The sequence below is a fragment of the Saccostrea cucullata genome, unplaced genomic scaffold, assembly GCF_032062105.1.
Source record: "Saccostrea cucullata isolate Sc308-1 unplaced genomic scaffold, CSIRO_AGI_Scuc_v1 ctg677, whole genome shotgun sequence".
NCBI lineage: Eukaryota > Metazoa > Mollusca > Bivalvia > Ostreida > Ostreidae > Saccostrea > Saccostrea cuccullata.
In genome coordinates, this window is record NW_026924331.1 from 138,966 (window position 1) to 211,054 (window position 72,089).

A 72,089-nucleotide genomic window follows, 5' to 3' on the forward strand; every position below is an offset into this window, starting at 1 on the left:
TTGCAAACCAGCAACTCAGTCTTTTTTTGAAGAGGAATACCTAGTCCAATTTAGAAATTAAGGCTCTATATCTCTCTTGGGGATAACACTGAATAAACCTGATTTATGAATATCCTTTTTTAATTGAATTTTTCGTAAGCATTATTGTCATAATGCATAGGCGTCGGAACCGGGGGGGGGGGGCTAGGGGGGGCTTAGCCCCCCAACTTTTTTTCCAAATATATACTTAGTATAGACATTGAACATATCTTCGAAAGTTTAGCCCCCCCCCACTTTCTACAGATACGTCTTAGTATAGGTAAAAAATGGGGAAAGTGGTGGTGTTTGAAAGAAAATTTTTGGTACTGGAGTTCGAACCCCCCCCCCCCCCCACGAATTAGGATTTTCCTGTTTGGGAAATAGACATTTTCCTTTTTTTTTTTGCTTGTCAGATTTTTTTGGAGGTACAAAAAAAAATTTTTTTTCACTTAGCCCCCCCACTTTCAATTTGCTTCCGACGCCAATGTAATGTAATTATTTTCATATGCATCATTACAGATTTGCATAGGGTAGGGTGGTGTAAATTCGACCGATTATTTGTATGTACTTAAGATTTTTTATAAAGCATGTCACTGTTATGTTATGCTACAACTTTTACTGGATCCTTTTACCTTCGAAAGGCATTTTATCTTTCGTATTACATTGTAAAATATATATATATATATATATATATATATATATATATATATATATATATATATATATATATATATATATATATATATATATATATATATATATATATATATATATATATATATATATATATTTATATATATTTATATATATATATACTGAAGGGAAAAAGAAACGCAGGGTAAACTTTTGAGGTGAATTAAATTTGTTTTTCTTAAAATACTTTTTAGTTTTCCCATCTAACTTTTAAAATCATCTTTCAAAAGGATATAACCAAATTATCGTATGATTTTGTGTAATTATTCATGAGTTATTGAAGCTCAAATGACGATACCCCCCAAAAGGTAAAATTGAAAACTCTAATTATCTTCAATGTCCATCTCGTGCATCTGTCAGAGTCTTATTTCTCCTTTTAATGGAATTTCATCAGAGTGTTAATTTTTTAAACCCTGGCTTTATTTAGCATTGGTAACCACGCAAAAAAATAAGTCAAACGACGCGCGCATGCGCCAGTGAGAGGAATACAACAGTAAGTTGACTGGCTCAACAAACCAAATTGCGGAATTGTTTTCTTTCAAATTTCGTATGAATGTAATGATTATAATCGTGTACACTATAAATGGCTGTTTTTGTGGTAGTAAGGTGGCGATTTAACAGATGGAAGGATGAATAACCCGCTCGTAACATGGCTCTGTTTCGCGTCAACGTCAGCGTCACGGTTGATTGAAATCCACTCCAAACCCTTTCTGACAACGGCTAAAACGTTTTATGGGGGAAATTTTACAAGAGACTGCTTAGTAAACCGTTGTTGCCTTTTTCATTAATTGGGCAATTCGAAAACAAGACCCCATTGAACTTCCGTAAACTGTGCCAAGATTGCAATAAATTCATAATGTCTCTTAATATTGAAAAAACAAGATTTGTGAACAAACACATCGTTATCAAATTGCACGTGTTTTGGGCTTTTTAGCGTTTTCCCTACGTGACGTCATAAATTTTACGGTTGAGTAATTCTGAATACTGATTTTGATGCACAGTAACTAAATTTCCAATCTGACAAATTTTCGTAATTTTCGGTCATGTGGTCAAATTTTTATCGACAATTATGCTACCCTGCATTTCTTTTTCCTTTCAGTATATATATATACCTATTTTTAGTTCTATTTTCTACATATATATATATATATATATATATATATATATATATATATATATATATATATATATATATATATATATATATATATATATATATATATATATATATATATATTAGGTCACAATATGAAATATCGTATAAGTAGAAATTTTAGCGAGGATTTAATTTTGGCATTATTAGCGAAGGTGTTGAGATCGCTAAAATTAAATATCGCTAAAAATTAATTGCATTTTATCTGTAATAGCTTCCATAGTTAGCATTTTAACATCGCTAAAATTACATCTCGCTAAAAATAAAATACTAGTTTTTAAGGACAAATCGCTAAATTTGCGTCTCGCTAAAATTTCCACTTATACGGTAAATGCATTCGATTTACATGATATGTGTGTTCGGTAATTTCGACCACACACAGCATATTTTCGACCGATGAACTAATACAAAGGATATAATTGCCGTCAGCTCTAATATGCTTTAAAATATGAATTTGAATATTTATGCTGTACAGCACAAAATATCGAGAAGAAATACTGACACAAAAAATGACAATTTTCAAAATGTACCTTATTCGAAGACATTGAGTGCACCAGATGTCTATAACGCCGATGTGCAAAGCGGTTAAGGCATGCTACAAATGTACATGTACAGGCATCTAAACCGCGTGTAAATAAAACAAATGATTTATAATTTTCACAGTTGAAGTACTAATTTCTCCCATGTATTAATGTACATAATTCTTTTCTTAATATTTTTTTTTCCGGACGGTCATGAATTCTTTCAAGTGACAGATAGTAAATTCTGTCATTTTATATCGGTCAAAGTTACCCATTGACGCCGTATTCAGGTAGGGATAACTTCGGCCGATTTCTGTTTAGCTAATTTTCAATTTAATTTATCAAAACTAAATACTCTAAATTAAAAGCGTATGAAATTTTATTTTTTAAAAATAATATTTGGTAAATGTCACGTCAGGGATATCCATTGATTGTTTTTCCGTGCAAGATTTTTCTGAAGTGATAAATCACCGTAGTGAATATACTCGTCTGTAATTTTTCAGGTGATAAAGCCTAATATTCTTTGATGTAATTATCCAATAACGATCTTAATAATGCTCATGGAAGCAAAATTTTTTTGGACACAATATATTAAAAATATATTCTTCTGCATAATATAAATGTTCATACACAATTATACGCCGTAAGCAAAATATACTAAACATTATTTTGAACGGTCGAAATGACACCACCCTACCATATTCTATAAAATCATAATTTTCCACAAGTGTTTTTAACTATTTTGTTTATACGATGAACGTCACGTTCATGGACAAGCTAAGAATTTAATACAAATTGTGTCATTGATATTCATCAGTAGCATATTTCTAATCTTTTACTAATAGAAAATGAAATTGTAAATTGAAAAATGTAAAATCTTACTCAATTTCAAATGTTTAATTAAAATTATGGCTTCACAATTAGTCATGGAATGGAGAACCGGAGCACCCCTTAATTTTGATTAACAAATTATCAATTGTGAGGTTGACAAAAGTAATCATGTCAAACCTGCAAAATTTGAATGTTCAAAGTTATAAAATGCCTGAGCAATCAAATATTGAACTTAAATATTACCGTCTTCCTTGGAAGACGGTATAGTTGAAGTTTTTTACAGTCTTCGGACTATGCACTTCCTCTCTTTTGTGATTGGTAGAAATTGCATGATGAGAAAATTTTCAATTATTTCATTTGTTGAAATGCTGTTTAAGACAAGGGAGATAATTTTCTGATGATCTATTTTTCGTACGACTTAACAATTTTGCAAGATTTCCAATCTTAAAAAAAAATGACAAAACGAACAACAAAATCAGCAATAATTATATTTCTTAATGACATGATATTTTTTTTAGCAATAAATAAAAAGGTCTCTTTATTTTCATTATAAATAAAATTTGATAGTTATTGCTTACAGGATTTACAATTTGTTATTATTCTTTTCCCCTCTATTGTTTGAAGAGTGAATGGGAATCAGCCGAGGTTTGCCGAAAGCTCTCGGCCAGTCAAAGTTTACGGAGATGACCGAGCGACAACCGTGGTAGGGCTAATGCCCGTACAAAGCTAATTTAGAAATACAAAATCAAGAAATTCAAAAGAATTATACGACATGTTAAGTATAGATCTGTTTACTGTTTAAAATTGTTGCTAAAGACGGTAAGCTTTTTTGAAAAGCTCTACTTGTTAGGACGGATGGGAATTGTTACAAAAAGGGACGATTTCGGAATAGGTGGAGCAGTTAGCAATGATAAAATTCTGCGTAGATATTGGATAAACACCAACAGAGACCCAGAAATTCGGTAAACAATTGGGAAAACATGGTAAAAGAAGTCGTACATTAGTATATATTTAAGTGGCATAGAATATTTTTGGACAAAAGGAACACTTAACAAGATGACATGCGTGAAGGAAAACCATCATTCTGAGATTGCAGTGCTGTAAAAATGAATTTCGTAACGTGTCTTTTCCGTATTTCCGTAAATAGAATAGTTTTTATGCGGACAGAGGTTGGATGATTGCAGGATATGAGACAGACATTGCTATATATTATCTTAGCATGAAACTTTTTGTGAACATATTTATGACTGTTGAAAGCGACATAAGGATTGTATTGAGTTAAAGGTGACTATGTTGAAAACATTACATTTACTCGTTTTATGCTGTTGACATCGGGTAACGTCCAAAATTTTCATTTAAGTGCTCTTGGTATACATCAGTATGCGTCTTTCTTAAAGTTGATAAAAATATAACCAATTAAGTTTTATTTTTGTTGAAAATTTGCATGTAAATAAAATGAAAAATGAGGTTAATGAAAATAATAGTTTATTAAAATAATAGTTTATTAATTTTTGTCAGTAATTATCAATATTGTCCACGTACTTTGCGGACAACCCTGGTATAATATGTATTTTTATAAATTTACATTTTAACTACAACTGTGAATAATACGTTCAACAATCACTATATGGTCATAATTATTGTATATAGTACAACGCATAGTTTTGATAAGTTGCAAGAAGTTTTAGTTGCCCCCTCATGGAGTGAATAATAGACAAACACAAGATGTTTTGCGAGTGTGTTTTAAAACAACAAATGATTCTTTTGTACAATGGCTACAATACCGACTTCTTTATAGAATTCTTTCTGTCGGGTCCTATCTTTAAAAAAATAATATTAAAACATTTGATATATGTAACCTTTTTAAGGAGGATACAGAGACTCAATTTTTCTGAAAACTTTGCGGACAACCCTGGTATAATATGTATTTTTATAAATTTACATTTTAACTACAACTGTAAATAATACGTTCAACAATCACTGTATGGTCATAATTATTGTATATAGTACAACGCATAGTTTTGATAAGTTGCAAGAAGTTTTAGTTGCCCCCTTATGGAGTGAATAATAGACAAACACAATATGTTTTGCAGGTGTGTTTTAAAACAACAAATGATTCTTTTGTACAATGGCTACAATACCGACTTCTTTATAGAATTCTTTCTGTCGGGTACTATCTGTAAAAAAATAATAGTAAAACATTTGAATTTTGTAAACTTTATAAGGAGGATACGGAGACTCAATTTTTCTGAAAATTTGATATTTTGTTCTAGGATACAAAATCTCTCTATATACATGATATGAAAGAAATTCAACCACACATGTATTGCCCACATAGTTTGTAATATGGCCTTTCATACCCCTGTCAGAACATCGTGAAATCAGACATTTGACATGAGAATGAGCCTTAGAATTATCAATTGATCTATTGCAAATTTGTATACACTGTAATAATTTAAAAAAAAAAAGATATCCTTTTTGCTACTTTAATTTAATTTAGTAAGTCATCCTGATACTGGAAACTTGACACTGAAAATATTAAGTTAAAATAGAACATAGCGTCTGAGTTAAGAATTTGCATGTAAATATCCAACAGTTTGAGTTTTCTTACGAGAAAATATTCAATTAAAAAAAATTATAAAAAATCACCAGAATAATTCAAATTGATCCTAGAATAAAATGTATAAAAATAAACAAAAGTTATCAAGTGGATTCAGATATTTTGACAATTAGATAAATATCAATGTCAAAAAAACTAAAAGACTCAGTAGATTAAGTCACATTTTTTACCTTTTACCTCTTGATATGACCATGACCTTTTTAGTACATAACAAATATAGATTCCTCATACATGTATCAGTCCAAAAACCAACCCTCTACTATTTATTGAACAAAAGTTAACTGTGACAAGCTCGTTTATTGAACTTATATAGCGTAAACACATTCCAAAATGTAAGCTCCCAAGTGAATAATATATAGGATTCTCTGATTTTCACAAAATGGGCCACAAACATGCCAAAACGTATTATTTGATATATACGATATTTTATAGGGACCATACATTGGTGTAAATATAGTAATATTATACTTATTTTCTCCAGTACTTTTTAAGATATTGGTTAAAATAAAATCGACGGGTGTTTTGTCCTACCGTAATTTCAAAAGTATTATTTTTAATGAAATGTCACTCACTAAAGATAACATAATTATAAACTTTGTTATATTATATACTAAGTAATTCATTTTTACTTGCTTATTACAATGTAAAAAGCCAAACTTTCTTGGTCGAATAAAAATTAAATATAACATTGAGAGACGTATATCAATTAATAACTCTTAATCCCAACCTACCGACCCTTAATTTTTTTGGAGTTTTATGGGAAACAGACATAATTTTCTTTTATCCTAATTCCTTATATATTGAGACGGAAACATGAAGATCATCTCTACACATACTGAGTACATACATTCAGTGAATACATAAACAATTTAGCCATACATGATCCACATATGGATTGCCTTTCATATGTGGATTGTATATGATTCTCCAATGAAACCAATATTACGAGAATTATAAGATAGTCATTTGTGAATCATCCATTTTTTTCAAACTTTCAGATCTGAAAGGTATTGGTCTGATTCTTACTGGAATTTGGCGATGAAGTCACTTGCTATCTCGAAATATTAAGGATTTTTTTTATTTTCATAGGGTCAGTTTGTCGCTCGAAACAACGTAAGATATTGACTTAAGAATTTCAGTGAAAGTAAGAGTAGAATTATAGAGTTCAATAAAGGTGTCCAAATCTTTCTAGCGCAAAAGACAAAAAAGCTCGGTAGGGCCCGAAACAATGTCTCAGAAACATCTCACAAAATTTGATACTTTTTGTTTCATATCTTCTACTCTGTTCATAATGTGTTCATACATATTGAAGAAAAGTTGAGCATAATGAGAATGATAAGAGTTTTCATATGATAACAAGAAAAAGGGGCCTACTCCTCATAGTAGGGGCTAAGGGGTGCCAAAATTCTTTCAACTTTAATTATTTAATCATTATGATTTTTTTCCATAGTTTGTTATTCACAGAAACAAAGATTTTCGTCTTAACAATTTGCAACAATATATGATACGATGAAACATTCTGATCATATGTTACGTAATTAGAGGTTACAAGAGCCAGGATACAAGATCTGTGATGCTGTTCATCTCGAAAAGAGGAAATATTTTGATAAGCAATATTGAACAAATGATGGTGAAAATAATGTTCTAAGCAATGTGCATACATGTAGTTTTAATTTTTTTCATATTAATGTCCCCATTAAAGATATTTAGAGATGGCCCCTAAATATTTCCATTCAGCATATATCCATAACGGAAAGATATATGTATGGTGTTGTACAAAAAATCTTTTAAATCACAAGACCTTTCATTTTATATCACAAAAAATGTACTGCCACCTCATATAAGGGGCTAAGGAAGGCCAAAAGTCTTTCATCCTTAACTCTTTAATGATGATTTTTTTTTTGAAAAACATTACAGAAGCAAAGATATTAATCTTACGGATTTGTAACAATACATTATGAAATTTTGATCACTATTATATTACACTATACATGCATAATAAACAGGGGTCTCAATAGGCCAAATTATTTGCCAAATCTTTTTTGCTTTATATATCTAAAAGATTGAATAATATGCAAGAAATATTGAACCAAAGATGGTCAGAATAATGTTCTTAGCAACATACGCATTATTTATTTTTGCATTATGGCCCCATTAAGGACTTGTAGAGGTCGCCCCTAAATATTTCCATTCAGCATTGGGGACATGATTTTATAAATGATAATGATAATACAGTGTAATAATTATAATAATACAACTTTGCAATCCGGCACACCGGCACTTCCGACGTAAATCTTTATTTATAAAAACATTTCTGTATAACTTATGTAGAAAAAATACTTTAGAATCCGACCACTGTACATTACGAATTCCGACACCGCTTTGTTAACACGGCCTATTAATTGCATTGCAATTTCACCTGTGTTATCCGACATAATTACACGGCTGATTAAACCCCAGTGGTGAAGCCTTTCTTTACACTGTACGACACATTGAGTATAATAATGAGGGGAATAGTTACGGCTGAATGCACGCAGTCACTTTAAATGTGTTAATAATTGGCACACTAGATTAATATGTTTTGATACAGTTATGATGATCAGCTTGGGTTTAAATTTGCAATTTTTTCCAGGGTTAGATTTTAATTATTTAACTATTAGCTTGTGTGTGACAATTTGTTGGGACATTGAAATGCATCAAAGTAACAGGACCATTGACTTGAGAATTGTCACAAACAGTATGAAATACATAACCATATAAAAGAAACAAATAAAACAAAACATTCTTTTTTGTTGAACATGACATACTATTTATCATGGGGGAAATACATTAAGGAATAAAGTCAGGCATTTAGTCTACTTCCGTTTCCAAAATGGCAGCCATCGAAGAAGGAATGTAAAAATGTGCTGATTAAAGTTGGCAATAACTATTAAAAAACAATTTTTATAAGTCTTTTTATTATTAGAACAATGTTATTAGAACAATGTTATCACATTAAATTCATCAGTAAATTCAACAATTTAATTCAAGAGCATAGACAGGTAAAGTGATCAAACGAACGAAAGTGTAAGTTTGAAATTTGCTACGATATCTCCATGTTCCGCAGTTGGATTCGAACCCACGACGTAAAGATAGTCTCCTTTGTGTCCGAGACTCTAAAGCAAATCACTGCGTCGCATGGCGACTTGCAAAATAAAATGTTATAAGTATCTGTAAAATTTCATGGAAATTATGAAAATGTATTGCAGTTTTTCATTGTACATGTATTTTAATAAATACATTTATATTTCTGTAATACAAAGTGTAAAGGAGAGTCAGAAATATCCATCGTCAATTCAGTGTATAAATAATAAACTAACTATTAGTACGAAAACATCAGTCAGCTTTTGACTCAATGATAAATTGTATTTGCTAGGTCATTGTATCATCAAGAGAAATAACAAAATGATGACTTTAAACGAGACTGCTAATATTCTTGTTTCATCAACGTGTTTGTCAAAAATTTACCTCGTTTTAGAAATTTTTCAGAGGTAGTACATGCTCTTGCGTATCGAATCAACTGAGATATATAAACGCCGTATGCAAGTGATGAAGGTATATTGCTGCATAAGTAAGAGAAGTTGACGATAGAAGAGTTAAAGTAATCACGTTTATAAATGATAGAGCTTGGTTGTCAGATTACAATTCATGTCTTTTTCACGTAAAATATTTAAGTATAGAAACAGATGTTGTGTCTTTTTTTCAAGCTCACCAGGATATATCGTATCGACATAAGAATGAAAATTACTATTATTAATTGACAATACGTCGTCGATATATCTAAATGTTAAGTTGAAGGCCACAACAAGCGCTTTCTTCTTTAAATTTAAACATAAGATTTTGCACAAATTCTGCCTCATTTGAATACAAAAATAGGTCTGCTAATAACGGAATGTTGTTGGTAACCATGTGCAGCTAGGTTGAGGACCCAAAAATGTATTTCAGTCAACGCAGAGCATCGGGAAATCGATTTTCTTCTTCATGCGCTCTTACATACTGTAATTTCTCATAATTAGTGTAAACGTAAGTTACACGTAATATGTATCTTATCTTGTCATTATTACAATATTTTAATGTAAAATCAAAGCCAATTTGACCTCGCTGTCAAAGATGACGTCATAGACTAGATTGACAGGCAGTTTCTCTGTACTTGAGATGCAGATCAATATATTATTGCAACTTGTAAATATGAAAATTAAAACTAAATAAACGTGATCTGATTGAAATTGAGTCATATGTTTGAATATATCACAGTCTTTTGAAATTGATAACAAATATAGGTCTCTTATAAAGTCACAGTCTTGCACTTTTATAAATAAACATTCTACAATCACAGGCACATAACCCCTAAAAAATCTAAAAAGTTCAACGATATCCGTTAAACTATAAATTATTAATTTTATACACATGTGGTCTCTGCGTACTGTTTTGAAAAGTGCTGGGAGCAAGTTGTGCGCTGTTGGCCTTTCCTGTAATTTTACATTATTTCAATGCGAATAGTGTAAATTCACGAAGTTTATCAAAAGACGGCTGAATTTGGGCATGGGGAAGTTGCTTTCTATTTCATAGTTAAAATATATGTATATAGTATTTGTATGCTTATATATTCTGTCTAATTTTATCCACGTCACGTGACAAACAGCTGATGTACGTAAAGTCGACTTGGCCAAACTCGGGTGAGACCTCATGCATATATGTGCATCATTCCAATAGATTGTTGGAAGAGACGTAAAGAATTAAACTGTAAAACTAATTTTAAATTTACACAAAGTATGTACAAATTAACTTTTTAAATTAATATCATGTTCAGAAAATCGAAAAAGTGTTTATGAATACGAATATATGAGTAGATTTGCGTACGAATAAGTGGTATGTCGGGCGTGGTTCACTGAATATTCATGAGACGACCAATATTGATAACGGCAAATTTCAGGAATTAAGGACATACGCAACGTACCTTACCTACTGACATTTTTCCAAGATATTCTAAATTTAACTTATAATATCATTACATGTTTTTATTAAAAAAATCAGCATGCGTAACCAGGGGTTTTGAAAAGATATCGAATTTTGAAAATTTTTGCATTATTCAAATTAAAATGTACAAAAATTATAAAACATAAATTCCAGATTTTTTTTCATCAAAAATTGTTTTATAAGAGGTATAGAAATCCATATATAGGCATTGAAAATATTGCACACAGGTCTTTCATTTAGTGGAACTCTTCAACTCCAAGGAAGAATCCAAAAAAGTTCAAATTACGTTGCGTATGACCTAAAGCTTTGTGTCGAGCAACAAAATGTCTTTGAAATAATTTGAGAGAATGTGTTAATTATGTGCATTTTACTTTCAAACATCAAAACGAGCCTGTTTTTTCTGACTCTGCAAAATCTCTAGAGTCCTCATGATTTTATAATTTATTCATACCCAGAGAAGCAGTAAAAGACTGGCTATAAATAGCCACCGTCTAAAAAGAAGAGCTACATATTTTAATCCAGAAAATTAAGAATTTGTTTTGAAATATTCAAAACATGAATAGAATCATCTGATTAGGAATGAAACAAAGCCCAACTTTCTTACGCAATTTCTTTCAAAAGTGATCTATATTGAAATATATTAGTCAAAATTTATTTGTCACCAGTCAAGAATTTGCTGTGCCCTGCTTTTATGTATAATTATTTTGACAATTTAATTTTACAGGATAACAAGTAGCAGACAAATTTTTAACTTAATTTAATTCTATTAAAAGGACTTTATCACAAAATGAAGAAACGTGGTAGCATCACTACTAATTTAAATATCCGCCTTGATTTAAAAAAAAAAAGCCTTTGTCGTTGCCCTGTCAGTCCCTGATATTCTACTGTCTCTTCCTGACTTTCTCTTATGATCTCTTGTCGTAGTTCCAGACTTTCAATTTCCTGTCGTTCACTGTCAGTATTCACTTCATCACTTTTATGCAAAAATAAACAACAGCAGCATGCTACACATAACAGCCGGTCATGCGTGCGCTGGAAGCCGCTTTTAGCTGAGTGAAACTTCCGTTAATTCAATTACAACACCAAATGAATGTATTGCACATATATATACCTAGATAGGAACACTAAGAATTGCGCTTAATCATATCTACGCTGATTTGTTCAAAAATCAATTTCCGCCAAATTTCGTACATGCAAAGTATAATACATTTACAGTATATTTCTATAATATACTGTGTGAAAAGCCCGACCAGGAAAAACTAGAGATGAAAATAAGTTTTTTAAAAAAAACTCTAGAAACTTCTATTGGTCACTCTCTGACCAATCTACAATATAATCGTATAAACATCTTGTTGTTTATACAACATTTTCCCGCTATACTATCGAAACGCGGGAAAATATTAGTATTCTCTCCATTACTTTTATACAAACCTTAACAACAACATCATGCTATTCAGTCAGCCGTGTGTGCTCTAGAAAAAGTATGGGCAAAAAGAAGGATAACTGTGATTACAAACCAAAAGATTAAGAAACTAGCAAATGCTTGTCAACTGAGTCAACCATACATCTGTCTTTTGAACTATCGATTTTAGAGTTTGCAGCCACAGTCGCTCCCCCACATAAAAGAATGAAGCCCTAAATCAAGCTCCCAAACAACAGACTTAATAAGTAGTAGTATATTATTTCTTGCAGCAGAATAACTTATCTTTTTATTTTTTCAAAAAATCAGTTACAATTGTCTTTTGACCTAAAAATAGGTCTAAATACCAAAAATTGTTTAATATCCACATCTCCATCTCCAAGAAGCCCCAAATAGCGCTGGTACATGCTTACCAGACCGACAGGCGTATCTCCTTTTGATATTAGTACAAATGTACTTCGTTCCCTTGCCGATATTGATCTGTCTTGCTTTTTCTAATGCATATTACTAAATAACTATCACGAATTAGTACATCTTTGAAAAAAAGAGAGTTTAACTCATTAAATTGCCCGAAACTTAACAACACTTCTTTGGTAGTCGGTTCCTTTTTGTTCACAGATTTAGAAACTTTTCTCCTCGCTGCTTCCTGTATAGATAGAATAAATGATTTTTTTGTAGGATCTGTTAAACCCTAACAGTCATGCGCCCACTTGATCCCGTATACAGCCGAATTAGTTGGGTGTTGTGTTGCACCATTATCAAAAATGTGTGTCATAAACAATGCCACGTGAATGAGGTTTGCCGGAAGTGCACTGTGTCCATGTGATTTGATGAGGGTCTCCAATCTTTTAAAAGCGTTGAAATAGTTTTTGTTTGTGTTGTAACTTTTACTTGATAATATCAAAAACACTCATGTGGGGACAAAGATCGTCCAACTAACTGCCAGGTTTCACTCCACTGTCCAGCGCTACCTTCCGAACTTAATCCTGCAATCCTTTTCCTGTAAAATCAAAATTCAATTCTTAAGAGCCTCATATATTAAATACAAGTCTTTCTTTACCAAATATACCGTTCTTTCTCCTAACCCTACACACAACATCAACATTTTTAAGTTTGGCTACATTTCTTATATACCAAATGAAAACACCACCCTTACAGAGCAACATTGTCCAGAAGGGTGCAGATTTCCACTCTGGTATTACCAAGGTGGTGGTACAACCCAGTTAACACAATCTGACCTTACCTGTTCAAAAGCGTTGACACCGCTTGATTCAGCGCACCAATACTTAAACCATTCGTATCCGGCTTTGATGCCTTTCAAATTATTTTGAACATTTCCTTTAAGTTTGTATATCCTGGAATTTGAGACATATACTATCAGAATTTGTGTTCCAAACAAAACCTAGCCAAATCATTTCTTGAACTGTTTCCCACTGACATTTCTCATCAGCCACTAAAAAAACCTAATGCATTTAAATCAGCTTTAATTTTTTTCACTAACAATTCTAACGTGACCTAAAGTTTCAGTGCTACCTATGCCGTCATCTAAATACATAACGATTCGATCTCCACAATTTAACTACTTCTCGCAAAACGTTTGTGAAAATATATCCAGCAGTACTAATTCCAAATGGCAGAACGTTAAACACATAAAATGTGTTTTTCCATTGAAAACCCAAATACTCTCTGTCTAATTCATTTATCATTATATGATGATAATGGCTTTTCAAATCAATTGGGGAAATGCAGTATCCCTCTTGAAAAAAATCACGTGATATTTTTAGGTCTTCATACTTGTGTTTGTATTTAAATAAATGTGGTTTGGCACGTCTAGCATCTAAAACCAACCTTTGTTTTTGTTTATAACCGGTACAGTCAAAGGATTCACTACTTTTAAGGCTTGTCTATTACCTCTCGAACACATCCCTTTTTTTTATTAACTTTTCTATTTCCGTTGATACAAAATTGGCATTTTCCCATGCAGATTTGTTATTCTTAAGTTCTATATGCCTTGGAATTGTAAATAAAGGGAGTTTGTAACCAAATTCAATAACACTTAAAAATTTTTTCTCTGTCTACATACCTGTGAATTATCTGTGTTCAATAGCCACAGTAAACTTGGTTCAGAATCACAGGGTAAAAAGAGACTATAGAAACTCTTTTATCTTTTATGATTTTCTCGACTTGTGCTCTTTAATCTGGGGTGGTTAAATGAAACTTTTATGGATAGGAAAAATATCTTTTAAAAAACTCAGGCTAATAGTTCATCTGGAAATTCTATTGAATAAGGTTGAAACTGGTTTTGATAAGGTCAATTCAAGCGGTGTTACTACCCTTGAATGATTTTGTTAGTTTAATATAATTGAGGTCCATTCAAAATTTAAAACATATAGAGCAGGGGACATGGGATTTTAAGGAACATATTTTTTTTCTTCTTTCCCATTTCACACAAGAAATGGTCAAGTATAAGTCACATTATCAAACGATGGGGTATACGATGAGAAACCAATGCGTTTTTAGATGAAAATGACGTCGTTGCCGGCCGGGCACCACTAGTGATCGGACGGTGACTGAGTCTTTTTTTGCGAATCGGTGGGGTCATCGGTAGGAAATAATTCGTTGTTAAAATTCAGAGATGTCTCCAACGATGCCTCACATTGCTCCTCATCGGCAACCCATCATTAACACATCTTTCAAGGAGCGGCCGATGTATGGCCGAGCATCGTCCAACATCCGTTGAATGTGAGGTCATCGGGGAGTTTAGTGGTGTTCAACAGATAACGACCGATCATCGGTCGATGTTCGACCAAACATTGGCCCGTAATCGACCGATGTCCGAACGATGTTCACCAATGTATGAGCGATGTAATATACATCGGCCTATTATCCTTGAACATCGTTTTATGATTAGCAATGTATCGCTGGGCCTTTGTAAGTCCAGCCGGCAACCACGCCATTTTTCTCATAAACGCATTGATTACCCATCGTATGCACATCGCTGGATAATGTGACTGATACTTTTAGGACAACTAGGCCGATGTGGACCGATGTTTGGGCATCGTTAACACCAAGGATTACCAGCAATTACCACCGGTCTACGGCTACTGGCCGGGAAATGTGACCTAGGCATCACCGGGTAAAAATTTGTGCTTTGTGTATGAACAATTTCTAAAACGGGGTCAATTATTGAAAAACAAATTGATGAAACAAGAGTTACAACAGTCTCATTTCAAGTCATCATTTCTTACGTTCTATGGTCGATACAGTGACCTTGTCAACAAATACAATTTGTATCATGGCTGCGGTGTTTTCCTTTGAAGTCAAGTGTACAATAACTGGAGATACACCGATGGGCGGAGCCAGCCAAAACTGTGCCGTGTAAATAAATTATTGAACACCAAGGAGATTTCATCATTTTAATTTACATGCATAATGAATCTGAATTACAGAATGAATGGGCTTTGTAATATACAAATGCAAAATTTCTGCAAGTGAAATAAAAGTCTTTCACATAAATTACAGTACGTATATATATCCCTAAGTGAACTACGAAATGATTTTACGGATCTCTTCAAATATTCAATCCACAGTAACTAGAAATCAAATTCTTGACATGAATTCCAGACAGAAATATATTAAAATATCCCATGTATTGTAATATAGGGCTTAAGCTGTACTGTATCCACAGATGAAGAGTAATTGACCCTGACACAGCGTTTTCGTGAATACGACAACTATCAAATATGTCAAATGATCAACGGGTATTTTTTTTTCTTGATTTTCGAATAACACTTGAATTTACCTTCTTCAACTTCGAATATTTTTCTTCTTTGATATCCGAAGGTTTTCTTGTGAATTTCATTAACAATCCAGGGGCGGATCGATATCCAGCAATTTTTGAAAGGGGGAGGCTCCAGGTCGGTGCCCCCAGCACTCATGTACAGAATCACACCTCCAGAATCACAACTCGGCCACTTTGAGTCCGTAGCTACATTTAAAAGAAAAGGGGCCTCCAAAACAGTTGACAAGGAAATCCGGGGGGGGGGGGGGGGGCGGGGATGCTGCAATCCGACGTCCTTTCTCATGAACACACTCACGTAAAATGTTTATTAAAAATATTGACAGGAAGGAGAGATTATCCATGCGGTCACCTGACAAAAACTGTATTTTCTATTGGTGTAATTTAAAAAAAATCATGCTGAAAATCTGTGACAGGACGTTTGATTGGCCATGATACAAGAAAGTTATTGAATATTTATTAGGGTGTATCCTGATTGATTTGGACGAAGGGCGGAGACTCGTGCTTCGCACTCGTCACCGCCCTTCGTCCAAATAACTCAGGATACACCATAATAAATATACAATAACTATATTACTTATCATTATGTCATATGCTGACTGACGTTTTTCATACTAATTGTTACTTCATTATTTAAACACAGAATTGACAACAGATTTTTCCATTATTTCCTGATCATGCAAGAAGCACACGGCGGGTGTGACCGTTCGGCATGGGATGCTCACTCCTCCATGGCTTCTGATTCCAGCTCTAATATTTTGGAGGTTCGTTCTTGTTCTGCTCCTATTTCGTATTCTTTTTTGTGGACTTTTGATCTCGAAGACTGTTCGTTTTCTCCATATGTTTCATGCTCATAATGAATTATAGATCAATCGCACAATAATCGTGCCTATGCGAGGGAGATTTATTGTCAACTGAAAAAATAGTTGTTCTCTAATTATAAAATGTAATAAGTATATTCTATTTATTTCACGTATATTAAGGTCTATTTTCTAAAATCTAGTGAAAGGGCAAGATGTTTATGTTCTTGATATTTGTGAAGAACGAATATAACCTGGATTTAGCAGCAAATATGAGGTAAACAAATATAAAAGCAGAATAAATACAAGATTTGTGATAAAAATTCTTTATCAAAGCCCAGTCTTAATTATTTTCAGAATTCATTTTTCTTTAATTATTTTTAATTTTAATTTTTAATTCACCTGAGCCAAAGGTTCAAGTGAGCTTTTCTGATCAAAATTTTTCCGTTATCTGTCGTTGTCGCCATCGTTGTTGTAAACTTTTCACATTTTCACCTTCTTCTCAAGAACCACTGGGCCAATTTCAACCAAACTTGCTACAAAGTATCATTGGGTAAAGGGGATTCGGGTTCAGGGCCACACCCTTTTCCAAGGGGAGATAATTATGAATTAGAGAAAAATTAATGGCATTTTTAAAAAATCTTCTTCTCAAGAACCACTGGGTCAGGAAAAATGAAACTCATGTGGAATCATCCTCATGTAGTGTAAATTTAAGTTTGTTCAAATCATGACCCCTGGGGGTAGGATGTGGCCAAAATGGCCGATCAAAATTTTACATAGGAATATATAGAAAAAATCTTTTAAAAACTTTTTCTCATGAACCACTTGGTCAGGAAAGATGAAACTCATGTTGAATCATATTCAGGTAGTGTAGATTCAAGTTTGTCCAAATCATGACCCCTGGGGGTAGGCGGGGGGGGGGGGCAAAATGGCCGATCAAAATTATACATAGGCAGGGATTGAGTCATTGTAATGTGTAATGGTAATTGACTGCAATCAATTACAAATTTCGATGTAATTGAAAGTAATGTGTAATTAGCCAAATTTTCAACTAAAGTAATGGTAATTTAATTAATTAATTTCCAAAAAATGCATGTACTTCACAATTACTTTTCAATTACATTCAATTACAATGATTTTAAATAAATGAAAAAATCTTCCACTCCCCCACCATCTCATAAGCATTATTTTAGAAAGGTTAACTGATTTTTTGGATGTTGTACTTTCAACATAAATTTAATCGAATGTTTCATGATTCCAAATTTTAACATATAAATTAAGGTAAAATCATGAGTAAACTTTTTGCTAGTCAGTATCTATGTATTCCTGTCACAAATACCCCAGTGAAGAGAATAATCAGTGTGGCAGGAAAATCTTCAAATATAATAGATATAGGTTAGGAGACACAGTAATTTAAAATTGTATGAACATCTTAAAAATATTTTTGTAAAAATATGTTGTAAAATAATCTAATATAAATATAAAGGATTTGGAATGTACATGACTATTTCCGTTATAATTTATACATGTTTTCTAGAATGTCATGTGTAATTTAAATAATTACATTTGCAAAGAAATTGTAATTTAATTAATTACATTTCAAAATCCATGTAATGGAAATGGTAATTTAATTGAAGGTTTTGGGAAAGTAATAGAAACTTATTTAATTACTTTCCTATGTAATTTACCCCATCCCTGTACATAGAAATATATAGGAAAAATCTTTTAAAATCTTCCTCTTAAAAACCACTGGACCAGGAAAGATGAAACTCATGTGGAATCATTCTCAGGAAGTGTAGATTCACATTTGTTCAAATCATGACCCCCGGGAGTAGGGTGGGGCCAAAATGACCGATCAAAGTTTTACACAGTAATATATAGGAAAAATCTTTAAAAGTCTTCTTCTCAAGAACCACTGGACCAGGAAAGATGAAACTCAAGTGGAATCATCCTCAGGAAGTGTAGATTCAAATCATGACTCCTGGGAGTAGGGTGGGGCCAAAATGGTCGATCAAAGTTTTATACAGGAATATATATCAAAAAAATTTAAAAATCTTCTTCTCAAAAACCACTGGGCCAGGAAAGCTGAAACTCGTCTGGAATCATCCTCAGGTAGTGTAAATTCAAGTATGTTCAAATCATGACCCCTGGGCGTAGGGTGGTGTCAAAATGGCCGATCAAAGTTTTACATTGGAATATATAGGAAAAATCTTCTTCTCAAGAACCATTGAGACATGAAAGATGAAATGGCCGATCAAAGTTTTACATAGGAATATATAGGAAAAATCTTCTTCTCAAGAACCATTGAGACATGAAAGATGAAACTCCTGTGAAATCTTCTTTTTTTCTTGGAAACCTTTTAAAATCTTCTTTTCAAGTACTTCAAAGCCATGCTTAGTGATATATATAGGGAATCATCCTCAGGTAGTTTAGATTCTAGTTTATTCAAATTATGATCCCCTTGGGTTTTAAAATTCAAGCCCCCTCCCCCCCCCTCAGAAAACTTTCAGTTCTGATCGGATATGTGCCTTTCCTAGCCAATTGCTCATGTGAGCGATGTGGTCCCTTGGTCTGTTGTTTTCGAGTGCTTTCATTTGTCCAATTGTATCATCAATATTGCATAACATGTACAGAAAAATGTACGATGTTAAGTTTAATGATTATGAAATCTTTATTATGTCACTTTGAACAATGCAAGGAACTAAAATACAAGAGAAACTCACGTATGCCTTTCATTTGTATATTTCCATGTTCCATTGAAGGTTTGAAGACGCAATAATTTCAAATTATTTTTTTTAAACAATATTCAGTAAAAAACGGTTTTTTTTATGCATTTATTGATATAAGAAGAAGGTACAGGCTAAATTGTGCCCTGAAAATTTCATGTTCTTAAAAAAGTTCTGAAATTGGCTTTTACAATAGTAGAGTAGAAGAATATGATAAGTCATTAAAAAATATGGCATGAAGGAGGACCATTCCGGAAATATGACGTCACTTCTTTAGTACATTTCTAAGTTTAATGCTGAAAAGCCTTATAATGACTAATTTCTTTGCGTATTTGCCTTTAGAAAATAGAGTCTGCCAACGTCGCCCGCTTCAGTGTTTTAGTGTATAATGTAAACTGCTTTGGTAAAGCACATATCTAAAAATTTCTGTGTGCGACGGGGGCAGAGTATGTTTTATGAAAGAAAATTCCTCTAAAAATTGATGTCTTCTGCAACGTTTTATGAAAATATGGGAAAATACACAAGTTAATGACGTCATAATATGCATTTAGGAAATCATATGAGAAAAACGATTTATGTATTCTTACTGCATGGAATTTCTATGATTCAGAAAAATTTGAATTTTAATTTCCTATATCACTTTCATATTTTTGAAAAATACAGAGCTTAATGTGTATTGAAAGTCTACCTTCTTTTTCGATTTTCTTTCGGTCTTCTAAATATTGAGTAAACGTCATCTGATTGCACTAGTATCAAATGTTTCCTGTGTATAAAATCTTTTTTAAAAACTTTATGCTAACTCTTTTTTTGATTTCATCATCAAATAAGTATCCACAGTTTTTCTTTACCATACCTTGTCATTTGTGTGGTTTATTGCCTGTTATTTTAAACAGTTCATAAATTAGAAGAACTCTTAATAGATTTCAATTAAAGTAAAGGGAGCAGTGTGAGTTATCACAACTTAGTTTAAATGATCTGGTAGAAGCTATGATCATACATCAGCAGGCTATTCACTGAGAAGTAAATAGAATAGGGATATCAAAAATTTCTTAAAGACAATTTTGTGAATTCTGTGATAGTTATAGTTGATCTTTTTTGAAAAAAAATAAATCATATTATATTTCGCATTTTATTACATATATGTACATATTTCATAACAATTGTGAAGTCTTAATTAATTCTCTTTTAGAATACAAAGGACTCAAAGTGAGTGCGATACGTGTGATACAACAGGGGATATTTTCTCCCTCTCAGTACCAGATCCTGTTAGTTGTCTAGAAATTATGCGTCCTTCTATTGAGATACGTTTTTTCTCATAACTTTTTTTTTTCATTAATGATCGGATATGAAAATGCTGGTTGCACACAATGCAATAATTGATCTATAAAGGATATCAGTGTTTAAATTGTTTAAAAAGTATTTACAATGCTTTCTTCTTGATCAAAAATCACCTTGATTATGAAAGAAAAAGGTAGGATAAGACCCCCTTTGGCCACTGGTTTGAGGTGTGAATGATGCCAGTTTATATATTGAAAACCACTTATCAACCCTGCCACAAAATGAGCATTGGTTCTAAGTTATGGAATATACAAAGGTTACAGCAAGGTTAGAAAATATGTCACTTTCAAATTTTCTCATATTTATGCATATTTCAATTGATTTACAGCACACTTTTTTTCAGAAAAAAAGCTTGTCTTTCTTTCATATTTATATTATCATACACTAGTTTCATATGCATCCTTTGTGTTAAAGCTTCGTATAGGCAAACTTTTACTCTGTGTTACCCGAAGTGAAAAGTATCTCAAATTTCACAAGGTTCCACTAGAATTGAGAAAATTCGTGAAAAAATCCTATTTCTGCACCATCTTGTGGCCTCCATTTATGCTTTGAATCAAAATAAATGCTGGTTTTAAAACATGCATCAAATACGTTCTTAACTACAAACTACATTAATTACATTTTTAACTATGTTCTAATTTTCAAATCAAATAAGGGGGACAGATTCACCGGTTATCATGCCTTGTGTTTTAATAGATGACTTTGAATATTTACAAAAGTCACTCGTATACCCGATAATAAAATATCTTTTTTAAAAAATGTCTACGGTTATTTTTCGTAATATGAATTTTAAAAAAATAGCGTAGAGCAGGATTAAACAACTGACATGTGCAATTAAGATTTAATCATTGATTAATTAACCTCAGTGCTAAAACACACTTTAACACTTATAAATCCTTACAGCAATTTTCATTGAATATAGATCTAGCTTAAGTTTGTATAATCTCTAATTAAAGAGATAAATGAGGAAGAATGAATGATGAACATTTAATGATATGTTCCGAAGTTCGAGACAAATGTTTGTAATTTAAAAAAGGAAAACACTTCAATAAAATTAACCTATGACCATACCATTCGAGAGTAAATCACAAATATGAACATTGCATAAATCTCATAAGTTTACAACGCAACTTACAAAATCAAACTTTAAAACAACCAAAAAAAGTACATTATCATTTAAATATTTATGAACGATAAGATACCATACCCTACAACACATATATTACACAAAAATCATTTTCATAAAACTCTCTGTCAATAATTTTATCTTTGACAACAAAAAAAAACCTTCAAATGGAGTGATCTAACTCTAGTCAATCTTTGGATTGAACCACAGATGATTCGGGTTTATATCGTTTTTAGGTTTGTTTCTTAGTAATATTTACGTAAATACATTATCTACCACGATATATATATTTCTTTAAAAAGCATATTGTTTTGGGTGATATATTGTAAATACTATCAGAAATAGAATCCCAACAGTCTACAATCACAATTACCCCCCAAAAGCAATTTATAATATTCTGAATCATACAAAATGTATCAATATAAATAAGTATTTACAGACTGAGACAATGGAATCAAAACATTTTAAAATATTTAATTTTAAGTTTGTACACATTGTAGAGTACTTTTAATAACAATATCTTATAGCAATATTTACTTTCATATGGATTTCTCTAGTAAGCAAAGATTTTCTTATCTTAGAATAGTTATGCTTTGAAAATTACAGTTTTTTAGGACAATAAAAAATTAAATAGTTTTCCTAAAAGTTGAACTCATTTTGTCTACTGCTGATAAATAAGTGCTATTCATACTCTGAAGACATTTCTCTTCTGCACTGAATACATCTGTTTTTTTTAAGTGGATCATTGTTTGTAGATCACTTCATTCAACCTCCAGTTTTAAAAGCTTGTTTTTGCTGTTATGCAGTAATGAAACATGAACGTGACTTCCAAATTACAATAGCTATTTTCATTGCTTGACTCTCCAGTGGGACTAATGGTTACATAATGTTTCTTGGGTTTAAATGTTTCATTAGAGATACATCTCTCCTTAACAAAGAAATTGCATTTACTCTTATACCTAAAATGACTAACAATAGCATAATAAAAATCAAGAGCACAACTGATACAATTCCAATTAAATATGACCGCATTTCTCTTTTTAAGTCCAGGAAAAGAGCCCCCATTGGATGTTGAGTAAAATTGGAAACGGATGCATCGGATACTTTCTCAGTCTTCTCATCTAGTTGTTTGTTGTGTCCTATAATAAAACAATTGGAGATCACAAACAATACACATGAACAAAAGTCCATTAATCGCTCCGTGTCAATTCTTTTGTTGGCATAGTATAAATAAAAAATTAAATAATTTTTAATATTTCCATTTCTAATAGTTTTCTCTACGATATACAATATAAAAGTCCATCTTGTTAATTTTTTGGTACATGTAATACCCGTGGTTTGTATATTTCTCTATTTCACTGCTGAAAGGGTCAAATGTCAACCTGAATGTGAGTGGTGTATAAATACACCAAAGAAAACTCAAGTTTTGTTTATTTGTTTACTAAGTAATTAGATATGATATATTTTTTACAAACAAAATAAATAAATGAATTATCTTCAGATCAAAAGCAAGTTGCTAGTGCAAGGTTGTCCACTATCAATGAGGCCAAGAAATCCACTTCTGTAAACAGCCTATCTGCAACACATGGAGAAATCGGCACAACCACACTCTGTCATCTCATCTGATACAGACATCGTCCCTCAGCCATTACCATCCGACTTCGTAAGCAACTCAACTTTCTCTGCTATTTTAACATTCGTAAGCAACTCAACCCACTTTGTTATTTTAACATCCTCACAAATCGATTTCCTGACCAAATCTCGTTTCATTAACTGCAAGATTACATTCAATATGGCGGCGGAGAAGTGGTCTAGGGCCTATATACACATGTTTGTGCTTCCGAAAACCTAAATCTAGGTCACATATATAATTTACAGTAACAAGATTGCTTCGATTATAATTAAAAAAAATTTTGTTGTTTATTTCATAAATCTTGATATTTGACAACAGTTACTATAAGCAATCATTAAAGTTTTGTGTTTTTATGGAAAACAACATGGATTGCTTCGTGCATTTCAAATCTACTGAATAAGACAGTATTTTGATTTAATTTAAGATTGTTATTTCAAGTAAAAATGAAAATATAAGGAATCACTTTCTAGTTAGGAAACTATGCCAGGCACATCATGCAACAATAGTGGGTAGCATTGGGTAAATTTTGCAATTTATTCCATGTTTCCCACTTTTGTTGATGCCCTGCAATAGTCTCTTCAAACTAGACAGTAATTCCCTAAACATAAAAGATGGGTACTCTGTGTTTAGATTTTTTTTAGTATTGCTACGAAATCTGCATTTTAGTAAAAAATTACACTTAAGTGTGTGTAGTTGAAAATGAAAATTATGAAATATACATGCATAGTACATTGAATGTACATGTAAATGAAACATGTAATCATATAACATTCCAATGAAGCAAAAGTGAATGTTTGTAAGTAATACAGTCATCCATTTCATGTACTTTTAAAATTTATTTATTAATATTAGTGGAACATAAGTCTTATAAAACCTTATGGGAGAGGACTATCTAAGTTTTAGGAACTTGTGTCCAATCCCTTTGGCATTTTGTCAATAAAATATGTCTAAAACATAAAACGTTGTGTTTTAATCACTACGTTTTCGATCTAAAAAGTATTTAGGGCACTTAACTTCAAGAAACATTTACCATCCTAATCATTTAAGAGACACTTATCAACAAACATTTTTTTTTCAAATATAAGTCGGCTAAAAATCAAAATGCTGAAATTTTTCAAATTGTCAAGAATAATATGGATTCTTATTATTTTTTGAAATGTTAATGCTTGTACCTCTAGTGCATCCCAGCTTGATGTCGCAATTTATTTCAGCACAGTGGCATTTTCCTTGACAACCTATTCCATAAGTTGGATAAGGGCACTGTTCTTCACAGATTTTTCCAGACAAACCATCACATTCTTAACAGAGAAAGAATCAAATGTTATTGTAACTTTTCGTATATCAGTTGAGTGATATGCAGTATAACAATTCTAAATAACACTTACTTATAAATTACTTGTAGATATTTCAAAAAAGTATGAGAGTATAAAATTCTAGAAATTATGGGATTACTTTTGCATCCATATGTGATGTCACACTCAGACTCAATACAATTGCAGACTTTCTGACAATCTACGCCATAAGTTGGGTATGGGCACTTTTTTTCACAGTTTAGTCCTAAGTAACCTTCTCGGCATTCTGAATTAAAAGATACTTTCTATAACGTCATTAGTAAATTTTAATTTATTAAGGACCTGTCACACAAAGCTTCGTCAACACGAAGGCATTGCTGTGTGATTTTTTTTTTTAATTACGAAGAAATTGCATCAAGATTGCATAAATTTCTGTAAAATCGAATGTGAAGATGCTGCGGCATCCTATGGCAATTGGCGCGTTTCTACGGCATTCTCAAGCCGTGTTACTGGGTTTCCATGGAGATCGCTCTGGGATTGACTGCACTTTTGCAATTTTTTAGGCATGTCAGTTGTTACTTAAGTTCATCGTATTTTCATTGCACTGGTTTTGTTCATAGCGCGTTCTTTACCTATGGATTAAACTTCAAAAGGAATGTAACACAATTTTTTAAGGTTCAAGAAAATGTTTTAAGACTTCTTCATAAGCAAGAAATATTCTTTTATTATACATGATCTATTTGAAAAAGTAAGTACTAAGTTATGAATGCTAGGTTTAACCCTGCTTTTTCATTTTTTCAAAGTTATATTATGGTTTTGTATGGTTTTGGTATTTATATTATTTATCGCAACTGGAATTAAACGACACAACACGTTTTGTTGTAATTTTTACTTCCCAATTCTTCCCCCATGGTCATGGTCAGGAGTGCAAAAAATGTTGTGAAAAACTCTGTGGAAATACCAAAAAAAAAATTACAATTATAACGGTGATAACTCTCGGTTCTCGTTTTGTATCGTTGTGTATCCGGAGTTTTAAAAATCACAAGAGGACTAATCTGATTAAAAGCGCTGTAAAATTGCGATAGAAAACGCAGTCTCTAAGGTCTCCGTGAACTTGAAGTTAACTATCACTGCATTCAAAGAGCGATTAATTGTGCGTCTTAACGGTGTGGATACAGAACTCTACTGCTTTGTTGGAGATCTTTAACTGCACTGCTTCGGCGATTATACATACAATGTTTCTACTGCGTTCTGATTAGACAGCGATCACACGACGCGTACTCTGAACATGCACGCATTGCAGGCCATCCCTTAGGAAACAATACGTGACCCTACCGCATTCATTGAAGATCTTGTCGCGTAAATACTGCGCTGAGTGAGACTCTACTGCTCTCACCTCGACGTTTTATATTTTTAAAGGACGCTTCCATGAAGACGCAATCCCTGTGTGACGGAGGCTTAAGAAAACTATATAATTACATTTACATTCTCGAAAAAGCCTCTCAAATACAATGGATGTGTTATAACTTACTTATACAAGTTGATGCGTCTTCGTCCCATCTATATCCAGCACAACATTTCTCAGGTCTGCAATACACCTGTTTATTAATGTCTTTTGTGATGGGTTATAAGCAATAAATGATTATTTTTCATATAGTCAATTCATACCCCTATATAAAATATGATGCAAACACAATAAAGCAGTTCAAACTACTACAAATGCCGTGGACGTAACTTAAGGTGTTTTCGCAATATAATCATTTAGCGTATAGCGGCAATTATGACGTGAAAATCGTAGAAGGTAGAAGAATTCAACAGTTAATTTTTGAATATGAACAATTAATCGCTAGAAAATATCATTTCAACAATGGCTTTGGCTTCTATTTGGTCAGTATTGATTTTGTATCCAATCAATGATAATTTAAAAAGAGTCCAGAATTTACGGAAGCTCATGAAAGACCTATCAAAAATTGTTTTTGAATACAATATAACGAATTTTCGAATTTGTTATAACGAATTTAATTCCTTATTTGAATTCGTTATAAGAAATTTAATCTGTTATGAAAAAATTGTTGAATTAGTTATAACGAATTCAAAAATTTGTAATTACGAATTAAACATATGGATTGCAAACGATTTTACAACGGCGAAAATTGAAAGAATGAAAAAAATTAGAAAAATCTCGCAAGTGGTGCAGTTTTTGCAAGCGATACATAAATATATAAAAGTCATTAAAAACTTTTCCTTTGCAAATTAGACTTTATGATCAAATTGATAAAACGTACGTCTTCTGATCTTCTCTAATGTGCCGTTGTAACCCAATAAATGCATGAATAATAGTTTACCCTGTACAGTTTCCAGGAACATCGATATCCTTTTTCAAGTATTCACGTGAAGAAATACAAAAGAACTGTACGAAAGATATGCAAGCTATTGAAAATAGCATCCCCAGAGGTAGATGAGCGAGGAGCTTAGAATTATCAAATGGCGCAAACGCTTTCAACTGAAAATAAAATCAAGTATTTTGAACACCAATTCAAAACAAAAACACTTGCAAAATGAAATTTTATCAACAAATAGAGACTTTCATACTCGCTCTTTTGAACATTGGATATATAGCGGAAATGACAGTATGAAAAGGGGATTTCACTCAAAGTTAGACCAGTTTTATTTGATATTCATAAAGAGGTTTAAAAACTATATATTTATATAAATTACATGTGTAAAATTGTCAGGTCCGATTACATTTACAAAAAAAATTTTTAAATCAATTGCATTCGTAAAGGAACGGATACATATAATCATATTGTACAGGGGGATATTTCAGTAAATCGTGGATTCTAAGTTGAGAGTGTTCATTATAGTTTTGAATTGTTTTATGTTGAATTGAATTTCTCCTGCATAGCGAGAAAAAAAAATCAAAATTAAAATAGTTTCAAACTTCCTGACAAAAATTCCTATGAATATTTCTGCAAAACCTCTAATTAAAGTAACATACATTTAATTCAATCAAATAGAAGATTCAATTCTGCTCGATTCGGAGCATCTAAGATTTAAATGGTACCAACGTAGGATTTTTTTTAACCTGGCTGCAGATCTGTAGCTCTCTCCTCTGGTAAATATTAGAAAACTACATTTCCACTCATATAAAAAAAACTTTGTATTTATCATGTTTATCGCGCACAAAACGGTACAATCTATTTTTGATTCATTTCAATCTGTAAATTCTTACCCCATCTGTACAAAAACTCAATTTCAAAATACTTAGTACTCCTCTGACATCCGTGAACTATTTTCATATTTAATATCTACACGAAACGCATTTGGGTCTATTAATTTCGATTAAAAGGAATGTTTCGTTATGGATATGACAAAAGAGTTGGTTAGGAACACACTGTTAGTAATATTTTGATTTTCTAATTTGTCCGTAGTGTAGATTTTTAATTGTTGAAATCATGAACCAAAGGGGTAGGGCGGGGTCACAACGGGGAATCACAGTTTTACATACAAATATGTAGGAAAAATCTTTGAAAATCTTCTCCTGAAGAACCACTTGGCCAGAAAAGCTGAAACTTATGTGGAAGCAACTTGGGGTATTGTAGATTCTAAATTCTTCAAATCATGACCCCTGGGGGAAGGGTGGGACCACAATTGGAAATCAAAGTTTTACATAGAAATATAAATTATATTGGAAAAATCTTTAAAATCTTCTTCTCGAGTACCACTGAGACAGAAAAGCTGAAACTTATGTGGAAGCATCCTTGGGCAGTGTAGATTCTAGATTCTTCAATTCATGACCCCGGTGATAGGGCGGGGCCACAATGAGGAATTAAAGTTTTACATAGAAATATAAAGGAAACATCTTTAAAAATCTTCTGCTCAAGAACCACTGAGCCAGAAAAGCTGAAACGTTTGTGAAAGCATCCTGGGGTAGTTAGATTCTAAATTCTTAAATCATGACCCCCGGGGGTAGGACTGGACCACAATGGACATTCAAAGTTTTGCATAGGAATATATAGGAAAAAGCTTTGAAAAACTTCTTCTCAATTACCACTGGGCCAGAAAAGATAAAACTTATGTGAAAGCATCCTGGGGTAGTGTAGATTTTGAATTGTCTTTATTATGATCAGTGGGATAGGAAAGGGTCACAATATGCTTTACAAGGGGGAATCTGGTAAAGAACAGAATGGTCAAAGCTGAGGTGAGTGATGTGGCCCATGGGTCTCTTGTTTTTATGGTGTTTTGTTTAGCTTCGAATCGCCATAATTCATGAAACGGTTAATAAATATGATGTGTATCAGGGAATGTGAAGATAGTTTGAAATGTTTTATCTTTTATGGGAGATTTCACAGAAAAAATTTATCACAATTAACTCAAAGATTTTGTAAAACCAACATACACGGACAAGGAAGTATAGAGTTCGCGTTGGTCTTAGTTCCAATTTCCTCATTAATTCAATATACTTATATACATGGTTCAAAACCTAAACATATTTGTAGTAAATAAATAAGAAAGGAATATGTATTTTAAAAAACGAGTAAAAAGTAAAAGAAACAAACTGAAAATATAAATAAGACATTATCAATAGAATTCAAATATTTTGAAGCTATGTTACATTAAAATAAAGAACTATATGCGGTATATTGCATACATTTGCACCCACAAAAGTCAAATTTTGAAAACTTCCTGAAATATGCTGAATTCTATAAATTGTATGAGAAATATAGATTAACAGAAAATATTATAGTATCAAAGCATTGTATTCACAATTTTCGCTTTTATGACGTCACAAACTAGTCTGATTTTATATCCTTTATCAGAAAAACGACAAAATGGACAAAATTTCAAAAATTTTAGCTTTAAAATTTATAGAGTGCAAGTTTGTTCAGGAACAATATTGACATATTTCTATGATATTATCATTCTACACATTATATCAAAATATGGATCCTCAACACACATGCGCTCGGTGACTTTTACTCGAAATATCGACAAAATATGTACATTTTTCTGTAAAATTCATTAAAAACTGAAATTTACATCATGTTTGTGACGTCATTACGTACATATGGCGTCATAACTTATGACAGTATTCAGTGCTTTGAAGTCAGCATATACTCCCCTGTTTAAGGAACTTAATTAGATATATCTCCATCAAAGTTTGATTTGGGGGGCAAATATTGGTAATTACCGAATAAAGTTCTTTGATTCAATTATCCTTGCCAAATTAAAATTATGGGGAAATGACAAAAAGTACGTCTTACCACATAGCGATTAGGTAAAGCATTGAACTTTCCTGATAACCACTGTATGTTTAAGTGTACAGAGGCCTTGATAAGAATAAGCAATTACTTGTATATTAAGATTTGAAGTTCTATATTGATTATGTTCACTATACAAAGTTAATAAAAAGTGTTCTTCATAAAACATGGGAGATACATTTTGTTTGGATTGGGGTATAAAATATTTAACCTTAAAGTTTTGTTCAAAGAAAAAATACATTTATGGAAAAAAAACATTAGAATTTGGAATATCCTTGACTGTAATATTCAATCAAGGAATGTGTGTTAACGTTTTCAAGAACAAGAAAAGCTTTATCAAATTTTGTTGTTGTTCTTTTTTTTTTTTAGATCTAAAATTATTTATCAAATTTAATATTTTAGCATGTTTAGGGCCCATGCATATATGTTTAGAGAGAATATTGTCTTAACATATTCAGACATAATATTTCGTTTTTCTAAGTATCATAATATAATAAGAAAAGACAACAATTATAACAATAATTATGGTAATCCTAAAGGCTACCTTATCGAATTTGTTTTTCAATACATTTGATTTCGTTGAAAGTCCGTCAATAAGTTCTGTATGTCATAAAAAGCCTTCATCAAGTGCAACTGTCATTTAATCTTAAACGTGCAATAATCGCAATAATCATGTATTTTGTCATCTGGCAGATATACTCAGTATTTAAATTTAAGACTTTATCATATACATAATCCACGAAATCATGACTTTCGAAATACAGTAAATTTTAAGCTTGCTCGAGTTTTGACTTTAAATCGTTCTTGTCAAAAATCATAAGATATCAATTAATACGGAGTTTGTTCCACGAAAACGCAAACATTTTTTTAAATAAAAACTTTGATTGGTTAATGCTATATTAGTGAATAAACCTCAGTATCTGACACACATCTTTTATATCTAGATGCTTTACTGAATATAGACAATAAACACGAACTAACAACTAAATTGTATGAAAATTTTTCAAACGAGTTTACTTCGGTTTCTCCATTGTACTTTTTCTTTTTTATGTTGGACTTCTGTATATTTGTCTGAATTTTATGGCAATGTCTCCTAATATACTAGTAACTTATTCCATACTAAAGAGTATTTTCTGAAACAGAACAACCGACTGACAGGTAATTAATTATTACATGTACAGAGGTTTGAAGACAACATTCTGTAAATTTTTCCTTCGTTATCATTTCATTTTCATGTTTGCTAATTTTTTTTTATCATTCGGTCGATTTTTTTTACTGACATATTACATACCCTTTGGTATGTCTTTGTTTTAAAGAATGATAAATGGCCACAACGAACAGTAACTGTTATCAAGTTTATAAAATGTCAATTTCGAGCAGACCTAACACTTCAGAGTTGGGATCAGTTGATTTAGATAAGTAAGCAATTCCTATCACATTCACCGTGTGATCTAGCTACTTGATCATAACAAAGAGATCAGAGAAGACGTTATCTGTGGACATGGGACGATACTTATTTTTGGTACCTGTTGCCACCTCTTGTCGGACAATTTGGAATGCCCTGATCAGGGATAAAGGTTGCTTGTAGGGTTATTTCTACTTTTCGTTATCTATAACTTTAGGCATGCAGTCTTATTAATATGCAAATAAGGATACCTATTTGTTATTGTAATGAAGCACAATTGATTTATAGCATTAAAACTGCGTCATCCATTAGACATCCAAACATTTCATATAAAAAAATATAATAATACAATACTTATACAGGCACATCGTCTACAGATTCTCAAAGAATTTTACAGGTTGGGTACCAGCTACACTAAGTGTTGCTTTAGCATGAATAAGAACAAACATACAATCCAATACACTATTTTATTTTTAAAATTAAAGTATTTCCACATATATTCAAATCAAAATTAAATTAAATAAATTTTCCTTTAACATGACTGTTAACTTAAGCAATTGACATGAAAAAAAAATTTGTTCATGTTTGATTAATGAAAACAAATAAATCATACAATAAAACATATCTTTGCACATTCCTTGTGTACGAATTCCAGATAAGTCAAAAATAGTTATGATTATGGTTATGATTTTTCTCTTGTAATTTATGAGGAATATTTCTTAAATAAATGAATAGTTCTGCTTGATATTTTTAAAGTATCTTAATATTCGTTCTACCTTTATGTTGTGAATGTGCAAAGACTTAAAAATACGTTTTTGTTCGACTGTCAACTATGAATCACATTACATACGAAGACAAAGTATCAATAAATATCCTCGGTAACCTCCCCTGTAATAGGAGAATGACTTGCCATTCTTCTGAACAAATATATTTTTTTGTTTTGCACAACCAACTCCAATATTAATTCTGAGGGAAATTTTCAGAGCAGCTTTACCAAGAGTATCATACTGGTAGGGAATATGTAATCTTGAAATCTGAAAAAAAAAACATTTATTTTTTATTCTGTTAAAAACTTGAGGAAACTTTCAGAAAATCGTAATTTATTAGTATTTGCATAAAAGTATAAGTTAGAAAAACTTTGTCACTATACATTAATTTGTAAAAACCTGTTAATATCCGCCCTATCTTAACAGGGCCTTGGTGTGAATTGATATTTCATAGCTGTAAATAATGATTTTAAAAAATTGGAACAGGTGCTAACTCTTTCTCTCTCTCTTGATTTGAATACACTTTTAGGGAAAGTCGCAATAATGTGAAGTCAGAATTAGGTTTACAGCGTCGTTAAAAATGCAGCTATACTCAGTATTCTAAGTGCAGCGAGAATTCGAATATTGAGAACGTTGTTTTATGCTTTTAGATATGTACAATGTGATGATTTTAAGTTTAATGGATACAATCAGTGTGTAAATCACACTAACTTGTCACTTAGGCATATTTTTCATATGCCCTGTACGTGGCAGATCTGTGTGATTTACACTTCAATAATTTATACAAAACTTTAAGGTATTTCTTATATATTGTTCTATTGAATAAAACGAGGACACACAATTCAATTTGTTTATAATCTGAAATTACAGACTGACCATAAACATGCACGTTCAAAGACATAATTTAGGTCGAGACCTACCTAATTAGAGAATACCGTGTAATTGACTTCATAATGGCAGTTGCACCTGGGCATCAAGTGGTGAATTTAATATTCAAAATATCTATTGAAGTCAAATTAAGGTTAAAACAGTTATAACACTGGAAGCAAAAACATTTTTAACATTTTATTAAGTATAAGCGGCGTTTGAGGGGCTATTTCAGGAATGTTTTTTAAGATTTGTGAGTTATTAGTGTGTGAATCACACAGACTTGTCACGTAGGCATATCTCAAAAAGCGCTTTATGAAAGATATTCCTACGTACCAGTAAAAATCAATTTAACTAATAAACAAATCTATATATCAAAAGCATTGTGTATCTCATGCATCGAAATTTGTGTTTTTTAAATATTATACATATTTGTAGCAAATATCACCAGTACATTCCACTAACCAATGGATATCTTTTTGGTGAAGATGTAGTGGCCCTGGAGGTGCAGGGGATAATTTGCCCTGTAGCCTCCGGTCACGTGATTCGTCTGACACGCAGTGTGACGTAACATTCTCTCTCTCTCTCTCTCTGACTTTGGATGTTGTCCAGATCGGACGTGTGTATTGTAAGTGATTGACATATTGACTTGACTGTATCGAGGAGTAGCTAATAAAAGTGCCGAATATTATATCATAGTGTCTTCCTTCTCATCCGCCATTACAGTTATTATAGGATAACACTATATTGGCGCTGCGAGCAGGGTATTTTAGTTTAACTGCGGGGTAAAACCTAATCTGCACATGTTAGTGCCCGTCGCCATCTTTGATATTTTTCCGAGATGTAAGGTAGCAGTATATATTTTGTATATACGTTTATACTTGCGTTTCTTGTTTAGCGGATTCACTGCTTCATGTTAATTTGTATTTTTGCAGTTTTGAGGATACCGAGATGGACCATGTGTTCAGTTCCTTTAGCAGGGGGAGGGGGACTTTAAGGCCTAATGTGGACTGGGACGTTTGAGTTGGGGGAAATGACCAACCGAGTCTGGGGAGTACCCCGAGAGAACGCAGTCCGCAGAAATTTCCACCTCCCGTAAGCGTGAGATTTGTTCCGGCTGCGTGTGGCACACCGATGACCAAGGGGGAGTGTGCCCCGGATAATGTCACCCAGTATGAGGGTGGAGATATGTCGCTTACACGGGGAGCTGATGAGTCTTTGGAAACGCCCGGTTTCCAGCAGTTTTAATCCCTGCTCCAGGAAGACAGACTATCCTGGAGGGGGTCCTCTACCGAATTCGAGGGGAAATCGGTCAATTCCGAGGGGATATTGGTCAGATTCAGGGTGAACTCAATTACTTGCGAGAATAATGAAATCTAACAAACCGCAGTCAGTAACTGAGCCACAGGAGCTCAAGGTTAATGCCAGTCCGTCTATAACGACTAGTAGCCAGAGGAGTCCCTGGGTTCCTAGCTCTTTTCCAGTGCAGTACTCTCCCGTTGAGAAGCCCGTCCTAGTTTACCTAGTACCGCATCTGTTTCTATCCATTACCCTGAGGTCACGTCTGTTTCTACATCGCAAGGTCAGCGACTTTCTCCAGTAGACTACAGTAATCTTGGTTCGGGCTTGCTATTAAGAACTATATAAAGAACTTTTACATTTGGCTCGTTCTTATCAGGGAACACTGTGAATGGGGGGGGGGGTATACTGTACATCCCGGCATGGGCCCATTCGATCCTGATCATGTTGCCTGGGGTATTGGTGTGCCTGTGACAGCACCAACTGCATCTTCTAGTGCTGCTAACTTTGGTAGTCAGGGCTCTAGCTACTATGGTTGGTTGGTAGGGCAGTGACGGTAGCACTTGGGGAATGACCGTCATTTGTACCTGGAAAAGGGGGTTGGTCTTGGGTATCTCAAGATCATACATTAATCACTACTGCAGATACATCCCGATTTCCGAGTTTATACCTCCTGGTTCTCGGAGTAGCGTGAGCAGGAATATTCCAGCTGAAATAAAGTGGATGAAGTACAATGGGGATGTAGAGTGGGGACCATTCTATTCAAAGTTTTCTACAATCTCTGAATACCACAAGTGGTGTGACCCCGATCGTTTGTTTTTCTTAAGTTTGACATTGGAGGGGGCAGCACTCAAGAACTTTGAAATTTTGCGTCGCGGGAGGGGGGGGGGCACTGATTAGTTTCCGAGAAGTTGTACTGTGGATGGAGGAGAGGTTTGAAAGAAGTTCCTTAAGGGCAGCCTCACAGCTGGAATTTAGCTCGATATCCAAAAAACTAGAAGAAACAATGGAACAATGGGCAGATAGAGTCATGGACACTGCCAATAAGGCCTTTGGTGGCGGAACTTCGCCAGCAATATTCCAGGAGCAGCTCGTTGTTAGATTCGCTCTTGGTTGCAGTGATGGTGAGGCGGGTCAACAGTTGATCAACAATCCACCATGTACTCTGGCGGAGGCAGTAAAAAGGATAAAAACTTACCAGTTAAGCCGCCTAGCAGTGGTTCGTCGTCCACGTGCTGTAAGGTCCGTTTCCTCAGAGTGGGACCCTGAAGGTCTTGGAGAGGTTCTCTCTCCCGCCTGCTCACCGACGTAAGCTCTCGGAAGCCGAGAGAAGTCAGTGGAGCGGAAGACTGATTCCATTTGCGATTCTACGGAGAGCAGTCTGGAACGTGGCCCAACACGTAAACCTATGAGGGGGAAATCAGCGAGTCAAGGGCGCTTATAGGTTTCAGGGACAGTACTTCGTTATGAATGCAAAGAACAGGAACACATACGGCGAAAGTGTCCATGTCTGAAAAAATCTACCGAGACTACGTATAGGGAGCACTCGACTAGTGCTAATAGGGTGACCTTTGCTGATACTCCAACTATCAAGGCGACCCATGTCATTCCGTCGGTTAGTTCCGGTAGTCATGCAAGCCATTGGTTCAGGTGCGTGGCGTATCCCAATACAGATAGGAGGCCAGCAAGTGAAAGCAACTTTTAATACAGCAGCCGACATCACAATAATCTGAAGTGATGTTTATAGGTCCTTGAGACAGCAGCCCGAAGTTGTTAGCGACACTAATGTTAGGCTAGTTGGCGAGGGGGCTGGAATGACCGCCCAGTACCTCGGAAATCTCAACTTACGCATCGGGGATTATGTTTTTGTTCACCGGATCTATGTTGGCCCCTTGCAAGATGAAATGCTATTAGTGATCAATTTCCTGTGTACGCATGGCGCAGAAGTTTCCTGTGAAGCCGGTACTTTAAGGGTCAAGGGCATTGAAGCTACCTTTGCTCTGAATGCTGATTAGACAGTACCAGTACTTGATGCACAGAGTGTGGGTTCCTCCGTACGCTGCCCAAGTTATCGAGTGTATCCTTAGTTCTGATTTGCGAGAGCTAATGCTGGAACTAGCTAGCATATTTCCGATTGGTATAGTAGCTTCGCACACATACAATGCCGCAGGAAATAAAGCCAAGCTATGCATTCTAAACTTGACCGACAGAAGCAATATTATCAAGACTGGAACCAAGGTAGGGGAAGCCGTCCCTTCCATGTTAGTTAGAGGTACCGATCCCACAGTGCGTCGAGTGTCAGCCAAGATGGAAACATAATATAAGCATATCGCCCCACTCCTAGAACGCGTCTCCCGTCAAACAGCAGATGCGTCGCACTCTTGCTGTATTTCAAGAGAAGGAGGAAGGTCATCTCAATAAGATATTAAAAGCCGGAGACATCCAGCCGTCTTCCTCAGACTGGGCGTCCGCCCAAGTTTTGGTTAGAAAGAAGGATGGCAGCGTCCGTTAGTGCGTGGATTATAGAGCCCTGAACAAGATGACAGTCAAGGACACATACCCTCTGCCACTCATCGAAGAGTGCATGGACACGCTAGCGGGAAACCGCTGGTTCTCTAAGCTAGATGCTAACGCGGCTTACTGGCAGGTCAAGATAGCTCCGGAAGACCGGAAGAAGACTGCTTTCGTAACGAAATATGGTTTATTTGAGTTTACCAGAATGGGGATCGGTTTGTGTAATGCCCCTGCGAACGTCGCTAGAGGTATCAATTTGGTGTTGCAAGACTAACTGGAAAATTGTCTTAGCTTTCTTAGACGATATCCTAGTTCTTGGATCTTAAGCACACGCTCACCTTGATAAACTACGACAAGTGTTTGAGCGGTTCCGCGGTTAAATTCAAACCTCGGAAGTGTGGACTGTTAACGACTAAGGTCGAGTTCCTTGGTAGAACCGTAAGCGAGCACGGAGTTGAAATGGGGGATCAATATATTGAGTCAGTACGTGACTGGCCTGTTTGGTGTGATGTTAAAGAAGTAGAGCGTTTTCTCTGTTTCGCCCATTACAACCGGAGTTTTAACCCTCATTTCTCCAGCGGCTCTGCTTTAAGCGATTATCGGAAAAAGCGGTTTCCGGTTGGTGGAGAGTAGCATAATGCTTTCGCGGTACTCGTCCAGGTAATGACCAAACCTCCAATACTAGCGATACCGAACATTAAAACATTGCTGTGATGTCATTCCTTTGTTGTTGCAGTCTAAAAGTGTACCCATGGCAGTCCGATATTATAGTAAGCAGTCAGATATTAATCGTAATATCAGACTGTTTCAGTACTGATATCTTACAAAATTGGACTGTTACTGAACAAAGGAAATAAAAAATGTGATTGATTAACAGGAATTTAAATTTCCCACTTAGAATGATGATTTGGAAACAATGATCTTACAGAATTGCAAAATTAAACTTTCAATTACACAGAATATTCTATAACAGGAAGAAGAAAATGCGGCAGACCAGATCATTCAGAAAAAAAACCAAAACAAACAAAGCTGGTAAATTTCTAAAAAAAATTATTAAATTTGAAAAAAAAAATGTTTCAGACCCTTTCTCCGGTCTTATAAAAAGAGTAGGCGCTTTGGAGTCACCAGAGAAGAACAAAAACTTTCAAAACACCAAATATAAATTCAAAATGAAAAACAAACTTTAGACACTACAAAGTTTGATTTCATTTTTCTCATGGAAAGAAATATGCCTTTGCAAAATCAATGTAGCTAGGCCTAATATATGATAATGAATATTTAATTTGACAGATTCGCAACAAATTTTGCCCTTATTGTGCTCATTTATTGGCCGACCTGTTTAAATATTTCTATGAAGCAGAACAAGAATATATTTTTTAAAAAACTTCACAAGACAAGAAGAAAACACTTGCCATGGGGTTCAACTCAAAATTTAGATACACCGATGACGTATGATCGAGTAACAATAGTTACTTTATTTCATATGTCGACTCGATATATCCCAATGAATTTTTTAAGTCACCACTGAATGTGCAACAATTGTTTCATGTTTGGGCGTTTTCCTGACTATGGAAGATGAAGGCCAACTGAAGTTATACTGTATAAGAAAAGAAATGATTTCTTCTTCATCTTTTCCACAGTGAATTTTCCGTATTTGTAAAGTAATACTAAAATTCCGCTATCACTTGTTTATGGTATGGCGGGTAAAACGTATTATTATAACTTTTGTTATTCTTATTAAAAAAAATATTTTTCTTTTTTTTAATCATGTCATTCCTGTTTGATGAAATATCATTCCTATTCGATTAATTGTTATTCTTGTGCGAAACAAATAAAAATGCTATTTCTGTTCGAAAATATGTGATTTGTATTCGATAATCTTGCCATTTCATTTCTATTCGATAATAAAATGATTTATATTTGATAGTCATTATAAACATGCCATTCCTATTTAATAGAGTTTACAACCAGTTCTAGCTAGTTTTCTCATTTCCCAGAATGCAATTACTCGTACATATAGTGAAAAAATAAGAAAAACATCGCATAGGAGAGGTAAAATCATGCAATAAGATAAGACCTTTTTCGAATAAGAATCGTATTTTTCGAATAGAAGTGGATGCTAGTATGTTTTCAAACAACAACTTCATTGCATATAAACCAAATAATTATCGAATAGGAAAGATAAAATTATGAAATAGGAATGACAAAATTAGCGAATAGGAATCGCATGTTTTCAAACATAAATTACATCGAATAGGAAACGCATGTTTTCAAACGAATGATATATTATGATGTAGGAATCATATTGTCATATTTCCTCCAAAGGGAATAGTAGTTTATCGAATACAAATTACAAATTATCGAATAGAAATAGCAACTAATCGAATAGGAACATTGAATCGAATAAGGATGATATGTTTTAGAATAAGAATAATCTCCTTCTCAAAGTAATGCTCCGAAAAATCAATTTTTAAGCCGAGGCAGGCTACTGACAGATACGGTTGTTACAGGGAATCTACCAACCTTGTATGAAATCAGCATTACTTACATGCTATGGTCGCTATATTGATCTTTTCACAAATATAACCTATGATTGGATTAGTTTTGGCCGATGTGTTTCATTCTAAATTTTAGGCTTTTACTTTTGTTAATTTTGTTCTGAATTTGACTAGATGGGATGTTCTGCCCACCTGATCAATACATATAGGGCTCACTCTCTAGACACCAGATTTCCAGGATTGTCGTTTTATGGCCTATTCATAGTTTTATAGTTATTTCTGGATACTTTGGATGTTAGAAAGTACTGTAAAAAAATTGAAACCGAATTATAAATATAGAAATACTAATAAATCCTGCATGTTAAACAACTTTCCAGTTAAAAAATTGTTCAAACTTTGAATGAGGTGGGGTCAATATTCAACAGTGTCAATTTTCAACTTGTTGAGGTCATCAAGGATAAGAAAAAAAATTATCAAACTGTTGAAAAATGACCCCAGGTATAAATTCAACGACTATCGGTCTCAATTTTCAACGCAGAAAAAACTCCCCCGGTTCAATATTCAACGTTGAAAAATGAACCACGGGTCAATTTTCAACTCGGATCAATATTCAACAATACACCTGTATTGCCGCCGAGCCCACGAACGATGGCATGATTTTAACACTGAAATAGACGATGTGATTCCATTGTCCAAGCTCTTTGACGAAACGCCTGTGCCAGAGGAAAGTTCCTCCACTGGAGGGGGGGGGGGTTAACTGTCATGCATTAGACCCCCATTCTCCGTCAGACTATTGTTTCTAGTTCTTGGGAAGATATTCTTTCGACTGCAAGTGCTTCTGCACTCCCCAGTTTACAAATTTTTGTCTGTTGGGTTTTGAGTCTAGATCTGATTGGGGCATTTAATCCTCAGGTTTGTCAGTTAACAAGCGCTACTGCGGGAATGTCGCTTCCTTCTTACAGTTCCCCTGATTTAGCTGAGAAATAAGAAAATGATTGAGCTATAGTATACCTATGACAGTACTTAGGGTCTAGGGCTTTACCTACTGAAACGAAAATTATTTGCAGTCCGGAAAAGAAATGCTATATTCTGGAACGTGACTGTTTCTATCTCTTTGAATCAGGTATTGTTTGGGGAGAACCCGATGACTAGGATGCGTCCCGTCGGCTGCTCGTGCTACGGATTCTCCGATCCGAGGTCATTCATGCATGTATGTCATGACGTTCCGTCCTCTGGTCACCAGGAAATTCAGAAAACGAAGGAACGTCTTATGCAACAGTTCTATTGGTGGCGCATGGTCAAAGACATAAAGTTATAGGTCAGAACTTGCGATGTATATGCGAGAAACAAACGAGGATCATTGCCAAACAGATCCGAACCTAAGAGTTATCAAGCCGGAAGCCCAATGTAGAGGGTGCATCATGACTTTCTCGGGCTACTTCCCAGAACTGATGGCGAGAACGAATACATCCTTATGATAGTAGACATTTTTGCCAAGTGGGTAGAGTGTGTTCCACTTCCGTCTCAGACAGCGGAAATTACTGCCCGATCTGCTATCAATGACCTCTTTTCACGATTCGGCTACCCTTACGAAATCTTAACAGATCAAGGCCGAAATTTCAAACGTGAGTTATTCTATAAGATTTGTGCCATGTTAGGGATCCACAAAGCCTGGACAACACCTTACAGTCCTTCAGGGAATGGCCAGGTAGAGCGCTACAACCGCACTCTAATAAACGCAGTTCAACGTTACGTCGATGGCCAGCCCAAGTCATGGGATAAATACCTAGGTCCGTTGACTGGAGCATTACGGTCGGCAGTCAATCGTCATACATCATCGCCATCCACGCCTTTTAAAATGGGGTGGAGGGTGAGGTTGACCTACGAGATCTAGAAGAAAATTATCAGAGCGCGCACGACATCGACCGTAAGAAACTTAAGGATGCGCAAAAGGCAATGAAGGGGTCACACGACATTAAGATCCGTACTCGCAAGTTCAAGGTCGGAGATTTGTTATGTTGGCGCCGCAATGCGGGGAAAAAAGTGTAATCTATTAGGTTCAGTCCTTGGGTGATTATAGAAGGCAAATCCGACACAAAATTTGTTGATAAATCTCTGTCAAGGTCATGCAACATGACAAGCTTAAGACGTGAGAGGCCACGCCCAGGCAACTCCATAAATGGTTCGTTAACTATCAGAATAAGTTGCCTGGACAGTCAGTACAGATATGGGGGTAGTCCTCTTGAACATAACGTGGTTACACCGCTGGGGACCGTGGACTCAGGAATAAGTCATGAGAGCCCTGGGGTGGGGATCACTCGGAAGTTAGCCCCAAGCCAGTTGAATCAGTAGGTCCTTATATGGGATCAAGTAAATGGGTGAGGGAAAGATTAAAGCAGTCAGTAAAGTCCAAGTCGCCCAAACGACCTAACGCTACTAAGGCAACTATGACAAGACAATATTGTGTTTGTTTACAGTCGAATCCTAAGGAGATAATGGTGCAGTGTGACAGCTGTCTGGACTGGTTTCATCCTGGGTGTGTGGGTATTAGCGAGGATTATGCTAAATCAGTACCTCAGTGTATCTGCCCCGAATGCAGTCTCGTCAGGGTTGACACCGTCTAGATGGCAATGATGCAGGAGTATGTGCAAGCCTAAGTTGGATTTACATCAGGTTAGGTTATGCTTGCACATGAAGTAGCAAGTAGAAAAAAAAATTGATGTTCTTACCTACAATTGTAGGTTTATAAGTGGTGTCGAAGCTCCGATATGCCCGAGGCACATCGGAGAGGTATATATAAGTTATTGGCCGCAGATAGGGGGCAGGACGTCACCTTTGGTGTTCAGGAACTTTGGAGTGCTTTGGGGTCTCAGTTGAGGGGATCCTTGTAGATTACCTTGTTTATATAATGGTCGGGATGTCCATGACCAGGAGCAATTACCTGTACTTACCAGTTCCTGATTTATTGGCCGCACCGTAGACGTTGCACTTGAGGAAGCAGAGCCCATCCATGGATGATGTCAGCGTTGGACCACGTGGTAGACGACAGGAGTCGGTTAACAACGAGGGACCACGTGGTAGTCCGAGACGACGCGGAGGATGATTTGGAGAAGTGATTATGTTATGAACTGTGTTAAATTTTTTATTATTAATATTGACATTAATGTTTAATAGATTAATTTACTTTTGTGTGAATGTATATGTGTGGGAGGTTCTGCAAGGAAGACTTTAAAATCACCTGTATATTATAAATTGTCCTATTGTTACGGCTGGGACGCCCATTTTCAAAATTGGGAGGAATGCAGTGGCCCTGGAGGTGCAGGGGACGATTTACTCTTTAGCCTTCAGTCACGTGATTCGTCTGACACGTAGTTTGATGTAACATCTCTCTCTCTCTCTCTCTCTCTCTCTCTCTCTCTCTCTCTCTCTCTCTCTCTTTGGATGTTGTCCAGTGTCCAGGTCGGACGTGTGTATTGTGACATATTGACTGTATCAGCTAGGCGAGGAGTAGCTAATAAAAGTGCGGAAAATTATATCATAGTGTTTTCCTGCTTATTTGCCATCACAATTATCATACACATTTAGGAAAACACTATAAAGAGATATATATATATATATATATACAAGGTTTGTATTGAAGTACATGGTTATTAATGTAATTCAATGGTAATTAAAAATAGCTACTTGAAATCTACTGTTATTCATGGTTTTTCTGATTGTCAAGATTGTAACACTCACAGAAAACACATCTGAACCGTATAGTGGTTTATTTGAAACTCAAGTATATAACATAACGTTATAGTAACGTCTATGACGTCATAGTACTGCAACGTCATAGTTCGGCAAAAGTCACTTACATAAACATGATTATATTGACAAAGGTAAATAAGAAAAGCACTTATGTCTATAATTCACAACATTCTCCGGCCCACCAAAGTACGAATTGAGTAAGTCCTTGGACCAAGAAATAAAAAGGAATTTGATTGAAAATGAATAAAAATCCTCGAAAAGTTACTCGCAATGTCACTTGAAATGTAACGCTCCTCCGTTAGATTTAAGTTTGGATTTCCTTTATGTCTTTGAGTTTGGTACCATCACGTATATGAACAAAGTCTCACAAGAAATCGTCTTCCTCTTTACTCTAATGTCCGAAGTACTCTATGATGAATGCATTCTCTTTGGTTTGAATTTGCTCCTTATTTTGATAAATCTGATGAACCATAATCTTCACCCTCCTCTTCATCTCTGCGATCTCATCCCGTGACTCGATGAGGTTCTGACTGTATGTCCTCTCGACATCTCTGAAAGTTTTGAATGTGTTCTCCTGTTGTCTGATATTGGTGTCATCCACAGAAATCCTCTTGAAGTCAACAATCTGCATGCTATGAACTTTGTTATCCTCTGCATAATTCCGAGTTAGATTGTTAGTCTCATTAGTGTAGCGGTTTTGTCCCTTTTCTATTTGGTTGACAATGTTCATCTTTTCCTGGGTCTCCTCTCTGTAACTCTGTTCTAGGTTATTCTTATGAATGTTATCTAGTTTCTTGGATATCTCTGATTCCATCTTCAAACCAGTAATTTGATCTCTTGGAGTTTCTCTCTGCTGCTCTACATCTGAGTGAATATTTTCTCCAACTTGTTGAAGTTTCCTTTGAGGTGCCTCCCTCGACGATTTGAGCCATTGTATCTCCTGTTTGAGCATATTAACTTCAGCTTCTTTTTTCTTTAACTCTTCTGCTTGATTCTCAGCTGTCATCTGATTTGTAGCAATTAACTGTGCTTGAAATTGGGACTGAAGCTTTGCAAATTCGGTATGTAAAAAGTTTACATCCTTCATGGTTTTCTCGGTCAAAATCCTTTGTTCTGATATCTGCTGTTCTAATGTAGCAATGACACTTTTATAGTTCTTGATTTCATCCTGTAGATTCTTGATTTCCCTGGTCTTTACATCCAGTTCAGCCTTTGCTTGTGATCCATGGGTATTCCTCGTATTGGTTTTGACTGCATTATGAGCAGTGCACAAACTTGTGTGATGACGTTTTTTGCAGATTTTGCAATTTGATTTGGACTGGCATTCCGCAACACGATGTCTCCCTAAACAATTAAAGCACAGCTTGTCTCGTCTGACAATTTTCATCCGGTCATTGTGTTTTGTGTATCTTGTACAGCCATTTGAATGATGTGACTTCTTGCAAAATGTACAGCATACTCGATGATTCCGAGGGCTGTAGTTCCGTTGTGGTTGCTCATCACTGGATTCAGAGTGCATGTAGAATATAGCTGTAACACGGTCTTCTTTTGTGTCCATATGAGTTCCTGCTTCTAGTATGTCAAGTTCCTTGTAAAGAGCCTTTCGTAAGTCACCTAGTAACCAATCAGTAGAGCCATGTTCACGTGCCAAATTCTTGCGTATTTCAGTAGGTAATTTGTTCAGAATCACAGGTACTAGAAGAGAACCGTATGTATCTTGAGCTTGTCCGTAGGATTCTAAACCTCTGACGTATGTCTCCACTTGGTCATGAAAATGACGCAGACTTGTGAGATTATTCTTGGGAGCGGGTAGGTCTAAGAGCGCTTGCATGTAAGACTGAGTTATCTTGTGTTTTTGTCCAAACCTTTTGTGTAAAAGCTTAATCGCTCTGTTGTAGTTTGCATGTGTGAGTGCAAATCCTGAAATGGTGTTCGATGCTTCTTCTGCTACTAAAGACTTTAAATAATTCAACTTTTGAACTTCTGTCAACGTGTTGTTGCTATGAATAGCCGAATCGAATGAATCCCAGAATGACTGCCACTCCAACACATTTCCCTCAAAAATGGGTAAGTTTAATTTTGGAAGTTTGTGAAAGTTACCACTGTTTGGATTTGAATGAAAGCTTGTGAAGGTCTGATGAGCTCTTGAATTTTCACTGAAATTGTGTGCTGATTGACTAATATTCCCTGCGAATTGCGAATTCCCATCCTGAACTAAGAAACTGCTGGCAATTGCATTTTGTTCCAAGAAATGTTTCTTACATTTCCTCATTTTAGAATTAAGATTGAAATTGTACTCATCTGTCTCCAGTATTTCTCTCTCAATGTCCTCCTCTGCTGTTTCTTCTAGAATTTTTTCATCAAGATCTCTGAGAATGTCCTGTTTGTCCGTTAATGTCTCCAAAATTGCCTAATTTCTTCTGCATCTGCATTTTCTTCATCCAGTCTTTTTAGAAGTCTGGTTACAGCACTTCTCTGTCCTGCTCTTACTGCCTTCAGTTTAGAAGTCATCTCTCCTCTTTTGTCACGGCACCAATGTCAAGATTGTAACACTCACAGAAAACACATCTGAACCGTATAGTGGTTTATTTGAAACTCAAGTATATAACATAACGTTATAGTAACGTCTATGACGTCATAGTACTGCAACGTCATAGTTCGGCAAAAGTCACTTACATAAACATGATTATATTGACAAAGGTAAATAAGAAAAGCACTTATGTCTATAATTCACAACACTGATGAATAAATACCATTTGGAAAAAATATATGAACTGAGGTAAAAAAACAAAATCCAAATGGCTTCCTTTTTTCAAGTCGTATTCAAAATTACCTGTGATCGGATCCACTAATGACCTCGCATGGTTTTTGTGTAGTGAAATGGATTGACTGAAAATTCTTTTCGCCACATTTCTCGTGAAAACCATAGCATTCTGGAACTTTAAAGCATTTTATACTTTATTCATAACTGCAATGCACTGTTTTCACAAAAGAGCGATTTCGTTGCATCATTTTTTGTTTGGAACACTATGAACAAGAAACAAAGAACACATTTCCTTACATTAAATGTGATATACAATACTAATAGAGGAAACTAATAAAGAGTTAGACAGTTTTATAAAGTATTTATCCTTTTTCTCGTCCTTGCATTAGATTGCTGGTATAAAGGTGTCCTCCGCCACAATTGTCAAGATGTTTAATTACATTTATTTTTCTGTATTCAATAATATTTGCTACAGTAAACATTTTCATTTTTTTTTCCATTTTAATAAGTTTATATGCAGAGTTTAGTTAATTGAACAATGTTCATGAAATATCAAAATTTACAGTATCTGAGCTCGTGTCAACACTAACTTTTCAAAACAAGTTTTAATATATATTATAAAACTTACACTTAAACATTTCGTTGGATTCAAATGGAATAGCACAGCTAGCGCAATTCATTCTGAAAATCGGTTGTACTCGCTTACCTCCCTTGTTGTAAGAAAGGCAGTATCCTATTAAATAGCATATAACAATTATTTTTACAATGTACATGTATTTCAATATGCATATTTAAAGCCCCATTAGAAAATATCCAAACTTAGAGGAACAATTTATACACCTCTTTTCATTTTATTGTACAATTTCGTAAAAAGAACATGAATGTACAACAATGATATGTCTGGTATACATCTTTCAATACACTGTCCAAATTTTGTCTCGACATCAGTAGATAACTAACTTAAATTCTAGAGTGTTTTTTTTTAATTGAATTTATTCCACCCATGAGTTTTTCATTTCATAGCCAGATTGCAAGTTCAACAGTTTGACAGGTATAAATCAATATATACATATATATCAATATATACCCTATTCATAAATGAAAGAATGTGAGCATTAGTGAAAACATGTTCACGAACTCCCCAGTATTTATAATTCACCCTTAAAATGACCAGGAGATCTTATATATCTTGATATGACATAAACCAACATAACTTTTGAAATTATAATTCAGATGCTTTTATAATAAATTTATACACATTTACCTGGACTTTTGATTACTTCAGTGCAGACTTCAACGAACCCCGTATAATTTTCATCAAAAACACAATGGTAACGAAAATCATTTGAGCAGGTGTGGTTTATTTTGTCGCAGTGCATATTTTCTGCAGCAGCATCGTATTCTTCCTCAGTCTTAGGGCAGTTTATCACAGACTTTACTGAATTTAAAGATTCAGGACAATATCCTGTATCTTTTGCCTTCAACAAAAATTGTAACATTTCAACTTTTGACTAATTTTCTCCTGAGAAGTTTCTTCTTATAAAAAATGCATTTTATGTACAGATGATATTTTTTAGTGGAGAATAAATGGCATGCCACAGGTATAGAAAAATGGATAAATTTTCGATTTTTTTAATTTCGATTCTATTCAGACTTGGAAAATGAAAAATATTAATTTTTGCAAAAAATACACAACCACAGTAATCATGGAAAATATGTTTAATCTTCATTCATTTACGCTTTTTCTTTCTTCAAATATACATGTATGTTTCTAACGGAGCAGAAAGTTAATTGGTATTTTATTTACTCAATAATCTGTTGTATTCGCTTGAGAATTTTTGTATTAACACTTTTACATGTAGCACCAAGCGAACATATTCTGAAATATGTTTTCATCTGTAACCCTTTGCTGCTTGTGACATGTCCATATATATATATATATATTTAAATTAAATTTTCATATATTTTCTGAATATTATTTCTTTTATGCAAGAAAATACAATAACTTATTTATTGAATGTAATATGATAATCAGTTCACTTTGTGTTCATTTAGAGACATTTTAAGAAAGAAAAGCTCAGGGTAAATGAATGAAGATTAAACAACTTCACAATGGTTTTTTATCAAAATATTAAATTGTTTAATATTTGCCCTGGCTCCTTTGACTAATATTTTACAAAGCAATTCAAAAGGTGCGAAAGGTTTTCACTAGGTATCCCTGCGACATATGGTTGTACTATCAGGCTAACACAAATGCAGGGAACATCATTAATGTCTTGATGCAAAACTCTTCGCTGAGGACACATCAGTGCATGGTCGTTAATCCATGATGAGATTCTGCTAGGCTAGATATTTGGACTGACGCCGTCGCAGAATCCCTGGACGACCACTAATAATTCATGTCTGGAGATTAACTCCCAACTTCGGTCGGTTATAGCAAGAATTATTAGACCACACAGCCGTTGCTTCAATTAAGTCATTTAATTGTTTATTTGACTCTCTGTCACTATTATTTCTACATAGCTTACCGTTTAGGCATGTAAATCCCAACATAAAAATATTCACTGAAATTTCAGTTCGAAAAATGGCTCCCATGACGAATTTTTTACCTCCTCAAATAAAAGAGTTCCTATAGTCTGTTTTTACCCTATGTGATTCTGAACCAAGTATAATGTGACTATTGAACATCACATAGGGTAGAAACAGACTATAGGTTAACAATTTCGTCACGGGAGCCATATTTCGAACTGAGATTTCAGTGAATATTTTTAATGTATTCGATCAATGCATACTATTAATGCAAGATATATTACTGTAGTCAGCGGCGGCTCACACAAGATGGTCCGACCAAAATAGTTCCATCATGATAAGTAGATACAACATTATTGTTCATGATAAGAATAAAGTTGTGTATGTCATACGTTAAAGAAATCAAAAATAATGTCAAAATATTATTAGAAAGTCACTTTCCCCCTGAAATGCAAATAAAAAATATCAATATTCCTACGCTCGCTCCCTCCTCAGCCTTTTTTTTTTACATGTTTGATTACAGAGAATATTTAGGTCATTCTTCAATTCATATCTTTTCACCGATGAATTGATAATACTAAATCAGCAATTGTATTATAAGTACATGTTTATAGTCCGTTAATAATCATACAATTTCTTCTTAAAGAAAAAAATAATCATTCTTTGTGTATTATTAAATTACGGAATTTTCAATCCCTGACCGGATTCTGCTCGTGTGTACACTTTGTAAACTGTAGGGTATGTGTAGCAAAACGAGAGCTGGGTCGATTCGGGTTCGTGTTGAAGTTCAGCATACCATTTTATATAGAACTTGAATAATGTAGGTAATTTCTGCGACGAACACATTAGTATATTTCAGTAATTTTCAAAACAAATAAGGTTTTCAGTTTAGAATTTTCCGACCCGGTCCTGATTTTCCTAACCCGGCTATGTTAAACACAAGTTGTTGCAGATGCAATGTTAGAACAAACTATATGTAGTTCAACAGGGATTGTATAATTTTTATTTATCAGAATTCGTATTTATATGATCTAATTAAGAAAAGAAAAGTTTTGTCTGCCATCGTAACTTCTCGGCAAAACAGAACGTGTTTCTCCGAGCTCGCTGGATACGTTTGACAGCTCCATCGCACGTGTGTAGACCAAGGTTGGTCTTGCGGACACAGGTACATGTAGGCCTATGTGTACTGTTTGTTAGGAGACTGGGTGACCGTAATGCTATGAACTCACGAAATTTACACCAGTTCCATAATTAGACAGTGCAGTTTTTTTTTATTAACGTCATTATAAACACTGTTAAACACTGTTAAATATATTAAATCTAAAAGTCGAATATCTTTGGATATGGGGTAACCCATATCTATTCTTGTTGTGTTTGGATTTACATACCTAAACGGTAAGCTATGTAGAAATAACAGTGACAGAGAGTCAAATTAACAATTAAATGACTTAATTGAAGCGAACGGCAGTGTGGTCTAAGCGAATAATTCTTGCTATAATAGACGGAAGTTAGGAGTTAATCTCCAGACATGAATTATTAGTGGTCGTCCAGGGATTCTGCGACGGCGTCAGTCCAAATATCTAGCCTAGCAGAATCTCAACAGGGATTACATAGTCGTCTGACCTTAATTAATCTTGCTGCATCGGTGTTTATTTACTTCTGTTTGTATATAAAACCCCGAAACGATACATGTGTTAAATATTTTACGCTGTTAATTTTTTTAATCCGGGCTCATTGCTCGTAGAGCAATGACCAGCTATTGCGACGGTGAGCGACAAAAATGCTGCTTCTTCACCGCCAAATTGAGTTTACGAGTAAAAATATAGTACGTACGCCCAGTCGCTGTTTAGAAAACAAAATAAGAAATAGTAAATCGAATATTTTTATCAAAATATTATTGTTTAATATTTTTCCTGGCTAATATTTTACAAAGCAATTCAAAAGGTACGAAAGTTTTTCACCAGGTATAGCCCTGACTGCGTCATATTCTATAAATAAAGGTTGTACTAATGCAGGGAACATCATTAATGACTTGATGCAAAACTCCCAGCTGAGGACACGTCAGTGCACAGTCGTTTGACCTTAATTTATCATGCTACATCGGCGTTTATTTACTTCTGTTTGTATATAAAATCCCGAAACCGATACATGTGATAAATATTTTACGCTGTTAAAATTTCTAGCTATATTTTATTTAATTTTTAAAACTCTTTAATGCTATACATGCCATTGAGATATTTTTGTGCGTAACATATCTTCTAAACGTTTAAACTGTCACCACGGTCTTTGTTCATTACCCTGTAAATGAGCCCGGCTTTCAGTACTTCTGAGTACTTTGATTAGTTGTCTATCCTCTAACTCTAATGGAGGAAAATCAAAGATTTGTCCTCTTTTCTAAAACTGTGACATGATATTAAATGTCCTCCAAAGAAAAAAAAAGATTGTATCAACTGTCTGTAACATAAATTATAACATACCATAGCTTCATTCAAACTGATGAGCAGATGCAAGGCAGTCAGAGATATCATAATGATCTGTAAAACAAGGACTTTGCATGTAGCTGAACATTTTCATTTAAATTGTCGTTAGTCTGATTAATCGGGAGAAATACTTAAAAATACGTAACAATTCACTAGCACCTTCGAATGTTTACTTTGCTTTCTTTTTTTTATCTTTTTATTTAGAATGTCATTGTTTATTCTTCGGGACCCTAATAAAAAACTTTTTTAATGTCCGGAAAATATATTTCCAAAATTTCCCCGGAAATTAGCGAGAAAGTGAAATCATCTTTAATATTCAATGAACTATTTACCAAAATATTGAAAATAATGGTTCCTAGATACTAGTATTCGACTCATGACAAAATTAAGTTGTTCATATATAGTATTGAAAATGCAATACTGTGGTTTCATCAATATTCGTTGAGCACCAATTTTCGAGGATTTCGTTGTTGAACAAATCCACGAATTCAAATGTTCATTGAATTAAGAAATATGCTATTCATTTATATAGGCAATGCTTGGTCCACGAAATTACGTATCCTGGAAAACGTCTGTTCAATAAAATCCACGAAAATTGATGAAACCACAGTATATTTATCAATTCTATCTTTACTTTTGCATTTTTCAATTGGAATTAGAGTATGCTTCGAGTAATAGAAGAGGACCTTATTGATAATGGAAAAGTATTTTTAAATCTTCATCATCTCTCTTTCTTTCGAACTGATTCCACACTAGACGCTGAGCTTTTTTCTCAACCTTAATTGAATAACTCCTGAGTTCTTGGTTTAAGCCCCATAAGTTGGAAATGTTTTTTGAAAAAATGTTACATCTTTAAAAATATTCAGTATATTGTCATGAACATGACTTTAATTGCTTTCACATTTATTGTTCATGCCAAGGGAGCGTCAAAGTTTGTTGAAAGCGGGTCTACCTTAGTTATACAATGAGAAAAGTTGTAATATTTTCAAAATAGACGCCCCTTGTGTAAACGTTGGTCAGCGTGCGAGTATCAAAATACAACTAAATGACTCGGTAAGCTGACCACGTGACCTTACACCCTACTTGGCTACGATCTATGAATATATCAGTCATTGCGTGTATCTAAGAATGTTCATAATATACAAACATAAAATGTCACTGGAAAGTTTTAAATAAATAACCCCATTAAACACGTTATACAAATAAATACAATAATAAAATACTCTTGATAAACTAATAATTTGCTTAGTAAATATTACGTGGCACTCAAATAGTCTATAAATAATATTCCCTATCTAATCAATACTATCATAAACAGTTTATAATAAACATAGATTGACTACGTTTGATGAAAACAAATTGATTATCCAGAGCGATGAAATATTGCCCGAAACGCAGAAGAGGGCAATAAATGTTTTTCGAGAATCCAGTTCGTTTCGTTAAATTGTCTAACGACAATTGTTTCGTTATACCGGGGCATAAAAAACCAATTAAATAGCATTTTATTTTAAGTAAATGTTAATATATAATTATGTTATGTATGTTGAACGTCGACTTTTTTTATCCTGCAACTTCCCCTTAAATTGACCTCAGAAACGTAACCTATTAAACCAAAGCTAAATTCGGTCAATGTCCCAATATAGCCTCATACATGTATTCCACGTTCTAAAAGCATGTTGACGTTTTATATATTCCAATGTTTACCTTCATGCACCTTAGTTTCAACTGCAGAGATATGTCTGTACATTTGATGTGTCAACTGTATCGTTAAATTTGTTCATATTTTCTAATTAAGTAACAAATGAAAATAACAAATACTGTTGCTTTCAAATGTAGAAACTAATACAGGACGAAACTTATGTTATGTTCTAGGGATTTATGTAAAAAAAAAATTGCGAAATAGAGTACAATACAACCTCACCTTTACTGATCCGAAACCATATTTTAGGATCACTCATGCAGAAAAATATATATTTAAGGGTATAACAATATTTATCCCATAATATAGTAGAGTACTGGGAGGCCATATTGTTACTCCTGATTAAATTGAATATCATGTACTTTTCTACAAGAACTGATAAGAAATCGTGCCATATATTAAGACCATTATAATGATATTATGTTCCCGCCCAAGCCAGATGTTGTGAGTAAAAAGGAAGATAGAGAATGTTCCAGTTTCCTTCCCATCTAAAGGAAAAAAAAGAAATGTTATACTGATTTTTTTTATTATTTTTTATAAATATTCATAATATTTTAGGACCTCCTCCCAACTGATCGAGAACTAAGAAGAAAATGTCCACCGGAGTATGTTATGTAAAGACCGAAAATAAATTATTTATTTTAGCATTTTAAAATTATCGTGCCCTTAAAAAAAATTTCAGATACCTTGTGCTGCCGAAATGGCATTTTCAATTTTTGATGTAGCTACACTGGCCCTGTCTGTTTGATATGTGCTATTCTATACAGTATATGCAACTTCTTTGTAGCTCTATGAAGAAGCTCTAATTATCAGACATTGAAGTTAAATTAAAAATTACTATCAAAAACATTTTTCTTAATTTCAATAAATGGCTTTATTTTTACTTACATTTTCACCGATTCTTTGAGATTCCTTCAATATTAGGCATGCGTGGTATCAAGTCAATAAGAACTTCCTATGACGTAAATTATGTGTATTGCCTCGGAGAGCAAAGTAGAGATATTTTTCCCTCGTTGAGCAACCAATTCTAAGCATGCATGCATGAAATATAAAGGGAAATATTTACAAACTTAAAATTATTAACTAATATTAATAATTATTTTTCATTGTAATTCACTCTATATTACTTTAAAGAAATTGATGTATCAAACGAAAAAACAAAATAAAAATATATCGTGTTTCATCGTACCTTTTCCTTGTTTTACTTTAAAATTTCAAAACATTTATTTCATCATAGACTCTTAAAATTCTAGTACATCTGTTCAGACAAGTTTTGTTTACAAAACCTTATATTAAAACAAATAAAATTTTAAAGAATGTACGCAAGAAGATTCCTTTAAAGAGCAAAAAGCAAAGCATATTTTTCTTGAAAGAAATAAGGTATATTTTTCTTTTAAAACGCATTTCGAGTCTTATAGGTAACTATAAATTCTGAGTAATATTCTTCTTGAAAGCTACATTTAGAACGACGAAGTATACCGGTATTCCAGTTGAAAGCTTACTACAAAACTCTTAAACTTATAGTATTAATTATCTCGGCTATGTACAATTTTAATAAAAATGAAAACTGCTAAGCACCACCCCCTAACCCTAACAAGATAGGTACAATTCATGTTAAGAGAAATACTAAAAAGTTATATATACAGTTATTTGACCAGTTCCGAATAAGAAACGGAATCGGCGGTGCTATCAATGTACGAGGCATTATTTCAAAATTTAAGTTTTTTGTCAAGGTAGTTCAGTGAGTTGTTGAATTAAATATTGTTTAATAAATGTTCAGCCTTCCCCTCCAAAAAAATTTTCGCAAGTTAACATAGGTATCTTTTTTACCAGTTACGAATAAGCCGACGAGTTCCGAATAACCCAGCGGTACCTATTCAATTTAACCCTAAATTAACAAATATACTTCCCACACATTATCCTTTGGAATGCCTAAGAAAAGTTAAATTAATTGCTTATCAATAAGTTATTTGTATTTCCAAAGGATAAAGAAAACTAGGGGTACTGTGAACACTGAACTCGCTTAATGATACATGCACCTCACGCCTCCTATATGATTCTTTGGCAGATTCGAAATAAGTGTCAGATCAAAAAGTCAAAATAAGAGGTCACATGTACAATGGCACAATATGTAATAAAGAATCCATTATAGTATCATTAAATTTTATTAAGTGGAATGGAGGAATTGCGGATAAGAGATAGATATACCCTTCAATATTGGAAAGAAAGACAGTATCCATGGTATGCTAAGGGAACCCAAATTATGTGCCATATCAAAAAATAAAAACAGAAGGAGTCTTTTGGCACTTTTTAACAAAGATTCTGTGAAAGTTTCATTAAAATTCTGTGAAGCCTCATGAAATTTCATTCAGTGGTAGAAGAGGAGTTGTGGATAAGAAATGGGTACCCTAAAGCGTATCACGGACGGACGCACAGACAGACGGACGGACATACAGACGGATGGATGGGCAAAAATAGCATCACTATATACCCATCCCACTGCTTGTCAAGCGGGGGTATAATAAGTCACGATTTCAATGAAGAAAACAACGAAGAATGAATTTATGATAGTGTTTAAAATGGGTATCCGGAACTAGTAAAATGATTATACGAAAATGTTCCAATATCTTCCAGTGTTCTAAATATTTATTTTAAACAAACTTTTAGTATTTGTTAGAGTACATATCAAACTTACTTTTGATACCTAGAATGTTGTTTTGTGTGAAAAATTGGTGTCTCTACAGAGGTCTTTCTGCAGACTTACGCGTCGCGGTGATTCAGATTTGTTGCATCGTAAAAGTATGTCGACTCTTTCAAGTACGATAACGAAACCAAACTGACGGCAAAAAATCAAAACTTGGCATAATTCAAACACTAATAAATAAGCCTTCTTACTATAGGTATCAATTTATTTTTACACCTTTGAATGTATTACTCATCTGCTCTTAAGTCTATAATTATTCGGAACTGGCCAAAATCCGGAACTGGCCAAACGACTGTATTCTTCAATAAGCTGGATACATTTATTTGAAAAGATCGGTTCCTCTAGAAGAAACACGTTTTATCTACAGTTCTTTTTTTTTAATTAAAGAGTATTCTCCTTTCGTAAAATAAAAAAGTTCTTTTTTGGTATTCCTTTTCGTAAAATAAAAATGTGTTCTTTGGGGAATTTTTGTTTTGGGGATTTCTGTTTGTTTTGTAAATTTGTTTTTGGGTTTTCTATATTATTTGTCTGGTGACTGGATCTGATTACATGCATGAACTCCCGGGATCATTCCTTGCTTTTCCGCATGTGAGAGGTTTTAAGGGCCAGGGAAAACCTTCCTCCAATTCCCTGGTCCTGACCAGACAAAGTTCCAGGCGCGTAGCTGCCTATACGCAAGTACGCAAGTGCGTACACATCATTTTCCAAAAAAAAGAAAGAAAGAGATAAAAGAAAAGATGGGAAAAAAAAGAAAGAAGTTAATTCGTGGAAAAAGAGGCTCTATCCGTGTTTCAAATTATTTTGCATCTTATTGTTTCGATTCAAATTTTTTCAGCATGTCTGCTTATTCAAATTTAGTCCTTTATAAAATCAATTCCAAAAACATCTTTCAACATTCTTGAGGAAAAAAATATTGTTGAACCAAAATGTTCAACTGTTAATCCGCGTAATCCTGATTATCCGGACAAATATTTGATAAAGGAAAGCGGTCTAAGGGACTTTGATCGAAAGAAAAAATTACAAAGGTCTTGGACGAGATTTTTAATTTCCGTAGAGGTAATGAATAAATGTCGTTAAACAATTTAAATTTTGGTGAACAAAAAAATAATAATATACAATGTAGCTTCTTTAACTGATGTTACCTATTTAAATAATTATTCTCGAATCGTTTCAGCTATCAAATATGAAGGTAATCAAAAAACAACACCAACGTTTATATTTTGAAATATTTAAACTCCAATGATAACGATATTGAAATTGCTTCTCTGTTTTATCTTGATACACTTGGAAACTTTTTTCCAATACCAATATATGCGTAAATTAATTTGATAAATTATCGTTCTCTTCCTGAAGTATCAATGGAAGCAGTATAACTTAGCTAAGTGGTTGCTCGAGAAAAGTGAATGATATTATCGTGATTTCTTTTGCGAGAAAATGACTGAAAAATTTCGTAAAATCCAGGAGCTTCCGGGGGCTTCACCCCCTGGGCCCCCACCTGGATCCACTGGGGGCCACAAGGTGGCCCCCAGACCCCCGACCATTTTATGCGTACACTTCATTCCCATGCTGGCTACGCGCCTGAGTTCATTTAATTTAGGCTCTTAATGTCCAAGTTTGCATTTATCTCCTTCGGATTTATTTATTTTCTTTCTGGATGTCCAGCGCAATACAGAATATGGGGAGTGGCGATGTTTTTTTTTTTTTTTTTTTTTTTTTATTTATTTATTTACAGATTCTAATACATACTTATACAATACAAATATACATTTTCTGTAAATTTTTTATAAGAGAGAGAGAGAGAGAGAGAGAGAGAGAGAGAGAGAGAGAGAGTAGAGCAAGAGAGAGAGGAGGGCGAGAAGGGATAGTAAGAAAAAAATTACAAAAACAGATTCTTCCAGGGTTTCCAGGCTTCGTCAAAAGTCAACTGATTATTGTTTTTATATGCAATATACTTGTTTATTTCATACATATATTTGATGGAGGATATCAGTCCATTCAAGGAGAGGTTTTTACCACTACATCTCATTCTGTAGATAAAATATTTAATCTGAAGAGCAATGAGATATTTTATTTTGTCTAATTTTGCAAAAGATCCCAATATGAATTCTTTTTTCAAATATACAACATTAATATGAATCTTTCTAAAACAATAACTATCAAAACTATTCAATAAGTCTTGTACTACTTCACATTCCCAGAAGATGTGTTCAATAGTTTCTGTCTCAGTTTCACAAAAAGAACACTTGTATGAATCTATTTTCTTAATTTTATGTAAAAAGGAATTTGTTGCTAATATTTTATGATTAATGCGGAACTGAAACCACTGAAGTTTTGTATCTTTTGTGAGCTTAAAAGGAAATGAAAAAACTTTTTCCCATTCACTATCATTCAAGTTAAAAATTCTATTCCAGCTAGTCTGACCTAAAGGCTTGATATCATTGCTTTTCAAAATTTCATATAAATTTCTTGATTTCTTCGCATTTAATAAACGGAATGTTTTTTGTGTAATATATGGCATATACACAGTTGGCATAGAAAATATATTTTTGGTTTTCATCCATTCTCTGATAGCAGCTATAAGTCCATTGTACTCAAGAAAGTTTGTATGGATTCCATATTTCAATTTAAACATATTAATGTCCATAAAGGAACCGTCCTCTCTTAAGAGATCATTTACGAAAAATACATTATTTTCAAACCATTTCTTATAAAAAATTGTTTTCTTGCCAATCAGTATATTTTTATTAAAAAATAGTGGTTCCATAGAGGCACTTGCTTCTGGTTCTGGTAATTTTTTAGAAAAAAATAGCCAGGCTTCTAAAACATTTTTCCAAAACATATTTTTTAAATCTTTAATTTTCTTGAGAATGTATTCTTCTCCACAAAAAACTGTTTTTTTTAAATCTAAAGTTAGATATGAATATTTACCTTGCAGTATGACATTTTTCATCCATACAAGTTTCAGAGACATAATAAACTCTTTAATACTAATCATCTTGAAACCGCCATCTTTAAGATCTTTAATACAAACTCCTTTTTTTAGTCTAAAAGCATTACTCCCCATTACAAAAGAATAAAAGGTGTTTTCTAAATCTTTTATATATAAATCAGTGGGATTTGGAAGGGAGGCAAAAATATGATTCAATGTTGGCAATAAAAGTGTTTTCAAAACTGTTAATCGTCCTAGTGGTGTGAGATTCCTATGTTTCCAATGTCTTATCATTTTCTTTATGTTTTCTAACTTTGAACTGAGATTCCTCGAAAGTATCTTCTGCAAATCTATATCAAATTCAATACCAAGTAACCTAAAGTTTTTCTTTCCCCACTCAAGAGATTGATTTTTACATAAAACCTCATCACTACCTTTTTTGCTACCTATCCATATTACTTGTGTTTTATCGTAATTTATATGTAAGCCGGACATTTTTGCAAAATCTCTAAGGGTACCTAAACTTGATTGTAAAGATTTCTCACTGCCATCTAATATAAGAGAAGTGTCATCAGCGAGCATCGAGATTTTCTTTTCCCCATCAATAAAATATATACCTTTGATGTCTTTGTTATTTCTTATCTTAATAGCAAGGATTTCAGCACATATCAAGAATAAGTATGGGGATAGTGGGTCTCCCTGTCGACACCCTCGATGCAAAGAGAATGTTTCAGATAAATTTCCTCCCTGATTTACTGCTGATGTAATGTTTGAATAAAATAAACTGACCCATTTCCTCATAGACTTTCCAAAATTAAAGAATTTAAGTGATTTTTGAATAAAAGCCCAAGAGACAGAATCAAATGCTTTTTCAAAGTCAACAAGAAGAAGAAGACCTGGTATTTTTTCTTCTTCTGTGTATTGCATAATGTCATAGATTAGTCTAATGTTTTCAGCTATATGCCTGCCCTGTATAAAGCCTGTTTGATCAGGATGTATAATTTTATCTAGAAACCTTCTAATTCTATTTGCTATTGAACCAGATGCAATTTTATAAACTGTGTTTAAAAGGGAGTGGCGATGTTACCCAACCTGTATAAATGCAACCAGAAAGAGACAAAATTCAGCCTTCCACGCTTTATTAAAGTAAACAATCTATTTCTAATATTTATAAGTATTATAACTAATTTTACAAAAGATACTTACCCTTATTATAAATATCACTACTTATAATATAAAAGTTTAACTTGTAAATAAAGTAAGCCATGTGAAAATTTAATAATTTTTACCATGCAAAACGCGCGCAAGTCTACAAACTAAACTTACCTGTATAAATGCAACCAGAAAGAGACAACATCCAGCATAATCCACTGCCGAATTCTCTCACTGAGCTACATTTATACTCCCGTACATATCCTGCATATTTTAGTATTTCTTTAATTACTTTTATCCTTAGAACTCGCGTTCGTTATCTTTGTCCGACTAACTGATTTATCTCTGGGAACCGTCCAAATTTAAAGTTAAACCCCCGTCGGTCTGCATCTTTAATTCCATTTAGCCAAATCCATCTTTTCATACACAAGTAAGAAGAATAAAATGATTCATTTTTATCTTCAGAGTTCGTATCTGCTATCTCTCTAAGCCGAATAGTGCAATTCTATAAAATATTTTATTTTAATGCAATAAGTACAGTACAGGCAACGCGGATCCCGTATTAGACCGCGTCCCCTCCGCGGTGTATTAATCCTTTCCGCGTTACACCGTCGCGGGTTTTGATCGCGGTGCTACCTGAGACCGTGTTTACACCGCGGCGGGGCCCGCTACCGTTATTCTTCAGCTTAGATGTTCTTACCTGTAAAGTATTGTCGATTTTTAATCGTGTCGAAAGGAGGGGGGGAGGATTACGACCACATTAATATTAATAGATTTATACCATTACATGGATTCTTTAAAAATTCATTTTTAATTTTTTTATCAAATTGTTTAATAAAAAACATCTTTCTTTTTTTTTTTGCCAATGGTCACTCAAAATTAATTAATTCTCAAAAACGTCTGTTAACAGTAATACATGTACAGTATAGGATGAAATAAAGTCGAATAATTTATCGAATATATTAACTTAAAGTTTATTTTCAAAATCAATAATGCCACCCCAAATGATCTTCAAATTGCTAAAAAGGTATAATTAAAATTTAAAGAATGCCATGATATCGCTTCTCTTTATATGCACTGTAATCCGGTGTTCACAATTAGCCCGTACAGTTGCAGTTACATGTAGCTATGTGTTTATTTATCTGCGAGATTACATCAGTCATTTGGTTTCATTTAGAAAAGTACCGTTACTTCTGTATACATGTCTGTTATAAATAATAGCATGAAAAACGATGATAGATAGTGATACATAATTACAATTAAATTTTAACAACACGCCTAAGTGTAGGAATACCGTTGCTCCATTATTATGCGCTACACCGTAAGACTATGAACAAAATAGCGACGATTTTTTTTTGTGGGGGGGGGGGGTTCTTGTTAATAAAATAATCACAGGTATTTCTATTCAGAATATCAATAATATCATTGCTAGTTTTTGAATGTATTTCTTTTTTCTGCTCTTTTCGAAAATTACTAAAATCATGCTTATGAACATAAACAAATTTCAGATTTCTCCGGTTCAAATAAAAAACAAACACAAATATCATATTATATCAAATAAAATATTTGAACACACAAAACAGAAATTAACTTATTTTAATCAGCAAGTTGCCATGCTTCAAGTTTTCAGATGTCTGTGTAACCGTTCGGTTTTCCTCAGGTAAGTTTGGTGTTGAGTGGAGCTTACTCGAAGCGGATGAGAAGCCCCGAGGGAACGACGCTGTCTAGTGTACATACTACCTACGAGGGTTGTCCCGTAAAATCGTGGACAAAGCGTTTTTCTCGAAAAGTAATGGGCGCACTAAGCTGAAAATTTTAGTACATGTTTATTTATAATATTTAAGCACATGCTAATTTTTTAAATAAAATATAGGCATAAATAAAGATTTTATTATGCTTGAATATGCACGAGGTATTGTCCTACGGCGCACGGTCAAAAAACCAAGATTTTATTAAAGAATACACAAGTTTGAATTCAAAATAAAAGTTTTAAATACATAAGATTTGGATTAAAATTATCCTAATTAAATTCCACCATCAATTTTGTAGTCTTTGTAAAAATTTTAAGGCATTTGCTTAATTTTTGGCAGTTTCACGAGCATTCGAAATGGGAAAGTGGTAAACACAACACACGAAAAATGGCGCCGTTTTATGACGTTACGGCGCACCAGAGAACAGTTCAGTTTTATTTCGATGTTGTAATGACACCTTTAGAGACTTGAAATGACCATAGAAGAAAAAAGATTATAAAAATATCACCATATCTTAAGTATACAAATGAAATAGGAGGTTTTTTTTTAGCGAAGTTTCTTTTGATCGAGTCCCAGGTGAGTACAAAACATACGGACAAACTCCCAATGTAATAGCAAAAGACGCTGTCACAGTAGACCGCCGATATAAGATTTTCTTTTAGTTGAACGATGCTGAGAATATTGTCTGTAACTTATTAATAAATCTTCAGAAGATCGCATGAGGGTGTCAATTGTTTCTTCGGCTGTTTATGGAGACTAAAGAATGTGTATCAATGAAATTCCTAGATTTAAGTCGGACTCATCAAACTTATTTTTAGTCAACTTGAGATAAAACGCGACGCTTTTTGACACTTTGACGTTATAATCCATGCGCCGTAAGGTGATACAATACAAGGCATAAAATATCATAATTTGTTTATTTATGCATATATTTATCTGAAATTTGCTGTGTATATTACTAAAATATGTACTAAATAATAGTGAAAATTTCAAAACGCAGTGATGTTTATTTTTCACAATAGACAACTTGTCTACGATTTTACGGGACAACCCTCGTATATACACAGGATGTTACCTGAGTGTATTACCTGTATGCGTTTTCCTACGACATTGTAAAAGCCGTTTTTTTTCATGTGTAGCTCATGAATTGAAATGCATGAAATAAAGAATGTTTTTGTTGCAGACAGAATCCTTTTTAAATTTTTTGTTTCAAATAAATATTTTCAATAATTAGACAATTTTAATATACTGTGTTTTTCTTAATCAAATTTTATAACAAAAATACATTTTATTTTACCACAAAATCTGTCGTTGTAATCTGGCGACAAAAAGGGAAGTAATTCAAATTACATGTCATGTACATATGCTAAACGAAAGAAGAAAGTGGATCATAAACAAGTCTCTCGATAAATTAAATAACAATAAAACTTAGACAAATTCGACAAATGGTCAATAATTTACTGATAAATCAGCGGTAGTTTTATTCGCTAGACTTAAGAAATTGATATACTGATCAAAAAGGAGGAAAAACGATCATGCACGTGCCTTAATATTGTGATATTTTTCTTCTCTCTCTCTCTCTCTCTCTCAATCTTCTAACTGGTACAGATATAAACAGACACGAAATAACATAGTAATGGATCATTATTTGATTTAATTAATATCAAATACTTCATTAATTTGTTTTAAAAGTTTTTTTTTTTACTTTTATTCTTTTTATACACTCCGTTTAAAAAAAAGCAACAATAATTTGACACAAATTCCAAGGCTAATATCGCATCTGAAAATGATATCGATGAAATAATAATGAAACAATGAATCAAATGTGTTGTTGAATGGCTAGACAACGATGTGCACATCCAGCGAGCGTTACCCAAGGTATACTATAAGACAGGTGTGAAACCCCCAGGGCATGTCGTTTCCTGCTCAGGCACTGCTAATCCCTATACACAGGAAATGATCGCGGCTAATACTTAATACACAAAGAAACAGAATTTGTCAAAGAAAACAAAAATATATGAATTTTTGCATTGAATATTTATTAATATAAACTATAATTTCGTCTGTGAAGTTTATCATTACACGTGCACATCCTATCATATCTATTGAACACGAAAATCGAGAAAGTTTAAAATTAAAAAGAAAGACATTGTATTAAGGTTATCCGATCCTCAGGTTCTGAAAATTAGGCATTGAGTAATTGAAAATGCTCACAAAGATGTCTCTAAATTCTCAAATTAAAATGTATTTACCCATGGTGTTTCCTTCAAACTTCATCTTTAAATTTAATCATATTATATAGGGAAAATTAGTAAATCTCAAATAATTTTTCAGGAAATGCGATTTGAACTGCCTATTGCATATTTTTTAATTGATAATTGATCAAGAAATATATTTTAGGAATAAAAATCATAGGTATCCAGGCTTTTAAAGAAAATTGCATGAATTTTACACTTATTTAGTACTTTACTTTCTCCTACTTACTTCCATCGTTTCATAATGCATAGTGTATGAAGTGTTTCCTTTTATAGAAAACACCGTAAATCACTTCTAATTTCAAATCATGCTTATAAACATTGGTAACTAAGGCTAAATTAAAAGAAATTTGATTTTTTTTAAAATATGCAAGGTTTACTTAATTTTATGAGGTACAAATGTCAAATTTTTTAAAACCGTTTGTTAAAACTTTAAAGAAAATTGAATCATACGTAGAGGCATAATATGAAAATTGTTGCATGAAAAAAATTCAATTTCAAGCTTTATTTTAAGACTTTTTGAATTAAATTATAGATTAAAGAGTTATCCTTCCTGGCTGAGGATCGTATATCCTTAAAAAGTAAAACATGTTAATGTGAAGGTGAAAAACGATATTTTTTCTTGATCTCTTGTATAAAGTTCACGTGCTCAAAGTTAACTCTCGTCAGCGAATGCTTTCCGGTCATTTGACAATTTGAGAAAAATGCCTGCACATTTATATAAAAGAGGGAAAAACATTTAAGAAAATTAATTAATTAAATTAGTTTAATTTGGGAACAGAACATAAACGATGAGAAATAAAGAAGAATAAAACTTTTTCTTGATATCTTGGATAAAGAAAATTTAAGTTCACGTGCCCACTACATGTAACTGCAAATGCTCGTCATCGGATGTTTTCCGGTAATTTGACACTTTAAGAAAAAGATTGTACATTTTATTTACAATAAATCGAAATTAATTAATAAACAATATGAAGATGTACATTTTTTAAAAGATGTACATCTTTTTTTTCAAATGAATGCTGAAAATCGTTCATCGAAACTTAAACAGTCTGAGTTCAACATTTATTACAGTTTGCATATAATATGAAGATTAAAAAAAAACTAATTAAAATAACTTTATTTCTAGTATTTAATTTTGTTTCTTGATAGATTCTTGATAACACAAAATAATTAACCAATTGCAAAGACGTAACAATTTAATAAAATTTCCGATTCAATTTCAAAGATTGATATGTAACTTTAGAAACAAAAATAAACTTATTTTTTCTTAGTTTAAATTCTATTCAGAGCAAAATTTATTAATAAACACACGGGTTTTTTGTTTGTTTGTTTGTGTGTTGTTTGTTTGTTTGTTTTTTGTTTTTTTTTTGTTACAGGGAAAATTCGCAAATTACAATTCGGGGAGATAACTCCCGTATGTTTACGATACTAATTGTCAGTAATTGATCGATGATTTAACCGCGGCGGGGACAGGTAAGTGATGAATTTCCCGCGGAGGGAACGCGGTTTACCTGTCTACCTGGCCAAATACCGCGTTGTGATTATACCGCGGCGGGGACGCGGGAAATACGGGATCCGCGTTGCCTGTACTGTATTTTGATACCCCGGTTACCCATCAACTGGTTAATTTCTTTCCATAATCCTTTCAAAGCTAGAACACCTTATCTTATCCTCCTTCAATGAGTAAAAAGTCTGTAAAACAGTTTGTCGTGTGTTGCCACCTTTGTGACGTATAATAATTTGTTTGAAATTCTCAAAAGTATTATTAATAATGACATATAATTTTTAGCAGACACAAGATATCAAGATGAGAAAAAAAACCAATTTTGTAAAGGGAGATAATCCAAATTTACAGTAATTACCACTTAGATTTAACAGAAAAATCATGAAAATGGGTCTGAAAACGCTAAAACATAAATTTAAACAACAAAGAAATGGCGGAGGGCGGGCGGCAGGAGGTAAATAACAAACTTTGAAACAACGTCCGTCCTCCAAGGATGTAGATGGGAGAAAAGGCAGAGTAACGCACCGCATGGTCAGAATTTCATTTGTTAGATTTTAATTGGTCAGATTTTGATTGGTCAATCTCTGCCTCTCCTACCACGGTAAGACATGGAACAAAATTAACATTACAAAGCAAAGCTATACACTATTTCAGACTTTCACATTCAAGGAGGACACTTACTGATTACAATAAAAATTTTTAAGTAAACTTAAATTTATTTATTTTAATGCAATAAGTATTTTGATACCCCGGTTACCCATCAACTGGTTAATTTCTTTCCATAATCCTTTCAAAGCTAGAACACCTTATCTTATCCTCCTTCAATGAGTAAAAAGTCTGTAAAACAGTTTGTCGTGTGTTGCCACCTTTGTGACGTTTAATAATTTGTTTGAAATTCTCAAAAGTATTATTAATAATGACATATAATTTTTAGCAGACACAAGATATCAAGATGAGAAAAAAAACCAATTTTGTAAAGGGAGATAATCCAAATTTACAGTAATTACCACTTAGATTTAACAGAAAAATCATGAAAATGGGTCTGAAAACGCCACTGACTTGACCGAATTAGGGAAAGTTCAGACCCATAAAGGAAAAATAAATGGCAACACACCTCAAACATAAATCATACCAAAAGTGAGTAAAATTTACAAACATGGGAATAAAGATATGTCCCGTAATGCAATAAAACAACAATTTGAATTCACAAGTGTCTTATGAGGGATAAACATATGCCCCCATCACAACCAAATGAGTTTACTATTCTTAGTGTATTATGTCTGTGGGTCCCAAGTATTAACGAATCACTATGTAGAATGTCCGATAAGGGATAAACATATGCCCTTATAGTCGCAAATCATCATCTTATTCGCTGTTTTTTACTAAGTTCACATGTTTGTGGTATTCATTTAAGGACTATCTCGAGCAATGTTTTAGATGAGGGATAGACATATGCCCCCATATTGGAAAATATTTCACACTGTAAGCTTCCGCACCATTTTAAATGTTTATATGCACGCGATCTTGTCACCTACCAGCCTAAGTATTAACAAATGACTTAGGCACTATTGTTCTGGATGAGGGATAAACATATGCCCCCATACGTTAATACTCTTGAAAATCACTTCAAAGTCGAGATCCTACACAAATAACAAAACAAATCTGCTCTGAGGATCCACTTCCACTCAAGCATATATCAACATGGTGTCACATGTCTTATGTAATATTTAAATGCATCCGATTTCCATCTACCCAGGAATCTAATCTGACTATCGCTCATCCCTCGTGATGCACAGTAAGAGGCCATTCCGATTCGAAAGGAATGTTCTTTGAATCTATTGACATCCAAATTACAAAACATGAGGCTTTGCTTTAATATGTTTGAAAATTCTTGCCTTGTGACTGCAGTGTTTTGGGGGTAGCAAAAAAGGGGCCCATAGGTCCTCCTTCTCATCTTAATGTAGTGTTCTAATGCCCCCACTGGACAATATTTTAAAGAGTTGCAAGAATTAATTGTAAGAGTAAAAACTTTACCATCAGAATGTTTATAATTTTGAAAGTGAATCAAAACTTTACTTTTTTGAAAAGTAATCTGTGAAACTTGTAAAACCGTATTAGCAGTGCCAACTGATGTTATCTCTCCTATTCTGAGGAAGCCGTGAATAGCCAATAAAAACATTGTTTGAAATAATGCCCTTTTATATATGTTCGATATTGTATGTTCTAAAGCATCACAAATTTTAGGCAGAACTACTATGGTTATGGGTTAACGAATATCCATTGAAAGTCTTGATTTGCGACAGGAACTTAATAGTTTCTGAATGAGAAAGCATGATGTATTGTCAGGCAAATTATTAATTTTATGTATATATGCTATTGATGAAATAAATGACACGATAGAGGAGGCTGCATAACCTTCAGCAAATAAATAAGAGATAAACAAAGCCAAAGTTTCCTGAGACAACGGAAGATCATTACTCATATCAAATTTGTTTGCAAAATTTCTATAAATAGACCATGCCCGTTTATATGCTTGAGTGGAAGCTGGTGCCAATGTTGAAGTCAACAGGTTCCTCAAGACTGGTACTAAGGAGGTAATGTTAGCAGATTGGGAATCACCGTTGGTTCTTTGTCCATCCAAGGAGCAAGTTGATGGAACTGCTGCACCTTCAAACGAGACAAGCAGTCACATAGAATATTTTCCTTGGTACCCAGATGCCTAGCTTTAAACAAATTGTTAGACTGCAAACAAATTAGCACTAACTCTCTAACCAAATACATTATACTTTTTATAGGTACACCTATGTCGGCGCAAACTGTTAAAAATGCCACAAGTTTTTTGTGGCACTCTGTCGCAGATTTGTCAACAATTAGAAAATCATCTAATACATGAGTCATAAATTTAATTCCTAATTTTTCTTGTGCAATCCACTGAAGTGCTGTACTAAACCTTTCAAATATACGACAGGAAGAACTGCAACCCATCTGAAGACATGTGTCAAAATACCAATGACCTTGCCAAGTGAAACCAAAGTATTCAAACTGTGATGCATGTAAGTTGATAATTCGAAATGCATTAGAAATATCTGTTTTGCAACAATATGATCCTTTCCCACACTGCTTAATGTTTTGAATAGCATCCTCTACAGAAGAGTATTGAACAAATGACTCTTCCTCGGGTATGCCATCATTGACAGACTCACCTTCCGGATATGACAAATGATGGATCATACGGTACTCACCTTCTGTTTTCTTACTAACTAGACCTAAAGGGGAACAATTTAAAATTGGCAGTGGTTTCTCTTTGAAAGGACCCATAATTCTACCCAAATTTATCTCCTTTTCTAACTTTTTGCTAATAACTTCTGGTAAGTCCAGTGCCGATTTTAAATTTTTTGAAAGAGTATTTCTACTTTCCCCTGTGTAACCAATGTGGAACCCATATCGAAAACCATTAACTAAAAATTCTTTTTCTACCTTGTCATACCCCACCAACCAGTACTCTAATCTACTGGGACTTACTGGAGTTGGACCCTTTCGTGGGATAGGTTGGCTTTGAGAATTTAGCATTACCTGTGTTGGTTGATGTGCCATTTCCTTGAAATTGTTTTTGGGTTCTGGATTTGTCCAAGAAACGAAATGGCCGTTGAATTGGTTTTTTACATAATTTTATGTAGATTGGATGGAAGCCATCACAGTTATAACATCTGTGCTGGAATTTGCATGATGAACCAAGCCTACAATACCTTCCAGCTTTGTGATCGGCAAAGCATGACCCCTGAGGGACTTCCTCATACGCACCAAATGACGAACGGTCTGGTGTTATTTTGCTTGACTTCTTTTCTGATTGTTTGAGGCGAGCATTAACATATATCTCCATATGGACATCACCCCATTCTACCTCACCTTGTTCTATGAGTTCCCTGAACTCCTTATCATATTTTCTCCAGTCCCCCTTTTCCTCTGCAATTTGCCTTACTGATTCCATGTGTTTTGCAAGCTTTGGCTGTGCAAGTGTATCTTTAATGCAATATATTGTCACATACCTATTCCACGCAGTTACCCAGTCATGCAGGGATAACAAACCATCCCTAACTTCGTCGTCATCTGTGGATCGCATATTGTGGATTACCACCTTACCTGTCTGATCCTGTTCCTCTACCTTGTTAGAATACTTACTTTTCCCCTTTTCCTTTTTTAACAACAGAGCCATATCAACATATTGTTTTGACCAAATTTTAGATTTTATTTTGTCAGAAACAGTTGCCTCTATCGGTACTGATGAGCTTACAAAACCTGATTTCTTACCGACATTTGCTGCAGGTGGAAGTTCAGTACCTACAATCTGTGAACTGTGTTCGATTACAGCACCTGATACCAATCCTGAGATACTTGCATCTACTGACTTATTTGTTATTTGACAAACTGACCCAGAAGGACCTGCTGTTAAGCTATTGCTTGATGTAGTGGAAGCATTATTTCCCCTTTCTCCCCCCATATTATGAACAGAGATACTCCCCTGATGTTGCAGTAATGGTTTTATCTCTGCTAACACCTTCTCCGTGACTGCCTTTGTTATGGTTTGGGTTAATGCAGCCAAGGTTTCAGGAGGAACATCAAGGGGTTGAGTGCTTGTATCGACAGCCACAGCATCATTGGTAGTGGACTCTCCAGTTCCGTTCTGTGCACGTCGTGATCTTTTCACCTGACTTGTTTTGGACTGTTGGGCTTTAATCCTTTTGCCTGGCATAATGTTGGTAAATATATACCTATATAAATTTAAAATTAAGGAAGAAGTATGTGTCCAATATATTATGTTATGTATAAATATAAACTGTAAAAGGCTTCGGCCTTAATTGACAATGAACAAGAATTGTATGACCTCACTGTAGCCAGTGTAGGCCCCAACGTCAGAGTCAGTTAGCCTACATGACAACGCATTTGAGCATATTGATATTTAACATTACATTATATAACCACTTTCATTGCTCAGTACAATGTGTAGATCTAATACAACAAACTAGATAGTGATGAACCTTTTCTTACATTTAATTTTTCACTTCATTGATTCTGCCGCTTTTCGATAAAAACCCTGTATCACCTACAGTTCAGTTGTTGACAAAAATTTTCCGGAAATAGAGTAAATAGTAGAACCAAAAGTGTTTTGGAACAGATCTGTATTTCCCGAATTGCCGTAAGCCAATAAAAGCACCCATTGTGCGACTGCAAAAGCCATTAGTCAACATCACTGAGCCGATGCTGATCAGTAAGAACTATCCGCCACATAAAACGAAAAGTTGACATAAGTTATAAATCACCACCTTTGAAGCCGACAACCCTCGCACCGTGTCAAATTCCCAAGAAGGCTGTAGTGCCTTTCCCACAGATAACAACCTGTTCGGCTGTTTTTTTTTTTTTTTTTTTTTTTAATTTTTTATTATTTTGTTTTTGTTTTTTTTTTTTTAATTCCTCCATAATCTGGACCATTGAATCGAACATGATTAGGTTAATCAACTTGAAGTGAAATCGATATAAAAATCATCAAGGTAAAAGTGGGCCTAACATGAATTAAAAACCAAAACGGCTAAATGTCAAGTACAAAATACTGCCTGAAACTTGTACCTAGGACTTGCCTAAAGTACTGTAAAAATTCACAATACTTTAGTAATCAACTAATACCGATACAAACAAATTGGCAGATATTTTTCCAACAAATTGTTTTCTTTTTATACAGAAAAAGGATAAATCTGGAAGGCATCAACATGCACTTCTAGACTTATCAAATAAACAAGCGATGGAAAATAAATCGCCGGGGTAAAAGTTGAAACTAAAATGAAAAGACCCGCATGGGTACAAACTTGGCAAGTACAAAAGACTGCCTGAAACTTGTTTTTTGGACTTGCCTAAAGTACTGTAGAATTTCACAATATTTTAGTAATCAACTAATACCGAAACAAACGAATTGGCAGACAATTTCCAACGATTTTCCTTCACAGAAAAAGGATAAGTCGATCTGGAATGCATTGAAATACATTCATAGACATCAAATAAAAACCGATGGAAAAAATCGCCATATGCATGGTAAAAGCTGAAACTAAAATGAAAAAACCCGAAAGGGTTTAAACTTGGCAAGTACAAAAGACTGCCTGAAACTTGTACTTAGGACTTGCCTAAAGTACTGTAAAAATTCACAATATTTTAGTAATCAACTAATACCGAAACAAACGAATTGGCAGACAATTTCCAACGATTTTCCTTCACAGAAAAGGGATAAGTCGATCTGGAATGCATTGAAATACATTCATAGACATCAAATAAAAACCGATGGAAAAAATCGCCATATGCATGGTAAAAGCTGAAACTAAAATGAAAAAACCCGAAAGGGTTTAAACTTGGCAAGTACAAAAGACTGCCTGAAACTTGTACTTAGGACTTGCCTAAAGTACTGTAAAAATTCACAATATTTTAGTAATCAACTAATACCGAAACAAACTAATTGGCAGACAATTTCCAACGATTTTCCTTCACAGAAAAGGGATAAGTCGATCTGGAATGCATTGAAATACATTCATAGACATCAAATAAAAACCGATGGAAAAAATCGCCATATGCATGGTAAAAGCTGAAACTAAAATGAAAAAACCCGAAAGGGTTTAAACTTGGCAAGTACAAAAGACTGCCTGAAACTTGTACTTAGGACTTGCCTAAAGTACTGTAAAAATTCACAATATTTTAGTAATCAACTAATACCGAAACAAACTAATTGGCAGACATTCTTCCAACGAATTTACTTCACAGAAAAAGGATAAATCTGGAATGCTTTAAAATACATTCCTAGATATCAATTAGAAAAACGATGGAAAAAATTGCCATCTGCATGGTAAAAGCCGAAACCAAAATGAAAAAACCCAAATGGGTTGAAACTTGGCCAGTACCAAAAAAACTGCCTGAAACTTGTACTTAGTATCTGCC

General features: G+C 33.8%; 1 protein-coding gene across 1 annotated transcript; it reads right to left on the reverse strand.

The window, feature by feature from the left end:
• Positions 1-22,893: 22,893 nt before the first annotated feature.
• LOC134266232 (uncharacterized) lies at positions 22,894-35,166 on the reverse strand. Its single transcript, XM_062748459.1, has 7 exons — positions 34,995-35,166; positions 34,234-34,502; positions 27,332-27,489; positions 26,518-26,573; positions 25,147-25,272; positions 24,867-24,992; positions 22,894-23,200 (listed from the first exon to the last, which is right to left on the reverse strand). The coding sequence occupies exons 1-7, from the start codon at positions 35,164-35,166 to the stop codon at positions 22,941-22,943; spliced, it is 1,167 nt and encodes a 388-aa protein (XP_062604443.1). The 3' UTR covers positions 22,894-22,940.
• Between the last annotated feature and the right edge of the window lie 36,923 nt (positions 35,167-72,089).

Excerpts from the sequence above, each read along its gene's own strand:
- LOC134266232 (XM_062748459.1), bottom strand. The coding sequence starts at position 35,166 with ATGACGGTCATTCCCCAAGTGCTACCGTCACTGCCCTACCAACCAACC. Across the intron at positions 26,574-27,331 it reads GTTCCTGGAAACTGTACAGG|ACCTGAGAAATGTTGTGCTG; the intron begins GTAAACTATTAT and ends GGTGTATTGCAG. Across the intron at positions 25,273-26,517 it reads AGACGCATCAACTTGTATAA|AATGCCGAGAAGGTTACTTA; the intron begins GTAAGTTATAAC and ends CTTTTAATTCAG.